The sequence below is a fragment of the Diadema antillarum genome, unplaced genomic scaffold (assembly GCF_040938485.1).
Source record: "Diadema antillarum isolate AM-2024a unplaced genomic scaffold, OU_Dant_1.0 scf00000063, whole genome shotgun sequence".
Classification (NCBI taxonomy): Eukaryota; Metazoa; Echinodermata; class Echinoidea; order Diadematoida; family Diadematidae; genus Diadema; species Diadema antillarum.
The window spans coordinates 232,901-304,989 of NW_027270952.1; positions in this window are offsets into that span (position 1 = coordinate 232,901).

The window sequence follows — 72,089 nt, forward strand, 5'->3', positions numbered from 1 at the left end:
GTTTCCGAGTCATGGACATTGAACAGCGACGGAACGGCTAACGTCGAAGTCACTATTGAGGCGGAAGTGAGCACCAATCCCTACATGTGCATCATCTCTGGTCTGCCTATCAAGGGAGAATCAAAGTCATTCAAGGTCGTAGTTCGGGTGGCTGAGATGAAATCGACGACGATTTCGCCAACGACCGCGGAAGGCGAAGACCCTGGAGGCAGAGGTATGTAGCAGCGTAGGTAGGTTCCTAAGGGTTAATTCGTAATAGTTGTGGAATGTAAGTCATATAATGATGTGTGAAATGAAATTCTAACCATTTTCTAGTGTTGGTAACAAATCTCCCAAGAGGTCAACATCCCTGTTGGAAAGAACATGAAGTCATGGATGATGAAACTTTTTGTCATCTCTTCACATCTACCAATCAGCAATACTAAAAAAGACAAAAAAAAAACAAAAAAAAAATCCAAACAAACTAAACAAACCAGCCAAACAAACAAAGAAACAAAATCCCACAAAACACAAAAACATATACATCATATTCCAAGAAGTTAGCAACCACAGCATTCCATAGTGTCTGTACCTCAAGCACCAGAAACACGTGTGACGAAAGTTTTTTTTTTCACAATCTTAATTTCCATTTTCTTAATCTAATATGCATGATTTGTATGATTTGTTTTTTCTGTTTTGTCTGTTTTTTACTTATTATTTTTGTTTTTTTTAACGTTTCCTATATTATTTATAAAATGTTGTATTGTGTAATTGTATGATTTTTACTTCACGGACTTACAGAAGAACAAACATTGGCTGAAGTGAGTGACCAGTGGTGAAATTAAATAAATTCAACTGAACTGAAACTCGAATGATGTAATAATTTGAATAGGTTACTTACTAGCTACAGCTAAATTCCAATGGAGTCCTTAACGTACATTAATTTATAATAAAAATAGTTCAACATTGTGTCAGTAGATATGACATATATACTACAATAATACATCATACTTCCATTATCTTCAACATTTTGATTAATCAGTAAATCTTTATTCAATCTCTCAAGTTACAGTATTTTTTCTCGACTGTAATCCAGCATAAATAATTCTTTCATGATATTGAGGCATTCTATCTTCGTCTTTAAACAGAGAATTTCTGTTTCATTCTTTCTTGCCCATTGATTTCTCTTTTTATTCTTATTCGTTTTATTGAGAACCTAGTGAGCTTTTTATTTTTCTGAATGCTTTCTTCCAAATAATTGAAGGGAGAGTTTTATGGGTCGGCGAAACCGGAGAAGTCGGCTGTAGAGTGGACGGTACTCCCATTACCGTTGGATTCTCTCAAGGTACCAACCAGCTGGTACAATGGAGTCCCGAGCAGGGCGTTACGAGACCAGGCGGCGATCGGTACGACATGATGGTAGAGGACACTCTTTACACCATGATAATCGATGACGTGGTCCTCTCGGATACCGATACCTACACCTGCTTCTGGTCCCACACTTCCGGGTCGTTTAATGTCAACAGCAACGACGTGAAAGTTTTCGGTAAACCTTTTGCTTAGTTTGTGACCACGATTATCCTCTTACATATATGTTAAAGACATCCTTTCTTTCAGTCTGGTTACTTGTAAAAAAATATAATAACCAAAGCAAAACGGTAGATAGTGTTCAGTTGAAAAAAGAAAATAACAACAGCAGTATCATTGACATGCCTCCAAGCTGCAGTTACTCACCAATGGAAAGAAAAAAAACCCACACAATCTTATGCCTGTAGGGACTAATGGCCACAATAGAAAAAGACCGTATACTTTGGTATACAAAAAAGTTCAATACCACCATTCTTGGGATCATTGTCCACATGGATCATCATTATGATCATATTTTTTTAATATTTGGAGTTGTTACAAGGCAATGCCGACTCACTTAAAATCAGAAGTCAGATTATGAGGCTGAGCTTTAAGATTTAGTTCAAAATACTTAATAAAGGCTTAAAACATAATCATAGCGCAGAAGTCCTCAGTAGCGTGAAATCTAGGGATCATAAGATGTTAATTTGGGATTAATATCAGTAAATAAAACAAAAGTCATGTACACCCAGTATCAAAAAAAAAAAATAGAAAGAAAGAAGGAAACAAACAAACATGCTAATACTGCCGTCCAAAAAAAAAACACCTCTAATTCAAAACTTTATTAATTTGATTCTATATCCTCCAAGCTTTTGAATATTACAGTGTCCTACCGTTACTACGAAGTTCTCGGGTCTTTTTTTAGTTATAGCGAAGTTTCCGTTATAACCGAACAGTATCGTGCATATATATAATAGAGGATGATTTTGGGACTTGAACTCCGATTTGGTTGGAACGAGAATTTCGTTATAACCTTTTTCTTTAAAACGTGAGTGCACTGTATCTAATTTTTCAAACTTAATTTAGTTCATTGGAAGAACACGAAAAAAAAGAGTCTTTGGGAAACCTAGCTTTGCAGTTTTGCAGACAACCAAAATTGCATGATCCGTTCGGAAATTCAAATCAGTGGTGTATAATAGGCCTTAATCACCGTTTGTGAAACTAAAGAATTACATTAAGAGATACGTGTGCACTTTAAGGTGTTTAGTTAGAATGCAACCTTTGTAACGAAGCTGTGACATAAAGCAAATTAACACAGACTTCATTTGACAGAACAATAGTCCCAACACTCACGACTGTGAATAACATTCGTTACGAGATGACTCATTTGCTTTCTAAATGGTTAGTGATTAATTCTAGTCATTGTAACCCATCACAGACGCCCCCAACGAGCCATTTCCGACAGTGTCGCAGTGCCCCCCTCAGCCACCTCCGAATCAGGGGTCGGGTGAAGAAGTCAATTACTGCATCATCGACCTCGCCGACAAAACCGCCACGTTAAACCTCACGTGTAGCGCCAGTGGCTTCTACCCGAACGCCACCCTTGTCTGGATGGTCGCGGGAAGCGAGCGGGCCCCCGTTTCCGAGTCATGGACATTGAACAGCGACGGAACGGCTAACGTCGAAGTCACTATTGAGGCGGAAGTGAGCACCAATCCCTACATGTGCATCATCTCTGGTCTGCCTATCAAGGGAGAATCAAAGTCATTCAAGGTCGTAGTTCGGGTGGCTGAGATGAAATCGACGACGATTTCGCCAACGACCGCGGAAGGCGAAGACCCTGGAGGCAGAGGTATGTAGCAGCGTAGGTAGGTTCCTAAGGGTTAATTCGTAATAGTTGTGGAATGTAAGTCATATAATGATGTGTGAAATGAAATTCTAACCATTTTCTAGTGTTGGTAACAAATCTCCCAAGAGGTCAACATCCCTGTTGGAAAGAACATGAAGTCATGGATGATGAAACTTTTTGTCATCTCTTCACATCTACCAATCAGCAATACTAAAAAAGACAAAAAAAAACAAAAAAAAAATCCAAACAAACTAAACAAACCAGCCAAACAAACAAAGAAACAAAATCCCACAAAACACAAAAACATATACATCATATTCCAAGAAGTTAGCAACCACAGCATTCCATAGTGTCTGTACCTCAAGCACCAGAAACACGTGTGACGAAAGTTTTTTTTTTCACAATCTTAATTTCCATTTTCTTAATCTAATATGCATGATTTTGTATGATTTGTTTTTGTCTGTTTTGTCTGTTTTTTACTTATTATTTTTTGTTTTTTTAACGTTTCCTATATTATTTATAAAATGTTGTATTGTGTAATTGTATGATTTTTACTTCACGGACTTACAGAAGAACAAACATTGGCTGAAGTGAGTGACCAGTGGTGAAATTAAATAAATTCAACTGAACTGAAACTCGAATGATGTAATAATTTGAATAGGTTACTTACTAGCTACAGCTAAATTCCAATGGAGTCCTTAACGTACATTAATTTATAATAAAAATAGTTCAACATTGTGTCAGTAGATATGACATATATACTACAATAATACATCATACTTCCATTATCTTCAACATTTTGATTAATCAGTAAATCTTTATTCAATCTCTCAAGTTACAGTATTTTTTCTCGACTGTAATCCAGCATAAATAATTCTTTCATGATATTGAGGCATTCTATCTTCGTCTTTAAACAGAGAATTTCTGTTTCATTCTTTCTTGCCCATTGATTTCTCTTTTTATTCTTATTCGTTTTATTGAGAACCTAGTGAGCTTTTTATTTTTCTGAATGCTTTCTTCCAAATAATTGAAGGGAGAGTTTTATGGGTCGGCGAAACCGGAGAAGTCGGCTGTAGAGTGGACGGTACTCCCATTACCGTTGGATTCTCTCAAGGTACCAACCAGCTGGTACAATGGAGTCCCGAGCAGGGCGTTACGAGACCAGGCGGCGATCGGTACGACATGATGGTAGAGGACACTCTTTACACCATGATAATCGATGACGTGGTCCTCTCGGATACCGATACCTACACCTGCTTCTGGTCCCACACTTCCGGGTCGTTTAATGTCAACAGCAACGACGTGAAAGTTTTCGGTAAACCTTTTGCTTAGTTTGTGACCACGATTATCCTCTTACATTTATGTTAAAGACATCCTTTCTTTCAGTCTGGTTACTTGTAAAAAAATATAATAACCAAAGCAAAACGGTAGATAGTGTTCAGTTGAAAAAAGAAAATAACAACAGCAGTATCATTGACATGCCTCCAAGCTGCAGTTACTCACCAATGGAAAGAAAAAAAAACCCACACAATCTTATGCCTGTAGGGACTAATGGCCACAATAGAAAAAGACCGTATACTTTGGTATACAAAAAAGTTCAATACCACCATTCTTGGGATCATTGTCCACATGGATCATCATTATGATCATATTTTTTTAATATTTGGAGTTGTTGTTACAAGGCAATGCCGACTCACTTAAAATCAGAAGTCAGATTATGAGGCTGAGCTTTAAGATTTAGTTCAAAATACTTAATAAAGGCTTAAAACATAATCATAGCGCAGAAGTCCTCAGTAGCGTGAAATCTAGGGATCATAAGATGTTAATTTGGGATTAATATCAGTAAATAAAACAAAAGTCATGTACACCCAGTATCAAAAAAAAAAAATAGAAAGAAAGAAGGAAACAAACAAACATGCTAATACTGCCGTCCAAAAAAAAACACCTCTAATTCAAAACTTTATTAATTTGATTCTATATCCTCCAAGCTTTTGAATATTACAGTGTCCTACCGTTACTACGAAGTTCTCGGGTCTTTTTTTAGTTATAGCGAAGTTTCCGTTATAACCGAACAGTATCGTGCATATATATAATAGAGGATGATTTTGGGACTTGAACTCCGATTTGGTTGGAACGAGAATTTCGTTATAACCTTTTTCTTTAAAACGTGAGTGCACTGTATCTAATTTTTCAAACTTAATTTAGTTCATTGGAAGAACACGAAAAAAAAGAGTCTTTGGGAAACCTAGCTTTGCAGTTTTGCAGACAACCAAAATTGCATGATCCGTTCGGAAATTCAAATCAGTGGTGTATAATAGGCCTTAATCACCGTTTGTGAAACTAAAGAATGACATTAAGAGATACGTGTGCACTTTAAGGTGTTTAGTTAGAATGCAACCTTTGTAACGAAGCTGTGACATAAAGCAAATTAACACAGACTTCATTTGACAGAACAATAGTCCCAACACTCACGACTGTGAATAACATTCGTTACGAGATGACTCATTTGCTTTCTAAATGGTTAGTGATTAATTCTAGTCATTGTAACCCATCACAGACGCCCCCAACGAGCCATTTCCGACAGTGTCGCAGTGCCCCCCTCAGCCACCTCCGAATCAGGGGTCGGGTGAAGAAGTCAATTACTGCATCATCGACCTCGCCGACAAAACCGCCACGTTAAACCTCACGTGTAGCGCCAGTGGCTTCTACCCGAACGCCACCCTTGTCTGGATGGTCGCGGGAAGCGAGCGGGCCCCCGTTTCCGAGTCATGGACATTGAACAGCGACGGAACGGCTAACGTCGAAGTCACTATTGAGGCGGAAGTGAGCACCAATCCCTACATGTGCATCATCTCTGGTCTGCCTATCAAGGGAGAATCAAAGTCATTCAAGGTCGTAGTTCGGGTGGCTGAGATGAAATCGACGACGATTTCGCCAACGACCGCGGAAGGCGAAGACCCTGGAGGCAGAGGTATGTAGCAGCGTAGGTAGGTTCCTAAGGGTTAATTCGTAATAGTTGTGGAATGTAAGTCATATAATGATGTGTGAAATGAAATTCTAACCATTTTCTAGTGTTGGTAACAAATCTCCCAAGAGGTCAACATCCCTGTTGGAAAGAACATGAAGTCATGGATGATGAAACTTTTTGTCATCTCTTCACATCTACCAATCAGCAATACTAAAAAAGACAAAAAAAAACAAAAAAAAATCCAAACAAACTAAACAAACCAGCCAAACAAACAAAGAAACAAAATCCCACAAAACACAAAAACATATACATCATATTCCAAGAAGTTAGCAACCACAGCATTCCATAGTGTCTGTACCTCAAGCACCAGAAACACGTGTGACGAAAGTTTTTTTTTTTTTCACAATCTTAATTTCCATTTTCTTAATCTAATATGCATGATTTTGTATGATTTGTTTTTGTCTGTTTTGTCTGTTTTTTACTTATTATTTTTTGTTTTTTTAACGTTTCCTATATTATTTATAAAATGTTGTATTGTGTAATTGTATGATTTTTACTTCACGGACTTACAGAAGAACAAACATTGGCTGAAGTGAGTGACCAGTGGTGAAATTAAATAAATTCAACTGAACTGAAACTCGAATGATGTAATAATTTGAATAGGTTACTTACTAGCTACAGCTAAATTCCAATGGAGTCCTTAACGTACATTAATTTATAATAAAAATAGTTCAACATTGTGTCAGTAGATATGACATATATACTACAATAATACATCATACTTCCATTATCTTCAACATTTTGATTAATCAGTAAATCTTTATTCAATCTCTCAAGTTACAGTATTTTTTCTCGACTGTAATCCAGCATAAATAATTCTTTCATGATATTGAGGCATTCTATCTTCGTCTTTAAACAGAGAATTTCTGTTTCATTCTTTCTTGCCCATTGATTTCTCTTTTTATTCTTATTCGTTTTATTGAGAACCTAGTGAGCTTTTTATTTTTCTGAATGCTTTCTTCCAAATAATTGAAGGGAGAGTTTTATGGGTCGGCGAAACCGGAGAAGTCGGCTGTAGAGTGGACGGTACTCCCATTACCGTTGGATTCTCTCAAGGTACCAACCAGCTGGTACAATGGAGTCCCGAGCAGGGCGTTACGAGACCAGGCGGCGATCGGTACGACATGATGGTAGAGGACACTCTTTACACCATGATAATCGATGACGTGGTCCTCTCGGATACCGATACCTACACCTGCTTCTGGTCCCACACTTCCGGGTCGTTTAATGTCAACAGCAACGACGTGAAAGTTTTCGGTAAACCTTTTGCTTAGTTTGTGACCACGATTATCCTCTTACATTTATGTTAAAGACATCCTTTCTTTCAGTCTGGTTACTTGTAAAAAAATATAATAACCAAAGCAAAACGGTAGATAGTGTTCAGTTGAAAAAAGAAAATAACAACAGCAGTATCATTGACATGCCTCCAAGCTGCAGTTACTCACCAATGGAAAGAAAAAAAAACCCACACAATCTTATGCCTGTAGGGACTAATGGCCACAATAGAAAAAGACCGTATACTTTGGTATACAAAAAAGTTCAATACCACCATTCTTGGGATCATTGTCCACATGGATCATCATTATGATCATATTTTTTTAATATTTGGAGTTGTTGTTACAAGGCAATGCCGACTCACTTAAAATCAGAAGTCAGATTATGAGGCTGAGCTTTAAGATTTAGTTCAAAATACTTAATAAAGGCTTAAAACATAATCATAGCGCAGAAGTCCTCAGTAGCGTGAAATCTAGGGATCATAAGATGTTAATTTGGGATTAATATCAGTAAATAAAACAAAAGTCATGTACACCCAGTATCAAAAAAAAAAAATAGAAAGAAAGAAGGAAACAAACAAACATGCTAATACTGCCGTCCAAAAAAAAACACCTCTAATTCAAAACTTTATTAATTTGATTCTATATCCTCCAAGCTTTTGAATATTACAGTGTCCTACCGTTACTACGAAGTTCTCGGGTCTTTTTTTAGTTATAGCGAAGTTTCCGTTATAACCGAACAGTATCGTGCATATATATAATAGAGGATGATTTTGGGACTTGAACTCCGATTTGGTTGGAACGAGAATTTCGTTATAACCTTTTTCTTTAAAACGTGAGTGCACTGTATCTAATTTTTCAAACTTAATTTAGTTCATTGGAAGAACACGAAAAAAAAGAGTCTTTGGGAAACCTAGCTTTGCAGTTTTGCAGACAACCAAAATTGCATGATCCGTTCGGAAATTCAAATCAGTGGTGTATAATAGGCCTTAATCACCGTTTGTGAAACTAAAGAATGACATTAAGAGATACGTGTGCACTTTAAGGTGTTTAGTTAGAATGCAACCTTTGTAACGAAGCTGTGACATAAAGCAAATTAACACAGACTTCATTTGACAGAACAATAGTCCCAACACTCACGACTGTGAATAACATTCGTTACGAGATGACTCATTTGCTTTCTAAATGGTTAGTGATTAATTCTAGTCATTGTAACCCATCACAGACGCCCCCAACGAGCCATTTCCGACAGTGTCGCAGTGCCCCCCTCAGCCACCTCCGAATCAGGGGTCGGGTGAAGAAGTCAATTACTGCATCATCGACCTCGCCGACAAAACCGCCACGTTAAACCTCACGTGTAGCGCCAGTGGCTTCTACCCGAACGCCACCCTTGTCTGGATGGTCGCGGGAAGCGAGCGGGCCCCCGTTTCCGAGTCATGGACATTGAACAGCGACGGAACGGCTAACGTCGAAGTCACTATTGAGGCGGAAGTGAGCACCAATCCCTACATGTGCATCATCTCTGGTCTGCCTATCAAGGGAGAATCAAAGTCATTCAAGGTCGTAGTTCGGGTGGCTGAGATGAAATCGACGACGATTTCGCCAACGACCGCGGAAGGCGAAGACCCTGGAGGCAGAGGTATGTAGCAGCGTAGGTAGGTTCCTAAGGGTTAATTCGTAATAGTTGTGGAATGTAAGTCATATAATGATGTGTGAAATGAAATTCTAACCATTTTCTAGTGTTGGTAACAAATCTCCCAAGAGGTCAACATCCCTGTTGGAAAGAACATGAAGTCATGGATGATGAAACTTTTTGTCATCTCTTCACATCTACCAATCAGCAATACTAAAAAAGACAAAAAAAAACAAAAAAAAAATCCAAACAAACTAAACAAACCAGCCAAACAAACAAAGAAACAAAATCCCACAAAACACAAAAACATATACATCATATTCCAAGAAGTTAGCAACCACAGCATTCCATAGTGTCTGTACCTCAAGCACCAGAAACACGTGTGACGAAAGTTTTTTTTTTTTCACAATCTTAATTTCCATTTTCTTAATCTAATATGCATGATTTTGTATGATTTGTTTTTGTCTGTTTTGTCTGTTTTTTACTTATTATTTTTTGTTTTTTTAACGTTTCCTATATTATTTATAAAATGTTGTATTGTGTAATTGTATGATTTTTACTTCACGGACTTACAGAAGAACAAACATTGGCTGAAGTGAGTGACCAGTGGTGAAATTAAATAAATTCAACTGAACTGAAACTCGAATGATGTAATAATTTGAATAGGTTACTTACTAGCTACAGCTAAATTCCAATGGAGTCCTTAACGTACATTAATTTATAATAAAAATAGTTCAACATTGTGTCAGTAGATATGACATATATACTACAATAATACATCATACTTCCATTATCTTCAACATTTTGATTAATCAGTAAATCTTTATTCAATCTCTCAAGTTACAGTATTTTTTCTCGACTCTAATCCAGCATAAATAATTCTTTCATGATATTGAGGCATTCTATCTTCGTCTTTAAACAGAGAATTTCTGTTTCATTCTTTCTTGCCCATTGATTTCTCTTTTTATTCTTATTCGTTTTATTGAGAACCTAGTGAGCTTTTTATTTTTCTGAATGCTTTCTTCCAAATAATTGAAGGGAGAGTTTTATGGGTCGGCGAAACCGGAGAAGTCGGCTGTAGAGTGGACGGTACTCCCATTACCGTTGGATTCTCTCAAGGTACCAACCAGCTGGTACAATGGAGTCCCGAGCAGGGCGTTACGAGACCAGGCGGCGATCGGTACGACATGACGGTAGAGGGCGCTCTTTACACCATGATAATCGATGACGTGGTCCTCTCGGATACCGATACCTACACCTGCTTCTGGTCCCACACTTCCGGGTCGTTTAATGTCAACAGCAACGACGTGAAAGTTTTCGGTAAACCTTTTGCTTAGTTTGTGACCACGATTATCCTCTTACATTTATGTTAAAGACATCCTTTCTTTCAGTCTGGTTACTTGTAAAAAAATATAATAACCAAAGCAAAACGGTAGATAGTGTTCAGTTGAAAAAAGAAAATAACAACAGCAGTATCATTGACATGCCTCCAAGCTGCAGTTACTCACCAATGGAAAGAAAAAAAAACCCACACAATCTTATGCCTGTAGGGACTAATGGCCACAATAGAAAAAGACCGTATACTTTGGTATACAAAAAATTTCAATACCACCATTCTTGGGATCATTGTCCACATGGATCATCATTATGATCATATTTTTTTAATATTTGGAGTTGTTGTTACAAGGCAATGCCGACTCACTTAAAATCAAAAGTCAGATTATGAGGCTGAGCTTTAAGATTTAGTTCAAAATACTTAATAAAGGCTTAAAACATAATCATAGCGCAGAAGTCCTCAGTAGCGTGAAATCTAGGGATCATAAGATGTTAATTTGGGATTAATATCAGTAAATAAAACAAAAGTCATGTACACCCAGTATCAAAAAAAATAGAAAGAAAGAAGGAAACAAACAAACATGCTAATACTGCCGTCCAAAAAAAAACACCTCTAATTCAAAACTTTATTAATTTGATTCTATATCCTCCAAGCTTTTGAATATTACAGTGTCCTACCGTTACTACGAAGTTCTCGGGTCTTTTTTTAGTTATAGCGAAGTTTCCGTTATAACCGAACAGTATCGTGCATATATATTATAGAGGATGATTTTGGGACTTGAACTCCGATTTGGTTGGAACGAGAATTTCGTTATAACCTTTTTCTTTAAAACGTGAGTGCACTGTATCTAATTTTTCAAACTTAATTTAGTTCATTGGAAGAACACGAAAAAAAAGAGTCTTTGGGAAACCTAGCTTTGCAGTTTTGCAGACAACCAAAATTGCATGATCCGTTCGGAAATTCAAATCAGTGGTGTATAATAGGCCTTAATCACCGTTTGTGAAACTAAAGAATGACATTAAGAGATACGTGTGCACTTTAAGGTGTTTAGTTAGAATGCAACCTTTGTAACGAAGCTGTGACATAAAGCAAATTAACACAGACTTCATTTGACAGAACAATAGTCCCAACACTCACGACTGTGAATAACATTCGTTACGAGATGACTCATTTGCTTTCTAAATGGTTAGTGATTAATTCTAGTCATTGTAACCCATCACAGACGCCCCCAACGAGCCATTTCCGACAGTGTCGCAGTGCCCCCCTCAGCCACCTCCGAATCAGGGGTCGGGTGAAGAAGTCAATTACTGCATCATCGACCTCGCCGACAAAACCGCCACGTTAAACCTCACGTGTAGCGCCAGTGGCTTCTACCCGAACGCCACCCTTGTCTGGATGGTCGCGGGAAGCGAGCGGGCCCCCGTTTCCGAGTCATGGACATTGAACAGCGACGGAACGGCTAACGTCGAAGTCACTATTGAGGCGGAAGTGAGCACCAATCCCTACATGTGCATCATCTCTGGTCTGCCTATCAAGGGAGAATCAAAGTCATTCAAGGTCGTAGTTCGGGTGGCTGAGATGAAATCGACGACGATTTCGCCAACGACCGCGGAAGGCGAAGACCCTGGAGGCAGAGGTATGTAGCAGCGTAGGTAGGTTCCTAAGGGTTAATTCGTAATAGTTGTGGAATGTAAGTCATATAATGATGTGTGAAATGAAATTCTAACCATTTTCTAGTGTTGGTAACAAATCTCCCAAGAGGTCAACATCCCTGTTGGAAAGAACATGAAGTCATGGATGATGAAACTTTTTGTCATCTCTTCACATCTACCAATCAGCAATACTAAAAAAGACAAAAAAAAAACAAAAAAAAAATCCAAACAAACTAAACAAACCAGCCAAACAAACAAAGAAACAAAATCCCACAAAACACAAAAACATATACATCATATTCCAAGAAGTTAGCAACCACAGCATTCCATAGTGTCTGTACCTCAAGCACCAGAAACACGTGTGACGAAAGTTTTTTTTTTTCACAATCTTAATTTCCATTTTCTTAATCTAATATGCATGATTTTGTATGATTTGTTTTTGTCTGTTTTGTCTGTTTTTTACTTATTATTTTTTGTTTTTTTAACGTTTCCTATATTATTTATAAAATGTTGTATTGTGTAATTGTATGATTTTTACTTCACGGACTTACAGAAGAACAAACATTGGCTGAAGTGAGTGACCAGTGGTGAAATTAAATAAATTCAACTGAACTGAAACTCGAATGATGTAATAATTTGAATAGGTTACTTACTAGCTACAGCTAAATTCCAATGGAGTCCTTAACGTACATTAATTTATAATAAAAATAGTTCAACATTGTGTCAGTAGATATGACATATATACTACAATAATACATCATACTTCCATTATCTTCAACATTTTGATTAATCAGTAAATCTTTATTCAATCTCTCAAGTTACAGTATTTTTTCTCGACTCTAATCCAGCATAAATAATTCTTTCATGATATTGAGGCATTCTATCTTCGTCTTTAAACAGAGAATTTCTGTTTCATTCTTTCTTGCCCATTGATTTCTCTTTTTATTCTTATTCGTTTTATTGAGAACCTAGTGAGCTTTTTATTTTTCTGAATGCTTTCTTCCAAATAATTGAAGGGAGAGTTTTATGGGTCGGCGAAACCGGAGAAGTCGGCTGTAGAGTGGACGGTACTCCCATTACCGTTGGATTCTCTCAAGGTACCAACCAGCTGGTACAATGGAGTCCCGAGCAGGGCGTTACGAGACCAGGCGGCGATCGGTACGACATGACGGTAGAGGGCGCTCTTTACACCATGATAATCGATGACGTGGTCCTCTCGGATACCGATACCTACACCTGCTTCTGGTCCCACACTTCCGGGTCGTTTAATGTCAACAGCAACGACGTGAAAGTTTTCGGTAAACCTTTTGCTTAGTTTGTGACCACGATTATCCTCTTACATTTATGTTAAAGACATCCTTTCTTTCAGTCTGGTTACTTGTAAAAAAATATAATAACCAAAGCAAAACGGTAGATAGTGTTCAGTTGAAAAAAGAAAATAACAACAGCAGTATCATTGACATGCCTCCAAGCTGCAGTTACTCACCAATGGAAAGAAAAAAAAACCCACACAATCTTATGCCTGTAGGGACTAATGGCCACAATAGAAAAAGACCGTATACTTTGGTATACAAAAAATTTCAATACCACCATTCTTGGGATCATTGTCCACATGGATCATCATTATGATCATATTTTTTTAATATTTGGAGTTGTTGTTACAAGGCAATGCCGACTCACTTAAAATCAAAAGTCAGATTATGAGGCTGAGCTTTAAGATTTAGTTCAAAATACTTAATAAAGGCTTAAAACATAATCATAGCGCAGAAGTCCTCAGTAGCGTGAAATCTAGGGATCATAAGATGTTAATTTGGGATTAATATCAGTAAATAAAACAAAAGTCATGTACACCCAGTATCAAAAAAAATAGAAAGAAAGAAGGAAACAAACAAACATGCTAATACTGCCGTCCAAAAAAAAACACCTCTAATTCAAAACTTTATTAATTTGATTCTATATCCTCCAAGCTTTTGAATATTACAGTGTCCTACCGTTACTACGAAGTTCTCGGGTCTTTTTTTAGTTATAGCGAAGTTTCCGTTATAACCGAACAGTATCGTGCATATATATTATAGAGGATGATTTTGGGACTTGAACTCCGATTTGGTTGGAACGAGAATTTCGTTATAACCTTTTTCTTTAAAACGTGAGTGCACTGTATCTAATTTTTCAAACTTAATTTAGTTCATTGGAAGAACACGAAAAAAAAGAGTCTTTGGGAAACCTAGCTTTGCAGTTTTGCAGACAACCAAAATTGCATGATCCGTTCGGAAATTCAAATCAGTGGTGTATAATAGGCCTTAATCACCGTTTGTGAAACTAAAGAATGACATTAAGAGATACGTGTGCACTTTAAGGTGTTTAGTTAGAATGCAACCTTTGTAACGAAGCTGTGACATAAAGCAAATTAACACAGACTTCATTTGACAGAACAATAGTCCCAACACTCACGACTGTGAATAACATTCGTTACGAGATGACTCATTTGCTTTCTAAATGGTTAGTGATTAATTCTAGTCATTGTAACCCATCACAGACGCCCCCAACGAGCCATTTCCGACAGTGTCGCAGTGCCCCCCTCAGCCACCTCCGAATCAGGGGTCGGGTGAAGAAGTCAATTACTGCATCATCGACCTCGCCGACAAAACCGCCACGTTAAACCTCACGTGTAGCGCCAGTGGCTTCTACCCGAACGCCACCCTTGTCTGGATGGTCGCGGGAAGCGAGCGGGCCCCCGTTTCCGAGTCATGGACATTGAACAGCGACGGAACGGCTAACGTCGAAGTCACTATTGAGGCGGAAGTGAGCACCAATCCCTACATGTGCATCATCTCTGGTCTGCCTATCAAGGGAGAATCAAAGTCATTCAAGGTCGTAGTTCGGGTGGCTGAGATGAAATCGACGACGATTTCGCCAACGACCGCGGAAGGCGAAGACCCTGGAGGCAGAGGTATGTAGCAGCGTAGGTAGGTTCCTAAGGGTTAATTCGTAATAGTTGTGGAATGTAAGTCATATAATGATGTGTGAAATGAAATTCTAACCATTTTCTAGTGTTGGTAACAAATCTCCCAAGAGGTCAACATCCCTGTTGGAAAGAACATGAAGTCATGGATGATGAAACTTTTTGTCATCTCTTCACATCTACCAATCAGCAATACTAAAAAAGACAAAAAAAAACAAAAAAAAAATCCAAACAAACTAAACAAACCAGCCAAACAAACAAAGAAACAAAATCCCACAAAACACAAAAACATATACATCATATTCCAAGAAGTTAGCAACCACAGCATTCCATAGTGTCTGTACCTCAAGCACCAGAAACACGTGTGACGAAAGTTTTTTTTTTTCACAATCTTAATTTCCATTTTCTTAATCTAATATGCATGATTTTGTATGATTTGTTTTTGTCTGTTTTGTCTGTTTTTTACTTATTATTTTTTGTTTTTTTAACGTTTCCTATATTATTTATAAAATGTTGTATTGTGTAATTGTATGATTTTTACTTCACGGACTTACAGAAGAACAAACATTGGCTGAAGTGAGTGACCAGTGGTGAAATTAAATAAATTCAACTGAACTGAAACTCGAATGATGTAATAATTTGAATAGGTTACTTACTAGCTACAGCTAAATTCCAATGGAGTCCTTAACGTACATTAATTTATAATAAAAATAGTTCAACATTGTGTCAGTAGATATGACATATATACTACAATAATACATCATACTTCCATTATCTTCAACATTTTGATTAATCAGTAAATCTTTATTCAATCTCTCAAGTTACAGTATTTTTTCTCGACTCTAATCCAGCATAAATAATTCTTTCATGATATTGAGGCATTCTATCTTCGTCTTTAAACAGAGAATTTCTGTTTCATTCTTTCTTGCCCATTGATTTCTCTTTTTATTCTTATTCGTTTTATTGAGAACCTAGTGAGCTTTTTATTTTTCTGAATGCTTTCTTCCAAATAATTGAAGGGAGAGTTTTATGGGTCGGCGAAACCGGAGAAGTCGGCTGTAGAGTGGACGGTACTCCCATTACCGTTGGATTCTCTCAAGGTACCAACCAGCTGGTACAATGGAGTCCCGAGCAGGGCGTTACGAGACCAGGCGGCGATCGGTACGACATGATGGTAGAGGACACTCTTTACACCATGATAATCGATGACGTGGTCCTCTCGGATACCGATACCTACACCTGCTTCTGGTCCCACACTTCCGGGTCGTTTAATGTCAACAGCAACGACGTGAAAGTTTTCGGTAAACCTTTTGCTTAGTTTGTGACCACGATTATCCTCTTACATTTATGTTAAAGACATCCTTTCTTTCAGTCTGGTTACTTGTAAAAAAATATAATAACCAAAGCAAAACGGTAGATAGTGTTCAGTTGAAAAAAGAAAATAACAACAGCAGTATCATTGACATGCCTCCAAGCTGCAGTTACTCACCAATGGAAAGAAAAAAAAACCCACACAATCTTATGCCTGTAGGGACTAATGGCCACAATAGAAAAAGACCGTATACTTTGGTATACAAAAAATTTCAATACCACCATTCTTGGGATCATTGTCCACATGGATCATCATTATGATCATATTTTTTTTAATATTTGGAGTTGTTGTTACAAGGCAATGTCGACTCACTTAAAATCAGAAGTCAGATTATCAGGCTGAGCTTTAAGATTTAGTTCCAAATACTTAATAAAGGCTTAAAACATAATCATAGGGCAGAAGTCCTCAGTAGCGTGAAAACTAGGGATCATAAGATGTTAATTTGGGATTAATATCAGTAAATAAAACAAAAGTCATGTACACCCAGTATCAAAAAAAAAAGAAAGAAACAAGGAAACAAACAAACATGCTAATACTGCCGTCCAAAAAAAAAAAAAACACCTCTAATTCAAAGCTTTATTAATTTGATTCTATATCCTCCAAGCTTTTGAATATTACAGTGTCCTACCGTTTCTACGAAGTTCTCGGGTCTTTTTTTTAGTTATAGCGAAGTTTCCGTTATAACCGAACAGTATCGTGCATTATACATTATAGACGATGATTTTGGGACTTGGATTTCGATTTGGTTGGAACAAGAATTTCGTTATAACCTTTTTCTTTAAAACTTGAGTGCACTGTATCTAATTCGTCCAGCTTAATTTAATTCATTGGAAGAACACGAAAAAAAAGTCTTTGGGAAACCTAGCTTTGCAGTTTTGCAGACAACCAAAATTGCATGATCCGTTCGGAAATTCAAATCAGTGGTGTATAATAGGCCTTAATCACCGTTTGTGAAACTAAAGAATTACATTAAGAGATACGTGTGCACTTTAAGGTGTTTAGTTAGAATGCAACCTTTGTAACGAAGCTGTGACATAAAGCAAATTAACACAGACTTCATTTGACAGAACAATAGTCCCAACACTCACGACTGTGAATTACATTCGTTACGAGATGACTCATTTGCTTTCTAAATGGTTAGTGATTAATTCTAGTCATTGTAACCCATCACAGACGCCCCCAACGAGCCATTTCCGACAGTGTCGCAGTGCCCCCCTCAGCCACCTCCGAATCAGGGGTCGGGTGAAGAAGTCAATTACTGCATCATCGACCTCGCCGACAAAACCGCCACGTTAAACCTCACGTGTAGCGCCAGTGGCTTCTACCCGAACGCCACCCTTGTCTGGATGGTCGCGGGAAGCGAGCGGGCTCCCGTTTCCGAGTCATGGACATTGAACAGCGACGGAACGGCTAACGTCGAAGTCACTATTGAGGCGGAAGTGAGCACCAATCCCTACATGTGCATCATCTCTGGTCTGCCTATCAAGGGAGAATCAAAGTCATTCAAGGTCGTAGTTCGGGTGGCTGAGATGAAATCGACGACGATTTCGCCAACGACCGCGGAAGGCGAAGACCCTGGAGGCGGAGGTATGTAGCAGCGTAGGTAGGTTCCTAAGGGTTAATTCGTAATCGTTGTGGAATGTAAGCCTAATAATGATGTGTGAAATGAAGTTGCAACCATTATTTGTAGTGTTGGTAACAAATCTCTCAAGAGGTCAACATCCCTGTTGGAAAGAACAGGAAGTCATGGATGATGAAACCTTTTGTCATCTCTTCACATCTACCAATCAGCAATACTAAAAAAGACAAAAAAAACAAAAAAAAATCCAAACAAACCAAACAAACCAGCCAAACAAACAAACAAACAAAATCCCACAAAACACAAAAACATAAACATCATATTCCAAGAAGTTAGCAACCACAGCATTCCATAGTGTCTGTACCTCAAGCACCAGAAACACGTGTGTCGAAAGTTTTTTTTTTTTTTTTCACAATCTTAATTTCCATTTTCTTAATGTAATATGCATGATTTTGTATGATTTGTTTTTGTCTGTTTTGTCTGTTTTTTACTTATTTTTTTGTTGTTTTTTTAACTTTTCCTATACTATATATAAAATGTTGTATTGTGTAATTGTATGATTTTTACTTCACGGACTTACAGAAGAACAAACATTGGCTGAAGTGAGTGACCAGTGGTGAAATGAAATAAATTCAACTGAACTGAAACTCGAATAATGTAATAATTTGAATAGGTTACTTTCTAGCTACAGCTGCATTTCCGATGGAGTCCTTAACGTACATTAATTTATATTAAAAATAGTTCAACATTGTGTCAGTAGATATGACATACTACAATGATACATCATACTTCCATTATCTTCAACATTTTAATTAATAAGTAAATCTTTATTCGATCTCTCAAGTTACAGTATTTTTTTCAAGTCTAATCCAGCATAGATAATTCTTTCATGACATTGAGGCATTCTATCTTCGTCTTTAAACAGAGAATTTCTGTTTCATTCTTTCTTGCCCATTGATTTCTCTTTTTATTCTTATTCGTTTTATTGAGAACCTAGTGAGCTTTTTATTTTTCTGAATGCTTTCTTACAAATAACTGAAGGGAGAGTTTTATGGGTCGGCGAAACCGGAGAAGTCGACTGTAGAGTGGACGGTACTCCCATTACCGTTGGATTCTCTCAGGGTACCAACCAGCTGGTACAATGGAATCCCGAGCAGGGTGTTACGAGACCAGGCGGCGAGCGGTACGACATGATGGTAGAGGACACTCTTTACACCATGATAATCGATGACGTGGTCCTCTCGGATACCGATACCTACACCTGCTTCTGGTCCCACACTTCCGGGTCGTTTAATGTCAACAGCAACGACGTGAAAGTTTTCGGTAAACCTTTTGCTTAGTTTGTGACCACGATTATCCTCTTACATTTATGTTAAAGACATCCTTTCTTTCAGTCTGGTTACTTGTAAAAAAATATAATAACCAAAGCAAAACGGTAGATAGTGTTCAGTTGAAAAAAGAAAATAACAACAGCAGTATCATTGACATGCCTCCAAGCTGCAGTTACTCACCAATGGAAAGAAAAAAAAACCCACACAATCTTATGCCTGTAGGGACTAATGGCCACAATAGAAAAAGACCGTATACTTTGGTATACAAAAAATTTCAATACCACCATTCTTGGGATCATTGTCCACATGGATCATCATTATGATCATATTTTTTTTAATATTTGGAGTTGTTGTTACAAGGCAATGCCGACTCACTTAAAATCAGAAGTCAGATTATCAGGCTGAGCTTTAAGATTTAGTTCCAAATACTTAATAAAGGCTTAAAACATAATCATAGGGCAGAAGTCCTCAGTAGCGTGAAAACTAGGGATCATAAGATGTTAATTTGGGATTAATATCAGTAAATAAAACAAAAGTCATGTACACCCAGTATCAAAAAAAAGAGAAAGAAACAAGGAAACAAACAAACATGCTAATACTGCCGTCCAAAAAAAAAAAAAAACACCTCTAATTCAAAGCTTTATTAATTTGATTCTATATCCTCCAAGCTTTTGAATATTACAGTGTCCTACCGTTTCTACGAAGTTCTCGGGTCTTTTTTTTAGTTATAGCGAAGTTTCCGTTATAACCGAACAGTATCGTGCATTATACATTATAGACGATGATTTTGGGACTTGGATTTCGATTTGGTTGGAACAAGAATTTCGTTATAACCTTTTTCTTTAAAACTTGAGTGCACTGTATCTAATTCGTCCAGCTTAATTTAATTCATTGGAAGAACACGAAAAAAAAAGTCTTTGGGAAACCTAGCTTTGCAGTTTTGCAGACAACCAAAATTGCATGATCCGTTCGGAAATTCAAATCAGTGGTGTATAATAGGCCTTAATCACCGTTTGTGAAACTAAAGAATTACATTAAGAGATACGTGTGCACTTTAAGGTGTTTAGTTAGAATGCAACCTTTGTAACGAAGCTGTGACATAAAGCAAATTAACACAGACTTCATTTGACAGAACAATAGTCCCAACACTCACGACTGTGAATTACATTCGTTACGAGATGACTCATTTGCTTTCTAAATGGTTAGTGATTAATTCTAGTCATTGTAACCCATCACAGACGCCCCCAACGAGCCATTTCCGACAGTGTCGCAGTGCCCCCCTCAGCCACCTCCGAATCAGGGGTCGGGTGAAGAAGTCAATTACTGCATCATCGACCTCGCCGACAAAACCGCCACGTTAAACCTCACGTGTAGCGCCAGTGGCTTCTACCCGAACGCCACCCTTGTCTGGATGGTCGCGGGAAGCGAGCGGGCCCCCGTTTCCGAGTCATGGACATTGAACAGCGACGGAACGGCTAACGTCGAAGTCACTATTGAGGCGGAAGTGAGCACCAATCCCTACATGTGCATCATCTCTGGTCTGCCTATCAAGGGAGAATCAAAGTCATTCAAGGTCGTAGTTCGGGTGGCTGAGATGAAATCGACGACGATTTCGCCAACGACCGCGGAAGGCGAAGACCCTGGAGGCGGAGGTATGTAGCAGCGTAGGTAGGTTCCTAAGGGTTAATTCGTAATCGTTGTGGAATGTAAGCCTAATAATGATGTGTGAAATGAAGTTGCAACCATTATTTGTAGTGTTGGTAACAAATCTCCCAAGAGGTCAACATCCCTGTTGGAAAGAACAGGAAGTCATGGATGATGAAACTTTTTGTCATCTCTTCACATCTACCAATCAGCAATACTAAAAAAGACAAAAAAAAACAAAAAAAAAATCCAAACAAACCAAACAAACCAGCCAAACAAACAAACAAACAAAATCCCACAAAACACAAAAACATAAACATCATATTCCAAGAAGTTAGCAACCACAGCATTCCATATAGTGTCTGTACCTCAAGCACCAGAAACACGTGTGTCGAAAGTTTTTTTTTTCACAATCTTAATTTCCATTTTCTAAATGTAATATGCATGATTTTGTATGATTTGTTTTTGTCTGTTTTGTCTGTTTTTTACTTATTATTTTTTGTTTTTTTAACGTTTCCTATATTATTTATAAAATGTTGTATTGTGTAATTGTATGATTTTTACTTCACGGACTTACAGAAGAACAAACATTGGCTGAAGTGAGTGACCAGTGGTGAAATTAAATAAATTCAACTGAACTGAAACTCGAATGATGTAATAATTTGAATAGGTTACTTACTAGCTACAGCTAAATTCCAATGGAGTCCTTAACGTACATTAATTTATAATAAAAATAGTTCAACATTGTGTCAGTAGATATGACATATATACTACAATAATACATCATACTTCCATTATCTTCAACATTTTGATTAATCAGTAAATCTTTATTCAATCTCTCAAGTTACAGTATTTTTTCTCGACTGTAATCCAGCATAAATAATTCTTTCATGATATTGAGGCATTCTATCTTCGTCTTTAAACAGAGAATTTCTGTTTCATTCTTTCTTGCCCATTGATTTCTCTTTTTATTCTTATTCGTTTTATTGAGAACCTAGTGAGCTTTTTATTTTTCTGAATGCTTTCTTCCAAATAATTGAAGGGAGAGTTTTATGGGTCGGCGAAACCGGAGAAGTCGGCTGTAGAGTGGACGGTACTCCCATTACCGTTGGATTCTCTCAAGGTACCAACCAGCTGGTACAATGGAGTCCCGAGCAGGGCGTTACGAGACCAGGCGGCGATCGGTACGACATGATGGTAGAGGACACTCTTTACACCATGATAATCGATGACGTGGTCCTCTCGGATACCGATACCTACACCTGCTTCTGGTCCCACACTTCCGGGTCGTTTAATGTCAACAGCAACGACGTGAAAGTTTTCGGTAAACCTTTTGCTTAGTTTGTGACCACGATTATCCTCTTACATTTATGTTAAAGACATCCTTTCTTTCAGTCTGGTTACTTGTAAAAAAATATAATAACCAAAGCAAAACGGTAGATAGTGTTCAGTTGAAAAAAGAAAATAACAACAGCAGTATCATTGACATGCCTCCAAGCTGCAGTTACTCACCAATGGAAAGAAAAAAAAACCCACACAATCTTATGCCTGTAGGGACTAATGGCCACAATAGAAAAAGACCGTATACTTTGGTATACAAAAAAGTTCAATACCACCATTCTTGGGATCATTGTCCACATGGATCATCATTATGATCATATTTTTTTAATATTTGGAGTTGTTACAAGGCAATGCCGACTCACTTAAAATCAGAAGTCAGATTATGAGGCTGAGCTTTAAGATTTAGTTCAAAATACTTAATAAAGGCTTAAAACATAATCATAGCGCAGAAGTCCTCAGTAGCGTGAAATCTAGGGATCATAAGATGTTAATTTGGGATTAATATCAGTAAATAAAACAAAAGTCATGTACACCCAGTATCAAAAAAAAAAATAGAAAGAAAGAAGGAAACAAACAAACATGCTAATACTGCCGTCCAAAAAAAAACACCTCTAATTCAAAACTTTATTAATTTGATTCTATATCCTCCAAGCTTTTGAATATTACAGTGTCCTACCGTTACTACGAAGTTCTCGGGTCTTTTTTTAGTTATAGCGAAGTTTCCGTTATAACCGAACAGTATCGTGCATATATATAATAGAGGATGATTTTGGGACTTGAACTCCGATTTGGTTGGAACGAGAATATCGTTATAACCTTTTTCTTTAAAACGTGAGTGCACTGTATCTAATTTTTCAAACTTAATTTAGTTCATTGGAAGAACACGAAAAAAAAAGAGTCTTTGGGAAACCTAGCTTTGCAGTTTTGCAGACAACCAAAATTGCATGATCCGTTCGGAAATTCAAATCAGTGGTGTATAATAGGCCTTAATCACCGTTTGTGAAACTAAAGAATGACATTAAGAGATACGTGTGCACTTTAAGGTGTTTAGTTAGAATGCAACCTTTGTAACGAAGCTGTGACATAAAGCAAATTAACACAGACTTCATTTGACAGAACAATAGTCCCAACACTCACGACTGTGAATAACATTCGTTACGAGATGACTCATTTGCTTTCTAAATGGTTAGTGATTAATTCTAGTCATTGTAACCCATCACAGACGCCCCCAACGAGCCATTTCCGACAGTGTCGCAGTGCCCCCCTCAGCCACCTCCGAATCAGGGGTCGGGTGAAGAAGTCAATTACTGCATCATCGACCTCGCCGACAAAACCGCCACGTTAAACCTCACGTGTAGCGCCAGTGGCTTCTACCCGAACGCCACCCTTGTCTGGATGGTCGCGGGAAGCGAGCGGGCCCCCGTTTCCGAGTCATGGACATTGAACAGCGACGGAACGGCTAACGTCGAAGTCACTATTGAGGCGGAAGTGAGCACCAATCCCTACATGTGCATCATCTCTGGTCTGCCTATCAAGGGAGAATCAAAGTCATTCAAGGTCGTAGTTCGGGTGGCTGAGATGAAATCGACGACGATTTCGCCAACGACCGCGGAAGGCGAAGACCCTGGAGGCAGAGGTATGTAGCAGCGTAGGTAGGTTCCTAAGGGTTAATTCGTAATAGTTGTGGAATGTAAGTCATATAATGATGTGTGAAATGAAATTCTAACCATTTTCTAGTGTTGGTAACAAATCTCCCAAGAGGTCAACATCCCTGTTGGAAAGAACATGAAGTCATGGATGATGAAACTTTTTGTCATCTCTTCACATCTACCAATCAGCAATACTAAAAAAGACAAAAAAAAAACAAAAAAAAAATCCAAACAAACTAAACAAACCAGCCAAACAAACAAAGAAACAAAATCCCACAAAACACAAAAACATATACATCATATTCCAAGAAGTTAGCAACCACAGCATTCCATAGTGTCTGTACCTCAAGCACCAGAAACACGTGTGACGAAAGTTTTTTTTTTCACAATCTTAATTTCCATTTTCTTAATCTAATATGCATGATTTTGTATGATTTGTTTTTTCTGTTTTGTCTGTTTTTTACTTATTATTTTTTGTTTTTTTAACGTTTCCTATATTATTTATAAAATGTTGTATTGTGTAATTGTATGATTTTTACTTCACGGACTTACAGAAGAACAAACATTGGCTGAAGTGAGTGACCAGTGGTGAAATTAAATAAATTCAACTGAACTGAAACTCGAATGATGTAATAATTTGAATAGGTTACTTACTAGCTACAGCTAAATTCCAATGGAGTCCTTAACGTACATTAATTTATAATAAAAATAGTTCAACATTGTGTCAGTAGATATGACATATATACTACAATAATACATCATACTTCCATTATCTTCAACATTTTGATTAATCAGTAAATCTTTATTCAATCTCTCAAGTTACAGTATTTTTTCTCGACTGTAATCCAGCATAAATAATTCTTTCATGATATTGAGGCATTCTATCTTCGTCTTTAAACAGAGAATTTCTGTTTCATTCTTTCTTGCCCATTGATTTCTCTTTTTATTCTTATTCGTTTTATTGAGAACCTAGTGAGCTTTTTATTTTTCTGAATGCTTTCTTCCAAATAATTGAAGGGAGAGTTTTATGGGTCGGCGAAACCGGAGAAGTCGGCTGTAGAGTGGACGGTACTCCCATTACCGTTGGATTCTCTCAAGGTACCAACCAGCTGGTACAATGGAGTCCCGAGCAGGGCGTTACGAGACCAGGCGGCGATCGGTACGACATGATGGTAGAGGACACTCTTTACACCATGATAATCGATGACGTGGTCCTCTCGGATACCGATACCTACACCTGCTTCTGGTCCCACACTTCCGGGTCGTTTAATGTCAACAGCAACGACGTGAAAGTTTTCGGTAAACCTTTTGCTTAGTTTGTGACCACGATTATCCTCTTACATATATGTTAAAGACATCCTTTCTTTCAGTCTGGTTACTTGTAAAAAAATATAATAACCAAAGCAAAACGGTAGATAGTGTTCAGTTGAAAAAAGAAAATAACAACAGCAGTATCATTGACATGCCTCCAAGCTGCAGTTACTCACCAATGGAAAGAAAAAAAACCCACACAATCTTATGCCTGTAGGGACTAATGGCCACAATAGAAAAAGACCGTATACTTTGGTATACAAAAAAGTTCAATACCACCATTCTTGGGATCATTGTCCACATGGATCATCATTATGATCATATTTTTTTAATATTTGGAGTTGTTACAAGGCAATGCCGACTCACTTAAAATCAGAAGTCAGATTATGAGGCTGAGCTTTAAGATTTAGTTCAAAATACTTAATAAAGGCTTAAAACATAATCATAGCGCAGAAGTCCTCAGTAGCGTGAAATCTAGGGATCATAAGATGTTAATTTGGGATTAATATCAGTAAATAAAACAAAAGTCATGTACACCCAGTATCAAAAAAAAAAAAAATAGAAAGAAAGAAGGAAACAAACAAACATGCTAATACTGCCGTCCAAAAAAAAAAACACCTCTAATTCAAAACTTTATTAATTTGATTCTATATCCTCCAAGCTTTTGAATATTACAGTGTCCTACCGTTACTACGAAGTTCTCGGGTCTTTTTTTAGTTATAGCGAAGTTTCCGTTATAACCGAACAGTATCGTGCATATATATAATAGAGGATGATTTTGGGACTTGAACTCCGATTTGGTTGGAACGAGAATTTCGTTATAACCTTTTTCTTTAAAACGTGAGTGCACTGTATCTAATTTTTCAAACTTAATTTAGTTCATTGGAAGAACACGAAAAAAAAGAGTCTTTGGGAAACCTAGCTTTGCAGTTTTGCAGACAACCAAAATTGCATGATCCGTTCGGAAATTCAAATCAGTGGTGTATAATAGGCCTTAATCACCGTTTGTGAAACTAAAGAATTACATTAAGAGATACGTGTGCACTTTAAGGTGTTTAGTTAGAATGCAACCTTTGTAACGAAGCTGTGACATAAAGCAAATTAACACAGACTTCATTTGACAGAACAATAGTCCCAACACTCACGACTGTGAATAACATTCGTTACGAGATGACTCATTTGCTTTCTAAATGGTTAGTGATTAATTCTAGTCATTGTAACCCATCACAGACGCCCCCAACGAGCCATTTCCGACAGTGTCGCAGTGCCCCCCTCAGCCACCTCCGAATCAGGGGTCGGGTGAAGAAGTCAATTACTGCATCATCGACCTCGCCGACAAAACCGCCACGTTAAACCTCACGTGTAGCGCCAGTGGCTTCTACCCGAACGCCACCCTTGTCTGGATGGTCGCGGGAAGCGAGCGGGCCCCCGTTTCCGAGTCATGGACATTGAACAGCGACGGAACGGCTAACGTCGAAGTCACTATTGAGGCGGAAGTGAGCACCAATCCCTACATGTGCATCATCTCTGGTCTGCCTATCAAGGGAGAATCAAAGTCATTCAAGGTCGTAGTTCGGGTGGCTGAGATGAAATCGACGACGATTTCGCCAACGACCGCGGAAGGCGAAGACCCTGGAGGCAGAGGTATGTAGCAGCGTAGGTAGGTTCCTAAGGGTTAATTCGTAATAGTTGTGGAATGTAAGTCATATAATGATGTGTGAAATGAAATTCTAACCATTTTCTAGTGTTGGTAACAAATCTCCCAAGAGGTCAACATCCCTGTTGGAAAGAACATGAAGTCATGGATGATGAAACTTTTTGTCATCTCTTCACATCTACCAATCAGCAATACTAAAAAAGACAAAAAAAAACAAAAAAAAAATCCAAACAAACTAAACAAACCAGCCAAACAAACAAAGAAACAAAATCCCACAAAACACAAAAACATATACATCATATTCCAAGAAGTTAGCAACCACAGCATTCCATAGTGTCTGTACCTCAAGCACCAGAAACACGTGTGACGAAAGTTTTTTTTTTCACAATCTTAATTTCCATTTTCTTAATCTAATATGCATGATTTTGTATGATTTGTTTTTTCTGTTTTGTCTGTTTTTTACTTATTATTTTTTGTTTTTTTAACGTTTCCTATATTATTTATAAAATGTTGTATTGTGTAATTGTATGATTTTTACTTCACGGACTTACAGAAGAACAAACATTGGCTGAAGTGAGTGACCAGTGGTGAAATTAAATAAATTCAACTGAACTGAAACTCGAATGATGTAATAATTTGAATAGGTTACTTACTAGCTACAGCTAAATTCCAATGGAGTCCTTAACGTACATTAATTTATAATAAAAATAGTTCAACATTGTGTCAGTAGATATGACATATATACTACAATAATACATCATACTTCCATTATCTTCAACATTTTGATTAATCAGTAAATCTTTATTCAATCTCTCAAGTTACAGTATTTTTTCTCGACTGTAATCCAGCATAAATAATTCTTTCATGATATTGAGGCATTCTATCTTCGTCTTTAAACAGAGAATTTCTGTTTCATTCTTTCTTGCCCATTGATTTCTCTTTTTATTCTTATTCGTTTTATTGAGAACCTAGTGAGCTTTTTATTTTTCTGAATGCTTTCTTCCAAATAATTGAAGGGAGAGTTTTATGGGTCGGCGAAACCGGAGAAGTCGGCTGTAGAGTGGACGGTACTCCCATTACCGTTGGATTCTCTCAAGGTACCAACCAGCTGGTACAATGGAGTCCCGAGCAGGGCGTTACGAGACCAGGCGGCGATCGGTACGACATGATGGTAGAGGACACTCTTTACACCATGATAATCGATGACGTGGTCCTCTCGGATACCGATACCTACACCTGCTTCTGGTCCCACACTTCCGGGTCGTTTAATGTCAACAGCAACGACGTGAAAGTTTTCGGTAAACCTTTTGCTTAGTTTGTGACCACGATTATCCTCTTACATTTATGTTAAAGACATCCTTTCTTTCAGTCTGGTTACTTGTAAAAAAATATAATAACCAAAGCAAAACGGTAGATAGTGTTCAGTTGAAAAAAGAAAATAACAACAGCAGTATCATTGACATGCCTCCAAGCTGCAGTTACTCACCAATGGAAAGAAAAAAAAACCCACACAATCTTATGCCTGTAGGGACTAATGGCCACAATAGAAAAAGACCGTATACTTTGGTATACAAAAAAGTTCAATACCACCATTCTTGGGATCATTGTCCACATGGATCATCATTATGATCATATTTTTTTAATATTTGGAGTTGTTGTTACAAGGCAATGCCGACTCACTTAAAATCAGAAGTCAGATTATGAGGCTGAGCTTTAAGATTTAGTTCAAAATACTTAATAAAGGCTTAAAACATAATCATAGCGCAGAAGTCCTCAGTAGCGTGAAATCTAGGGATCATAAGATGTTAATTTGGGATTAATATCAGTAAATAAAACAAAAGTCATGTACACCCAGTATCAAAAAAAAAAAATAGAAAGAAAGAAGGAAACAAACAAACATGCTAATACTGCCGTCCAAAAAAAAACACCTCTAATTCAAAACTTTATTAATTTGATTCTATATCCTCCAAGCTTTTGAATATTACAGTGTCCTACCGTTACTACGAAGTTCTCGGGTCTTTTTTTAGTTATAGCGAAGTTTCCGTTATAACCGAACAGTATCGTGCATATATATAATAGAGGATGATTTTGGGACTTGAACTCCGATTTGGTTGGAACGAGAATTTCGTTATAACCTTTTTCTTTAAAACGTGAGTGCACTGTATCTAATTTTTCAAACTTAATTTAGTTCATTGGAAGAACACGAAAAAAAAGAGTCTTTGGGAAACCTAGCTTTGCAGTTTTGCAGACAACCAAAATTGCATGATCCGTTCGGAAATTCAAATCAGTGGTGTATAATAGGCCTTAATCACCGTTTGTGAAACTAAAGAATGACATTAAGAGATACGTGTGCACTTTAAGGTGTTTAGTTAGAATGCAACCTTTGTAACGAAGCTGTGACATAAAGCAAATTAACACAGACTTCATTTGACAGAACAATAGTCCCAACACTCACGACTGTGAATAACATTCGTTACGAGATGACTCATTTGCTTTCTAAATGGTTAGTGATTAATTCTAGTCATTGTAACCCATCACAGACGCCCCCAACGAGCCATTTCCGACAGTGTCGCAGTGCCCCCCTCAGCCACCTCCGAATCAGGGGTCGGGTGAAGAAGTCAATTACTGCATCATCGACCTCGCCGACAAAACCGCCACGTTAAACCTCACGTGTAGCGCCAGTGGCTTCTACCCGAACGCCACCCTTGTCTGGATGGTCGCGGGAAGCGAGCGGGCCCCCGTTTCCGAGTCATGGACATTGAACAGCGACGGAACGGCTAACGTCGAAGTCACTATTGAGGCGGAAGTGAGCACCAATCCCTACATGTGCATCATCTCTGGTCTGCCTATCAAGGGAGAATCAAAGTCATTCAAGGTCGTAGTTCGGGTGGCTGAGATGAAATCGACGACGATTTCGCCAACGACCGCGGAAGGCGAAGACCCTGGAGGCAGAGGTATGTAGCAGCGTAGGTAGGTTCCTAAGGGTTAATTCGTAATAGTTGTGGAATGTAAGTCATATAATGATGTGTGAAATGAAATTCTAACCATTTTCTAGTGTTGGTAACAAATCTCCCAAGAGGTCAACATCCCTGTTGGAAAGAACATGAAGTCATGGATGATGAAACTTTTTGTCATCTCTTCACATCTACCAATCAGCAATACTAAAAAAGACAAAAAAAAACAAAAAAAAATCCAAACAAACTAAACAAACCAGCCAAACAAACAAAGAAACAAAATCCCACAAAACACAAAAACATATACATCATATTCCAAGAAGTTAGCAACCACAGCATTCCATAGTGTCTGTACCTCAAGCACCAGAAACACGTGTGACGAAAGTTTTTTTTTTTTTCACAATCTTAATTTCCATTTTCTTAATCTAATATGCATGATTTTGTATGATTTGTTTTTGTCTGTTTTGTCTGTTTTTTACTTATTATTTTTTGTTTTTTTAACGTTTCCTATATTATTTATAAAATGTTGTATTGTGTAATTGTATGATTTTTACTTCACGGACTTACAGAAGAACAAACATTGGCTGAAGTGAGTGACCAGTGGTGAAATTAAATAAATTCAACTGAACTGAAACTCGAATGATGTAATAATTTGAATAGGTTACTTACTAGCTACAGCTAAATTCCAATGGAGTCCTTAACGTACATTAATTTATAATAAAAATAGTTCAACATTGTGTCAGTAGATATGACATATATACTACAATAATACATCATACTTCCATTATCTTCAACATTTTGATTAATCAGTAAATCTTTATTCAATCTCTCAAGTTACAGTATTTTTTCTCGACTGTAATCCAGCATAAATAATTCTTTCATGATATTGAGGCATTCTATCTTCGTCTTTAAACAGAGAATTTCTGTTTCATTCTTTCTTGCCCATTGATTTCTCTTTTTATTCTTATTCGTTTTATTGAGAACCTAGTGAGCTTTTTATTTTTCTGAATGCTTTCTTCCAAATAATTGAAGGGAGAGTTTTATGGGTCGGCGAAACCGGAGAAGTCGGCTGTAGAGTGGACGGTACTCCCATTACCGTTGGATTCTCTCAAGGTACCAACCAGCTGGTACAATGGAGTCCCGAGCAGGGCGTTACGAGACCAGGCGGCGATCGGTACGACATGATGGTAGAGGACACTCTTTACACCATGATAATCGATGACGTGGTCCTCTCGGATACCGATACCTACACCTGCTTCTGGTCCCACACTTCCGGGTCGTTTAATGTCAACAGCAACGACGTGAAAGTTTTCGGTAAACCTTTTGCTTAGTTTGTGACCACGATTATCCTCTTACATTTATGTTAAAGACATCCTTTCTTTCAGTCTGGTTACTTGTAAAAAAATATAATAACCAAAGCAAAACGGTAGATAGTGTTCAGTTGAAAAAAGAAAATAACAACAGCAGTATCATTGACATGCCTCCAAGCTGCAGTTACTCACCAATGGAAAGAAAAAAAAACCCACACAATCTTATGCCTGTAGGGACTAATGGCCACAATAGAAAAAGACCGTATACTTTGGTATACAAAAAAGTTCAATACCACCATTCTTGGGATCATTGTCCACATGGATCATCATTATGATCATATTTTTTTAATATTTGGAGTTGTTGTTACAAGGCAATGCCGACTCACTTAAAATCAGAAGTCAGATTATGAGGCTGAGCTTTAAGATTTAGTTCAAAATACTTAATAAAGGCTTAAAACATAATCATAGCGCAGAAGTCCTCAGTAGCGTGAAATCTAGGGATCATAAGATGTTAATTTGGGATTAATATCAGTAAATAAAACAAAAGTCATGTACACCCAGTATCAAAAAAAAAAAATAGAAAGAAAGAAGGAAACAAACAAACATGCTAATACTGCCGTCCAAAAAAAAACACCTCTAATTCAAAACTTTATTAATTTGATTCTATATCCTCCAAGCTTTTGAATATTACAGTGTCCTACCGTTACTACGAAGTTCTCGGGTCTTTTTTTAGTTATAGCGAAGTTTCCGTTATAACCGAACAGTATCGTGCATATATATAATAGAGGATGATTTTGGGACTTGAACTCCGATTTGGTTGGAACGAGAATTTCGTTATAACCTTTTTCTTTAAAACGTGAGTGCACTGTATCTAATTTTTCAAACTTAATTTAGTTCATTGGAAGAACACGAAAAAAAAGAGTCTTTGGGAAACCTAGCTTTGCAGTTTTGCAGACAACCAAAATTGCATGATCCGTTCGGAAATTCAAATCAGTGGTGTATAATAGGCCTTAATCACCGTTTGTGAAACTAAAGAATGACATTAAGAGATACGTGTGCACTTTAAGGTGTTTAGTTAGAATGCAACCTTTGTAACGAAGCTGTGACATAAAGCAAATTAACACAGACTTCATTTGACAGAACAATAGTCCCAACACTCACGACTGTGAATAACATTCGTTACGAGATGACTCATTTGCTTTCTAAATGGTTAGTGATTAATTCTAGTCATTGTAACCCATCACAGACGCCCCCAACGAGCCATTTCCGACAGTGTCGCAGTGCCCCCCTCAGCCACCTCCGAATCAGGGGTCGGGTGAAGAAGTCAATTACTGCATCATCGACCTCGCCGACAAAACCGCCACGTTAAACCTCACGTGTAGCGCCAGTGGCTTCTACCCGAACGCCACCCTTGTCTGGATGGTCGCGGGAAGCGAGCGGGCCCCCGTTTCCGAGTCATGGACATTGAACAGCGACGGAACGGCTAACGTCGAAGTCACTATTGAGGCGGAAGTGAGCACCAATCCCTACATGTGCATCATCTCTGGTCTGCCTATCAAGGGAGAATCAAAGTCATTCAAGGTCGTAGTTCGGGTGGCTGAGATGAAATCGACGACGATTTCGCCAACGACCGCGGAAGGCGAAGACCCTGGAGGCAGAGGTATGTAGCAGCGTAGGTAGGTTCCTAAGGGTTAATTCGTAATAGTTGTGGAATGTAAGTCATATAATGATGTGTGAAATGAAATTCTAACCATTTTCTAGTGTTGGTAACAAATCTCCCAAGAGGTCAACATCCCTGTTGGAAAGAACATGAAGTCATGGATGATGAAACTTTTTGTCATCTCTTCACATCTACCAATCAGCAATACTAAAAAAGACAAAAAAAAACAAAAAAAAATCCAAACAAACTAAACAAACCAGCCAAACAAACAAAGAAACAAAATCCCACAAAACACAAAAACATATACATCATATTCCAAGAAGTTAGCAACCACAGCATTCCATAGTGTCTGTACCTCAAGCACCAGAAACACGTGTGACGAAAGTTTTTTTTTTTTTCACAATCTTAATTTCCATTTTCTTAATCTAATATGCATGATTTTGTATGATTTGTTTTTGTCTGTTTTGTCTGTTTTTTACTTATTATTTTTTGTTTTTTTAACGTTTCCTATATTATTTATAAAATGTTGTATTGTGTAATTGTATGATTTTTACTTCACGGACTTACAGAAGAACAAACATTGGCTGAAGTGAGTGACCAGTGGTGAAATTAAATAAATTCAACTGAACTGAAACTCGAATGATGTAATAATTTGAATAGGTTACTTACTAGCTACAGCTAAATTCCAATGGAGTCCTTAACGTACATTAATTTATAATAAAAATAGTTCAACATTGTGTCAGTAGATATGACATATATACTACAATAATACATCATACTTCCATTATCTTCAACATTTTGATTAATCAGTAAATCTTTATTCAATCTCTCAAGTTACAGTATTTTTTCTCGACTGTAATCCAGCATAAATAATTCTTTCATGATATTGAGGCATTCTATCTTCGTCTTTAAACAGAGAATTTCTGTTTCATTCTTTCTTGCCCATTGATTTCTCTTTTTATTCTTATTCGTTTTATTGAGAACCTAGTGAGCTTTTTATTTTTCTGAATGCTTTCTTCCAAATAATTGAAGGGAGAGTTTTATGGGTCGGCGAAACCGGAGAAGTCGGCTGTAGAGTGGACGGTACTCCCATTACCGTTGGATTCTCTCAAGGTACCAACCAGCTGGTACAATGGAGTCCCGAGCAGGGCGTTACGAGACCAGGCGGCGATCGGTACGACATGATGGTAGAGGACACTCTTTACACCATGATAATCGATGACGTGGTCCTCTCGGATACCGATACCTACACCTGCTTCTGGTCCCACACTTCCGGGTCGTTTAATGTCAACAGCAACGACGTGAAAGTTTTCGGTAAACCTTTTGCTTAGTTTGTGACCACGATTATCCTCTTACATTTATGTTAAAGACATCCTTTCTTTCAGTCTGGTTACTTGTAAAAAAATATAATAACCAAAGCAAAACGGTAGATAGTGTTCAGTTGAAAAAAGAAAATAACAACAGCAGTATCATTGACATGCCTCCAAGCTGCAGTTACTCACCAATGGAAAGAAAAAAAAACCCACACAATCTTATGCCTGTAGGGACTAATGGCCACAATAGAAAAAGACCGTATACTTTGGTATACAAAAAAGTTCAATACCACCATTCTTGGGATCATTGTCCACATGGATCATCATTATGATCATATTTTTTTAATATTTGGAGTTGTTGTTACAAGGCAATGCCGACTCACTTAAAATCAAAAGTCAGATTATGAGGCTGAGCTTTAAGATTTAGTTCAAAATACTTAATAAAGGCTTAAAACATAATCATAGCGCAGAAGTCCTCAGTAGCGTGAAATCTAGGGATCATAAGATGTTAATTTGGGATTAATATCAGTAAATAAAACAAAAGTCATGTACACCCAGTATCAAAAAAAATAGAAAGAAAGAAGGAAACAAACAAACATGCTAATACTGCCGTCCAAAAAAAAACACCTCTAATTCAAAACTTTATTAATTTGATTCTATATCCTCCAAGCTTTTGAATATTACAGTGTCCTACCGTTACTACGAAGTTCTCGGGTCTTTTTTTAGTTATAGCGAAGTTTCCGTTATAACCGAACAGTATCGTGCATATATATTATAGAGGATGATTTTGGGACTTGAACTCCGATTTGGTTGGAACGAGAATTTCGTTATAACCTTTTTCTTTAAAACGTGAGTGCACTGTATCTAATTTTTCAAACTTAATTTAGTTCATTGGAAGAACACGAAAAAAAAGAGTCTTTGGGAAACCTAGCTTTGCAGTTTTGCAGACAACCAAAATTGCATGATCCGTTCGGAAATTCAAATCAGTGGTGTATAATAGGCCTTAATCACCGTTTGTGAAACTAAAGAATGACATTAAGAGATACGTGTGCACTTTAAGGTGTTTAGTTAGAATGCAACCTTTGTAACGAAGCTGTGACATAAAGCAAATTAACACAGACTTCATTTGACAGAACAATAGTCCCAACACTCACGACTGTGAATAACATTCGTTACGAGATGACTCATTTGCTTTCTAAATGGTTAGTGATTAATTCTAGTCATTGTAACCCATCACAGACGCCCCCAACGAGCCATTTCCGACAGTGTCGCAGTGCCCCCCTCAGCCACCTCCGAATCAGGGGTCGGGTGAAGAAGTCAATTACTGCATCATCGACCTCGCCGACAAAACCGCCACGTTAAACCTCACGTGTAGCGCCAGTGGCTTCTACCCGAACGCCACCCTTGTCTGGATGGTCGCGGGAAGCGAGCGGGCCCCCGTTTCCGAGTCATGGACATTGAACAGCGACGGAACGGCTAACGTCGAAGTCACTATTGAGGCGGAAGTGAGCACCAATCCCTACATGTGCATCATCTCTGGTCTGCCTATCAAGGGAGAATCAAAGTCATTCAAGGTCGTAGTTCGGGTGGCTGAGATGAAATCGACGACGATTTCGCCAACGACCGCGGAAGGCGAAGACCCTGGAGGCAGAGGTATGTAGCAGCGTAGGTAGGTTCCTAAGGGTTAATTCGTAATAGTTGTGGAATGTAAGTCATATAATGATGTGTGAAATGAAATTCTAACCATTTTCTAGTGTTGGTAACAAATCTCCCAAGAGGTCAACATCCCTGTTGGAAAGAACATGAAGTCATGGATGATGAAACTTTTTGTCATCTCTTCACATCTACCAATCAGCAATACTAAAAAAGACAAAAAAAAACAAAAAAAAAATCCAAACAAACTAAACAAACCAGCCAAACAAACAAAGAAACAAAATCCCACAAAACACAAAAACATATACATCATATTCCAAGAAGTTAGCAACCACAGCATTCCATAGTGTCTGTACCTCAAGCACCAGAAACACGTGTGACGAAAGTTTTTTTTTTTCACAATCTTAATTTCCATTTTCTTAATCTAATATGCATGATTTTGTATGATTTGTTTTTGTCTGTTTTGTCTGTTTTTTACTTATTATTTTTTGTTTTTTTAACGTTTCCTATATTATTTATAAAATGTTGTATTGTGTAATTGTATGATTTTTACTTCACGGACTTACAGAAGAACAAACATTGGCTGAAGTGAGTGACCAGTGGTGAAATTAAATAAATTCAACTGAACTGAAACTCGAATGATGTAATAATTTGAATAGGTTACTTACTAGCTACAGCTAAATTCCAATGGAGTCCTTAACGTACATTAATTTATAATAAAAATAGTTCAACATTGTGTCAGTAGATATGACATATATACTACAATAATACATCATACTTCCATTATCTTCAACATTTTGATTAATCAGTAAATCTTTATTCAATCTCTCAAGTTACAGTATTTTTTCTCGACTCTAATCCAGCATAAATAATTCTTTCATGATATTGAGGCATTCTATCTTCGTCTTTAAACAGAGAATTTCTGTTTCATTCTTTCTTGCCCATTGATTTCTCTTTTTATTCTTATTCGTTTTATTGAGAACCTAGTGAGCTTTTTATTTTTCTGAATGCTTTCTTCCAAATAATTGAAGGGAGAGTTTTATGGGTCGGCGAAACCGGAGAAGTCGGCTGTAGAGTGGACGGTACTCCCATTACCGTTGGATTCTCTCAAGGTACCAACCAGCTGGTACAATGGAGTCCCGAGCAGGGCGTTACGAGACCAGGCGGCGATCGGTACGACATGACGGTAGAGGGCGCTCTTTACACCATGATAATCGATGACGTGGTCCTCTCGGATACCGATACCTACACCTGCTTCTGGTCCCACACTTCCGGGTCGTTTAATGTCAACAGCAACGACGTGAAAGTTTTCGGTAAACCTTTTGCTTAGTTTGTGACCACGATTATCCTCTTACATTTATGTTAAAGACATCCTTTCTTTCAGTCTGGTTACTTGTAAAAAAATATAATAACCAAAGCAAAACGGTAGATAGTGTTCAGTTGAAAAAAGAAAATAACAACAGCAGTATCATTGACATGCCTCCAAGCTGCAGTTACTCACCAATGGAAAGAAAAAAAAACCCCACACAATCTTATGCCTGTAGGGACTAATGGCCACAATAGAAAAAGACCGTATACTTTGGTATACAAAAAAAATTTCAATACCACCATTCTTGGGATCATTGTCCACATGGATCATCATTATGATCATATTTTTTTAATATTTGGAGTTGTTGTTACAAGGCAATGCCGACTCACTTAAAATCAAAAGTCAGATTATGAGGCTGAGCTTTAAGATTTAGTTCAAAATACTTAATAAAGGCTTAAAACATAATCATAGCGCAGAAGTCCTCAGTAGCGTGAAATCTAGGGATCATAAGATGTTAATTTGGGATTAATATCAGTAAATAAAACAAAAGTCATGTACACCCAGTATCAAAAAAAAAATAGAAAGAAAGAAGGAAACAAACAAACATGCTAATACTGCCGTCCAAAAAAAAAAAACACCTCTAATTCAAAACTTTATTAATTTGATTCTATATCCTCCAAGCTTTTGAATATTACAGTGTCCTACCGTTACTACGAAGTTCTCGGGTCTTTTTTTAGTTATAGCGAAGTTTCCGTTATAACCGAACAGTATCGTGCATATATATTATAGAGGATGATTTTGGGACTTGAACTCCGATTTGGTTGGAACGAGAATTTCGTTATAACCTTTTTCTTTAAAACGTGAGTGCACTGTATCTAATTTTTCAAACTTAATTTAGTTCATTGGAAGAACACGAAAAAAAAGAGTCTTTGGGAAACCTAGCTTTGCAGTTTTGCAGACAACCAAAATTGCATGATCCGTTCGGAAATTCAAATCAGTGGTGTATAATAGGCCTTAATCACCGTTTGTGAAACTAAAGAATGACATTAAGAGATACGTGTGCACTTTAAGGTGTTTAGTTAGAATGCAACCTTTGTAACGAAGCTGTGACATAAAGCAAATTAACACAGACTTCATTTGACAGAACAATAGTCCCAACACTCACGACTGTGAATAACATTCGTTACGAGATGACTCATTTGCTTTCTAAATGGTTAGTGATTAATTCTAGTCATTGTAACCCATCACAGACGCCCCCAACGAGCCATTTCCGACAGTGTCGCAGTGCCCCCCTCAGCCACCTCCGAATCAGGGGTCGGGTGAAGAAGTCAATTACTGCATCATCGACCTCGCCGACAAAACCGCCACGTTAAACCTCACGTGTAGCGCCAGTGGCTTCTACCCGAACGCCACCCTTGTCTGGATGGTCGCGGGAAGCGAGCGGGCCCCCGTTTCCGAGTCATGGACATTGAACAGCGACGGAACGGCTAACGTCGAAGTCACTATTGAGGCGGAAGTGAGCACCAATCCCTACATGTGCATCATCTCTGGTCTGCCTATCAAGGGAGAATCAAAGTCATTCAAGGTCGTAGTTCGGGTGGCTGAGATGAAATCGACGACGATTTCGCCAACGACCGCGGAAGGCGAAGACCCTGGAGGCAGAGGTATGTAGCAGCGTAGGTAGGTTCCTAAGGGTTAATTCGTAATAGTTGTGGAATGTAAGTCATATAATGATGTGTGAAATGAAATTCTAACCATTTTCTAGTGTTGGTAACAAATCTCCCAAGAGGTCAACATCCCTGTTGGAAAGAACATGAAGTCATGGATGATGAAACTTTTTGTCATCTCTTCACATCTACCAATCAGCAATACTAAAAAAGACAAAAAAAAAAACAAAAAAAAAATCCAAACAAACTAAACAAACCAGCCAAACAAACAAAGAAACAAAATCCCACAAAACACAAAAACATATACATCATATTCCAAGAAGTTAGCAACCACAGCATTCCATAGTGTCTGTACCTCAAGCACCAGAAACACGTGTGACGAAAGTTTTTTTTTTTCACAATCTTAATTTCCATTTTCTTAATCTAATATGCATGATTTTGTATGATTTGTTTTTGTCTGTTTTGTCTGTTTTTTACTTATTATTTTTTGTTTTTTTAACGTTTCCTATATTATTTATAAAATGTTGTATTGTGTAATTGTATGATTTTTACTTCACGGACTTACAGAAGAACAAACATTGGCTGAAGTGAGTGACCAGTGGTGAAATTAAATAAATTCAACTGAACTGAAACTCGAATGATGTAATAATTTGAATAGGTTACTTACTAGCTACAGCTAAATTCCAATGGAGTCCTTAACGTACATTAATTTATAATAAAAATAGTTCAACATTGTGTCAGTAGATATGACATATATACTACAATAATACATCATACTTCCATTATCTTCAACATTTTGATTAATCAGTAAATCTTTATTCAATCTCTCAAGTTACAGTATTTTTTCTCGACTCTAATCCAGCATAAATAATTCTTTCATGATATTGAGGCATTCTATCTTCGTCTTTAAACAGAGAATTTCTGTTTCATTCTTTCTTGCCCATTGATTTCTCTTTTTATTCTTATTCGTTTTATTGAGAACCTAGTGAGCTTTTTATTTTTCTGAATGCTTTCTTCCAAATAATTGAAGGGAGAGTTTTATGGGTCGGCGAAACCGGAGAAGTCGGCTGTAGAGTGGACGGTACTCCCATTACCGTTGGATTCTCTCAAGGTACCAACCAGCTGGTACAATGGAGTCCCGAGCAGGGCGTTACGAGACCAGGCGGCGATCGGTACGACATGATGGTAGAGGACACTCTTTACACCATGATAATCGATGACGTGGTCCTCTCGGATACCGATACCTACACCTGCTTCTGGTCCCACACTTCCGGGTCGTTTAATGTCAACAGCAACGACGTGAAAGTTTTCGGTAAACCTTTTGCTTAGTTTGTGACCACGATTATCCTCTTACATTTATGTTAAAGACATCCTTTCTTTCAGTCTGGTTACTTGTAAAAAAATATAATAACCAAAGCAAAACGGTAGATAGTGTTCAGTTGAAAAAAGAAAATAACAACAGCAGTATCATTGACATGCCTCCAAGCTGCAGTTACTCACCAATGGAAAGAAAAAAAAAATCCACACAATCTTATGCCTGTAGGGACTAATGGCCACAATAGAAAAAGACCGTATACTTTGGTATACAAAAAAGTTCAATACCACCATTCTTGGGATCATTGTCCACATGGATCATCATTATGATCATATTTTTTTAATATTTGGAGTTGTTGTTACAAGGCAATGCCGACTCACTTAAAATCAGAAGTCAGATTATGAGGCTGAGCTTTAAGATTTAGTTCAAAATACTTAATAAAGGCTTAAAACATAATCATAGCGCAGAAGTCCTCAGTAGCGTGAAATCTAGGGATCATAAGATGTTAATTTGGGATTAATATCAGTAAATAAAACAAAAGTCATGTACACCCAGTATCAAAAAAAAATAGAAAGAAAGAAGGAAACAAACAAACATGCTAATACTGCCGTCCAAAAAAAAAAACACCTCTAATTCAAAACTTTATTAATTTGATTCTATATCCTCCAAGCTTTTGAATATTACAGTGTCCTACCGTTACTACGAAGTTCTCGGGTCTTTTTTTAGTTATAGCGAAGTTTCCGTTATAACCGAACAGTATCGTGCATATATATTATAGAGGATGATTTTGGGACTTGAACTCCGATTTGGTTGGAACGAGAATTTCGTTATAACCTTTTTCTTTAAAACGTGAGTGCACTGTATCTAATTTTTCAAACTTAATTTAGTTCATTGGAAGAACACGAAAAAAAAGAGTCTTTGGGAAACCTAGCTTTGCAGTTTTGCAGACAACCAAAATTGCATGATCCGTTCGGAAATTCAAATCAGTGGTGTATAATAGGCCTTAATCACCGTTTGTGAAACTAAAGAATGACATTAAGAGATACGTGTGCACTTTAAGGTGTTTAGTTAGAATGCAACCTTTGTAACGAAGCTGTGACATAAAGCAAATTAACACAGACTTCATTTGACAGAACAATAGTCCCAACACTCACGACTGTGAATAACATTCGTTACGAGATGACTCATTTGCTTTCTAAATGGTTAGTGATTAATTCTAGTCATTGTAACCCATCACAGACGCCCCCAACGAGCCATTTCCGACAGTGTCGCAGTGCCCCCCTCAGCCACCTCCGAATCAGGGGTCGGGTGAAGAAGTCAATTACTGCATCATCGACCTCGCCGACAAAACCGCCACGTTAAACCTCACGTGTAGCGCCAGTGGCTTCTACCCGAACGCCACCCTTGTCTGGATGGTCGCGGGAAGCGAGCGGGCCCCCGTTTCCGAGTCATGGACATTGAACAGCGACGGAACGGCTAACGTCGAAGTCACTATTGAGGCGGAAGTGAGCACCAATCCCTACATGTGCATCATCTCTGGTCTGCCTATCAAGGGAGAATCAAAGTCATTCAAGGTCGTAGTTCGGGTGGCTGAGATGAAATCGACGACGATTTCGCCAACGACCGCGGAAGGCGAAGACCCTGGAGGCAGAGGTATGTAGCAGCGTAGGTAGGTTCCTAAGGGTTAATTCGTAATAGTTGTGGAATGTAAGTCATATAATGATGTGTGAAATGAAATTCTAACCATTTTCTAGTGTTGGTAACAAATCTCCCAAGAGGTCAACATCCCTGTTGGAAAGAACATGAAGTCATGGATGATGAAACTTTTTGTCATCTCTTCACATCTACCAATCAGCAATACTAAAAAAGACAAAAAAAAAACAAAAAAAAAAATCCAAACAAACTAAACAAACCAGCCAAACAAACAAAGAAACAAAATCCCACAAAACACAAAAACATATACATCATATTCCAAGAAGTTAGCAACCACAGCATTCCATAGTGTCTGTACCTCAAGCACCAGAAACACGTGTGACGAAAGTTTTTTTTTTCACAATCTTAATTTCCATTTTCTTAATCTAATATGCATGATTTTGTATGATCTGTTTTTGTCTGTTTTGTCTGTTTTTTACTTATTATTTTTTGTTTTTTTAACGTTTCCTATATTATTTATAAAATGTTGTATTGTGTAATTGTATGATTTTTACTTCACGGACTTACAGAAGAACAAACATTGGCTGAAGTGAGTGACCAGTGGTGAAATTAAATAAATTCAACTGAACTGAAACTCGAATGATGTAATAATTTGAATAGGTTACTTACTAGCTACAGCTAAATTCCAATGGAGTCCTTAACGTACATTAATTTATAATAAAAATAGTTCAACATTGTGTCAGTAGATATGACATATATACTACAATAATACATCATACTTCCATTATCTTCAACATTTTGATTAATCAGTAAATCTTTATTCAATCTCTCAAGTTACAGTATTTTTTCTCGACTCTAATCCAGCATAAATAATTCTTTCATGATATTGAGGCATTCTATCTTCGTCTTTAAACAGAGAATTTCTGTTTCATTCTTTCTTGCCCATTGATTTCTCTTTTTATTCTTATTCGTTTTATTGAGAACCTAGTGAGCTTTTTATTTTTCTGAATGCTTTCTTCCAAATAATTGAAGGGAGAGTTTTATGGGTCGGCGAAACCGGAGAAGTCGGCTGTAGAGTGGACGGTACTCCCATTACCGTTGGATTCTCTCAAGGTACCAACCAGCTGGTACAATGGAGTCCCGAGCAGGGTGTTACGAGACCAGGCGGCGACGAGCGGTACGACATGATGGTAGAGGACACTGTTTACACCATGATAATCGATGACGTGGTCCTCTCGGATACCGATACCTACACCTGCTTCTGGTCCCACACTTCCGGGTCGTTTAATGTCAACAGCAACGACGTGAAAGTTTTCGGTAAACCTTTTGCTTAGTTTGTGACCACGATTATCCTCTTACATATATGTTAAAGACATCCTTTCTATCAGTCTGGTTACTTGTAAAAAAATATAAAAACCAAAGCAAAACGGTAGATAGTGTTCAGTTGAAAAAAAATAACAACAGCAGTATCATTGGCATACCTCCAAGCTGCGGTTACACACCAATGGAAAGAAAAAAACACACACAATGTTATGCGTGTAGGGACTAATGGCCACAATAGAAAAAGACCGTATACTTTGGTATACAAAAAAGTTCAATACCACCATTCTTAGGATCATTGTCCATACAGATCATCATTATGATCATATTTTGTTATGTTTGGAGTTGTTAAAATCAGACGTCAGGGTATCAGGCTGAGTTTTAAGATTTAGTTCCAAATACTTAAGAAAGGCCTAAAACATAATCATAGCGCAGAATTCCGCAATAGCGTGAAATCTAGGGATCATAAGATGTTAATTTGGGATTAATATCAGTAAAAAAAAACAAAAGTCATGTACACCCAGTATAAAAAAAAAATAGAAAGAAAGAAGGAAATAAACAAACATGTTATTACTGCCGTAAAAAAAAACTCGAATTCAAAGCTGTATTAATTTGATTCTCTATACTCCAAGCTTTTGAATATTACAGTGTCCTACCGTTATTATGAGGTTCTCGGGACTTTTCTTAGTTATAGCGAAGTTTCCGTTATAACCGAACAGTATCGTGAATAAACATTATAGAGGATGATTTTGGGACTTGGATTTCGATTTGGTTGGATCGAGAATTTCGTTATAACCTTTTTCTTTAAAACGTGAGTGCACTGTATCTCATTTGTCCAGCTTAATTCAATTCATTGGAAGAACACCAAATAAAAAGTACTCTTTGGGAAACTTAGCTTTGCAGTTTTTCAGACAACCAAAATGTCATGATCCGCTCGGAAATTCAAATCATTGCTTTAATCACCGTTTGTGAAACTGAAGAATTACATTAAGAGATACGTGTGCACTTTAAGGTGTTTAGATAGAATGCAACCTTTGTAACGAAGCTGTGACATAAAGCAAACTAACACAGACTTCATTTGACAGAACAATAGTCCCAACACTAACGACTGTGAATTACATTCGTTACGAGATGACTCATTTGCTTTCTAAATGGTTAGTGATTAATTCTAGTCATTGTAACCCAATCACAGACGCCCCCAACGAGCCATTTCCGACAGTGTCGCAGTGCCCCCCTCAGCCACCTCCGAATCAGGGGTCGGGTGAAGAAGTCAATTCCTGCATCATCGACCTCGCCGACAAATCCGCCACGTTAAACCTCACGTGTAGCGCCAGTGGCTTCTACCCGAACGCCACCCTTGTCTGGATGGTCACGGGAAGCGAGCGGGCCCCCGTTGCCGAGTCATGGACATCGAACAGCGACAGCACGGCTAACGTCGAAGTCACTATTGAGGCGGAAGTGAGCACCAATCCCTACATGTGCATCATCTCTGGTCTGCCTATCAAGGGAGAATCAAAGTCATTCAAGGTCATGGTTCGGCTGGCTGAGGTATAACCGATGACGATTTCGCCTACGACCGCGGAAGACAAAGAGCGTGGAGGGGGCAGTAGGCTCATCGTAGGTAGGTTCCCAGGGGTTAATCCGTAATCGTTGTGGAATGTAAGTCTAATAATGATGTGCGAAATGAAATTGCAACCATTATTTGTAGTGTTGGTAACAAATCTCTCAAGAGGTCAACACCCCTGCTGGAAAGAACACAGTATACCACAGTGTGACAAACACAGTGTGAACACACCCTGGGATACTGTGTTCTTTCCAGCAGGGACGTCAAAAAGAACAGGAAGTCATGGATGATGAAACTTTTCGTCATCTCTTCACATCTCCCAGTCAGCAATACTAAACACACACACACACACACACACACACACACACACACACACACACACACACAAAACAACAAACAAAAACAACAAACCAAACAAACAAACAAAAGAAACAAAATCCCACAAAACACAAAAACATAAACACCATATTCTAAGAAGTTAGTAACCACAGCATTCCATAGTGTCTGTACCTCAAGCACCAGAAACACGTCGATGTTTGATCCCTGAGGCTACATAATGTAATAATTTGAATAGGTTACTTCACTGTCTTCAAACTTTCAACTTGCCTTCAAGTTATTTTCACTATCTGTCTCTGTCCATCGAATTCTTTCGCTCTCTCTTTCCAGGACTCTTGGTCGGCATCGCTCTCACCCTCGTCGCCGCTATCTTCTACATTGCTCAGTCAAGACTCTGGTTCAGATAGTGAGGCAGACGCGCTACCGACTGAGCCAACTCATCACACTGATTAACTCTCGATTATGCACAATGCACCTGTTTTTTTACCGATAGGCAAATTGCAAATTTTGACTTGAATACACGGTCGCTCAAGGATTAACTCAGTTCTTTCAGGAGACACTCCGGTCTTGATCACGGTAACATTTTGCAAGATACAGTGCACCCCAGCAATAACGAAATGCTCGGGACCGGCGGTTTTCTTTCGTTATAACGATATTTCGTTATAACCGTACAAACACAATATATAACGATAAAAAAAGGAAACTACGCATATATCATGTACTTTTTGTTGAATACTCATCACACACTAGAAAGCGATGCGAAATGGGATGGTACCTTTTTTAATTTCACTGAATATTTCATTTAAAAGAGAGCATAATTATAAAGTTGTTTGTATTGTCGCACATGCATATAAAATGACGATTAAGGATTCGTTTCGTATCTTACAAAAGTTCGTTACTCCAAAGGCTCCTTATTCCAAAGTTTCGCCATTCCCGGGATTCCCAAGGTTTGTTCATTTAAAGCTTCGCTCTTCCGAAGATTCGTTATTCCGAAAGTTCATTATCTAGATATCAATATATTGTTAGTTTTCTGAAGGTTCCATGCATGGTATTCCAGATATAGATTAATGCAGTAATACAAAATACGTTACTATTACTTACTTTAAAACAAATGAAAATGGCGTTAGTCATTTTCGACATCTTAATTGTTTATATACACTTAGCAAACAAGAAAGTAAACACTTTGTAAAGTTTGTATTTCTCATAGAATATTTGAATAAAAGTAAATGCATTTTATATCTTAATTTATGAAAGGTAATTTAATTGGCTTTCAACATGCTGGAAAGTCAATAAAAAGAGAAAGGTTATGCGTGAATGAATACCATTGTTTTCCTCTTCCAAGGCACAAGGTAAAAATTGCACATATGAACAAGTTGTCCTTAATTCGTAAATGGTCTTTCGTGCAACTAGACGAATAGAAGACGAATTTAACACCATAAGAACATGAATCAAGTTGTAAAAGTAAAAAAAATATACGGTGTGATATCTTTGAAGCCGTAAAGATCAATAAAGGCTAAAGATAACGGAGGAAAATGCAGGAACTTCTGTCGAATCCAAATTAAAATGAAATGAGAGAAAAATGTTTACAGAAATGGTAAAGATTTTAACTGATTTTTCAAATTATGGAAATTTTAAATGATATTAAGCTCTTGAATTCGTCTCATGAATTGTTAAAATACAAAATTAAATGAATGAGATAAAGATATTCTGTTCGCTCAACAATCTTTGTGCCTTTAATCAATGTGTCATTTTAAATTTGAGTTGACAGAAAATTCTTATTTCCCCTTTTAGTTTCCCACTTTAATTTTGTTTGAGGTCGTAAAGAGGCATTGCTATTTCATTTATGTCTCGCACTGTGTTAAACTGGTCTTTTGTTATTGTTATCTTGAGTAAGTGTTGAGGGGCAAGTGCAAATGAAAGGCAACCTCTCGATTTTGGCAATTTGGACTTTTCCGCCTTGGAGGACAAAAATGAATGTGTTCACTCATGCATGCAGTTTTCATGTATTTTTATTATTGATAACCAATAAAATTACCTTTCATATGGTTTATGACATATTGATTTTCAGCAAAATCTTCTATGACAAATATAAACTTTTTTGTTTGCTGAGTGTGACAATAGCTGTGGAAGGAGGAGCCAGCGGAAGTAGCGTTTAATTCACTTTCAATGCAACGTCATATGACATGTATACGCGCGCGAGCGTGTGTTTTTTTTTTTTTTTGTGTGTGTATGTGTTATGTGTGAGTCTGTGTTTTCGTGTTCAAAATCCACCAGACAAAAACCTTCAGGAATAATGTTCCCCTCTCCCTTGATTTATCTATTCATTTATTTTTCTATTTTTATCAAAAATCAAAATTTATTAAAGAGGATGTTCCTTTTACAAAAGAAAGCTCTCCGTGTTATACATGTATGTCATTCTCCTGTACGTTCTCACACAAATATGTTGTTTGCCTCTAACAAGCTCTTAAAAATTACAGATTTGTTTTGGTTTAATTTAGGACAATTTATATTTCTAATTCTTCTTTCTGTTTATCAATTTCATCTAATATTTCACTGTTATCATTTATCATTTTTTTTTCTAAATCTTCTATGTTTTCCTCTATTTCCTTTTCTCTATTAGTACTTTCCTTCTTGATACCAGAAACATAAGAAATAGTTTCCCCACGTATTATCGTCATTAAAGTTTATAAAACTAACTGATCATCAACAGTAAATTGACATTCACCAACTATATTGCCATCGTGATCAAACTGAACAGTTCTTTTTCCATGAAATAAATGTATCTTTAATAATTTGTTTATTTTTTGACATATATTTCATCTTTCAATAAAGTATTATTAAATTTCCAAAACCCTGGTCCCGGTTTAAACTCATTAAGATTTAAACTTAAAGAAACTTTAGCATGATCAGTATGATAACCTGAAAAAATATCAGTATTATGGACTAACGAAAGCAATTCAGAGGATATTAACAAGAAAAAAAATCTAATCTACTTTGCTTAAAGGGATTTTTGGTTTCAGCACGTATAACATCTTTTATCCTGATTACATATTCTCCATGGATCACATAAGCTTAAATCATTCTTCATTGTATCTAATTGTTTTTTGGCCCTAGGGTTATTGACATGTACATAGTAATATGTATCCTAAGTTGTATCCTGAACTAAGTTCCAATCGCCACAAAGGATAGTTTGTGGGTTTTCAAAATCTAATATAATTTTTTTGAAGATCAACGAAAAAATCAGGTTTATCTGTATTCAGACCATAAAAAGATATCAATGTCAGATTATATTCATATAATTTCAGATCTAATACAACAAAATTTCCTTTTTATCTGACTGAATTCTATTAACTTTTTACTGGGATTGTATCTTTAAATAATATAGCGGCACCTCTTGAATTTCAGGTATTACATGAAAGAAAGCATTTGCTTTTCCATTCCTTACGGATTTCTGCCTCAATGCTCTGTATAAAATGAGTGTCTTGAATACAGCACACATCATATTTTTTTTTACTTCAGATATGACAGAACGTCTTGCCTTTTTTGGCTACTCGTTAGGCCACAACAATTCATTGAAATAAATGTTACATTATCCTGCATTAGGTAAATATACTTTCAGGAAACGTACGAAAGAATAACATGTGGAAGTAGTTTTCAAATGAATGATACACAATACACTACAAAAGACATATAGCAAAATACACACGGAAGAGGTGCTAACCAAAACTCGGTTGCTTACCCGAAGAGTCTCAAGCGACCCTTCCATAACGAGAAAAAATAAATGACCAAAACGAAGCTCCGTGGGAATGCCTACCCCAGAGTACTTAGAAAACTGTTTGCAAACAAAATTAGTAACTTTAAAGGTTTTTTATACATTAAATAGTTGAAAAAAAAAACAGCGAGAGAAATTTGCGGTATTCTTGCAAATCTGTCGCTATTATATCCCGATACAGCAAAATATTATCATTCATGAAATATATCAATTTTTCAATCAGCTTCACTAATATCTTAACAATTCATTGTTCTACTTAACTTTGTTAATCATTGTCATATGATAAGCCTATTACAAAAAGTAAAACGGAGAGAAAGAAAAGGAAAAACGATTCCTGAGCGGAATGAGACGAAAGATCTTTACAGTGTGCAATTATATCAGCAATTGGTAAGAGACCTATCCGCGACCATAAATACATCACAGCCACGTGTATCATACGAAAGTTACAATGCCATACACCGTTTCAACAGTTGAAATAACACGTTTTTTTTTTTTGTTGTTTTTTATTGTTCCATATTCCACATTTCAAAAAATACATAAAACATGAACATCACAATACAAAGGCCTGGATGAATTGTCACGTACAGCTTATAAGACAATAAAACATGTAAAATATGAGGATTCTACATAGAAGCATTGCTTGTAGGGTGTAGATTCCCAGATGCGGATGTGAGATTATTTCTTACTTGGGTATGTAATTAAAGGAATGACAATTTCTGAATTGGAGAAATATAAACGCCAAAAAGTAAAAAGAAAAAGAAAAATGAAAACAATGAAAACAATGTCCGCGGCACAGACTTCTTGAGTGTTGCGTGATCACCCGAGCGAGGTACAAGTCAGATGCAGTGTACAATAGCAGAGATACCAAATGTGTACAAAGGAAGTTCAGGAGATAATACAGAAATCACGAGCGAGGCACATGTTACATAATCGATAATGTCAGTAATGTGAAGTATGAACAGAGAATATCGAGGAGGATTGAAGAATAGCTATAGATATGAATTCAGAAAAACTAGTTTAAGTTTATGTTTAAATGAATAAAGAGACTGAGATTGGATTATTTCTCTATCCAACTCATTCCAAAAGTTAGGTCCTGTAGTGGTTATTGTTTTTAAAGCAGATACGGTTCGTACAGGAGAAAGATGAAAAGAATCTTTTTGTCTAGTAGGGTAAGAATGAACTTCAGTATTTTTGACAAACATCGAAGAAAACAAATCAGGGAGACCACCTGAGTTTAATTGATACATAAATGACCCGATATTAAAATGATATAAATCCTGGATCTTAAGTGTTCTACTGGAAAAGAATAAGACATTAGTGTGTTCGAAAAATGTGGCGAAGTTAATTATCCGTATAGCTCTTTTCTGTATCAATAATAAAGAATTAAGTCTAGTTGTACAGCAGTTTCCCCATGCCAGGATTCCATAACCTATATAAGGCAAAAATAGAGTAGAATACAATGAATGCAGAACATGTTTAGGAAAAAACTGTTTTAATTTATACATAACACCTACATTTTTTGATAATAATTTACGCAAAGAATCAACATGAACTTTCCATGTCAACTTACAATCAATATAGAGACCAAGGAATTTTATATATTCCACCTGGTTCAATTCTACGTCGTTTACAACCAACTTACCCGGTGAAATATTGATTATATTGCTAAAAACCATAATTTTTTGTCTTGGTCAAATTCAATGACAATTTATTAGCCTGAATCCACTTAGATACTGATTTTAATTCAGTATTTACGGTATTCAGTAAAACATGAGGGTTTCGATTTGAATAAAAAATACTGGTGTCATCGGCAAAAAGTAGAAAATAGAGCAGAGAGGACGAACTGCGAAAGTCATTCATATAAAGAATAAACAATAAAGGACCTAAAAGGGATCCTTGCGGTACCCCACAAGTTATAGGCTGTGAACTGGACACATGGCCATTCAAACTAACAAATTGAGTTCTTCCAGTGAGGTAACTTCTAAACCACTCCAAGGCCCTCCCACGAATCCCATAGTGTTGTAATTTGTATAATAATATTTCATGGTTGATTGTGTCAAAGGCCTTGGAGTAGTCAAGAAAGATACCTACTGTATGACACTTGGCATCGATCGCTTTGATAGTTTTCTCTATCATGAGTAAAATAGCATGAATTGTGGAATGCTTTTTACGAAATCCAAATTGATTTTCATCTATTACATTACAGTCATTTAAGAATCGGAATACACGTGTGTACACCAGCTTTTTCAAGTAATTTAGAAAAAGAGGTTAATAACGATATTGGTCGATAATTTCCCAGTTCGTCCTCTCGGCCCTTTTTATATATCGGGATAACTTTAGTGATTTTCATCCTAGTAGGCACTATACCGTTCAGCAATGACAAATTAAATGTATGGGCGAGAGGTACAACAATCTCATGTATAACATATTTCAGAAGATAATTAGAAATTCCATCATAACCAGTACTTTTTTTGGCTTTAAGATTATTTACAATGTCAACAATTTCGGATTCTAATACAGGCATAAAAAACAAAGATTGATTATTGCGATGACTTAAATACGTAGAAAAAGGTATATCCGTTTCCGGAATAACATCAGCTAAATTAGATCCAACCTTCACAAAATATGAATTAAACGCTTCAGAGATTTCATTATCATCTCTTAACTCGATGTCATTTACACAAATCTTATGGATATCCGATTTATTTCGTTTCTTCTGAAGAACATTATTGATAACTTTCCACGTGGAATTAATGTCCTTCTCATGGAGAAGAAACAGTGAAGAAAAATATTTCTTTTTTGCCTCACGCAACACAGAAGTAAGAACATTACGATAACTAGTATATTTGCTTTTTGCAGCATCAGTTTTTTGAGACTTGAATATTATAAAAGAGCTTATTTTTCTTATTGATAGACCTCAACAAAGATTTCGATATCCAGGGGGATCGTGGTATCTTTTTATAATTTGATCTAAATTGTGATCTTATCGGAAAATGAAAAGAGAAAAGAGGAGCGATCAGATCAACAAACTTATCATATGCATCATTAGGCTCATTCGCATTGAGAACCACTGACCAATCAATATTTAACAGGCTTTCCTTAAATCTTATAATATTTTGTTCAGACATAACACGAGCTGTAGAATTCATTTCCCAAGTTGCAGGCTTAAAGCGATTTAGTATAAATGGACTGGAAGCAAACACTGGGAAATGATCAGACATATCCGAAACTATTATACCTTGATCAGTTGGATAATGAATATTAGTGAATATATTATCAATAATTGTATACGCTGAATCAAATATTCCGGTCGGTTTAGTTATACACGGCGTAAAAGCATATGAAAACATAGTGTCCACAAAATCCTGGCAAGAGGGCTTTTCGTGATACTGCAGTAAATCAAGATTGAAATCCCCCATGAAAAAACAATGTTTATTATGCAAAGACTCAGAATACAATACGGAATTCAGTACATCAAAAAAAGCAGTATGATTACAGTTTGGTGGTCTATAATTCTCAGCTATCAAAATATTCTTTCCAGCTGGTACGTCGATTTCAATAAATATGCTTTCAAAATCTTCACTCATATGACATAAATTCTGAATCAAATCAAAATTGAATCCTTCCTGAACATAAAGAGCGACACCCCCTCCATGTTTATTTACTCTATTATTAAACACAAGAGAATATCCATCCAAATGAACTAGGGGAGATGACACGTCAGACAGCCACGTTTCGCACAAACCTATAACAGAAAAATGTGCTCATGACAACGAGAGGGCCACGAGAGGGCCACGAGAGGGTCACGGGAAGAGGGCTGTACAGGAACAACGCGTGCATGATACACCAACCATGCACCAACCTCCTTGGATACATGAAGGAGGTACAACATAATTATACAACCTGCAGTCACGAGAAAAAAAAAAAGAGACTATTCTGTCAGTGAAATATCATGTTCTTTTACAGCATGATTTTTTTTTTCAAATTTATCTTGAAGTCACACAATAATAATCAAGTAATTGACACCCTTACAATGTACCTTCATCAGTTTCCATCACAGCTTTGTGCCGATGATCCATCCTCTTCATGTTTAATAGGTAATTAATATCCCAGGATAGCTCGAATAGGCGCACAGTCTACGCAGGCTCCTCTCAATTGCTTAGGTCGCCCTCTGTAGGTATTATAGTGAGAACAAAATCGTTTTGATTGCTTGTGACCTATATCATGCTTCCATCATACACAGCACAAGCACACACAAACTTTTGACACAGATACTTACACACACAGGCACCTATACACAACGTCATACTGTACTCTACGGCAAGACATGAACAACACTAAAATCACACTCTAAAAGCCCACACTCCGGCCAATGCCATTGCTTGACAGTAAGCAAACAATCATCCATTTCACCTGGAAAAAAAAATAATCAAAAATGAAAACAAAACACTGAATTTGGATCATGAGCTGCATCACCATCAAGCAATGGCATGTCAAATATATTATATATATGTATATATATATATATATATATATATATACATAATATATATATATATATATATATATATATATATATATATATATATATATATCTATATGCGAGAAGAGGGCCCTTAGGGTTTAAAATACAGAAAATAAGTTTTTACCGCCATATTGTAGAATGAACTCTGATGCATTCGGATATGCAAACCGATTTTCTTAATTCCACTTCTCAATTCCTCAATATTTCCATTTTAAAAAGCATATTCTGCCCAAATACGTTCACTTTTTGATTCGCCTGATGCATTTGCGCGCAGCCTGGAAGTTGATCGCTTTGCGCGTATTGCTTTGTCAAACTTCCGCGCCGTTTTCTGGCGTTTGTGCGCGACGGCGCTAAGGGCCCTTTTCTCGCGTCATGGCCCATATATATATATATATATATATATATAGATGAATATATACATATATATAATTATAAGAAGAAGGAGTCTCAAATACGCCATGGATCCAACAAGAATTTTTTTTTATTACAACATTTTCGACCTGCCTCAGACCTTCCTCAGTGTAGTGTGTACTAAGACAATGATAAGTTTTTGCAAACATGAATCATAACAACATAACATAATAACAATCCTCTGAGCGTCATGCGCGTAGTGCGTTGCCCTGGACCTGCGTTGTCAAGGAGAGCGTTAATACGTCTTATACAGCTTAAGCAACACTTGTGGACAATAGGGGTATGGTAGAAAATGATGTACAATAATTAACATCTCAATGAAGACTCAACTCAAACTCAACAAAAGGTCCGAGTGTGATGTATAATATGCTATATATACTATACTGTCTTTGAAATATTTTCTTTCTTTCTTATTATACAATGCATGATTATTATAGGTCCTCAATTGTTGTAGTCTTTTCATTTCATTATGTTCTACTTATCTTATTCTTTGTTATTGAATGAAGTGAAACATTTGTTTTGTTTCTTATTATACAATGTATGATTATTATAGGTCCTCAATTGTTGTAGTCTGTTCATTTCACTATGTTCTACTTATCTTATTCTTTGTTATTGAATGAAGTGAAACATACGTTTTGTCGAAAAATGAAATAAACTTTGAATTGAATTGAATTGAATTGAATTACTGCCGATGATACAGAATTGCAGATCCCGAATTGAGTGGTTGCCTGAGTTGAAATGTTCGGCAACTGGTAGTGATGAGTTGTGCTGAATTGAATTTCTGTGATTGTTGAAACGAAGTCTGAACTTTGTACCTGTTTCCCCCATGTACTTCGCGTTACATATATATATATATATATATATATATATATATATATATATATATACATGTATACCATTCAATCCGTTCGTTATTAAAGTCATTGTTCCTTTTTTTATAGTAATGTTGTTATCAAAAGCACATAACCGGTGCTAATACAACCCCCTCCCCCCCCCCCCCCCTCCCAAAAAAAAAACACACAACAACAACAACAACAACAACAACAACAACAAACATAAAATAAGGCTCGTATAATGCCGAACTCCGCCAAGCAGCTCTGGTTCTAAATCTAAAGGTTGTCATTTTACCATTCCACGTCTAGACTAACGCTAGATCGGACGTTCGACAAAAACAGCGGCATCTGTTGTGAAAGCCAGAGACCAGGATTCGAATTTTTCCACTCGGTTTCTTAGAACTGGACATATTAGCTGTGAATCCTATAAGAAAAGCATACGTATTTGAATATTTTTCTTGACAAGATCTGTCTCCTGGATATTTTCTTTCGTTTGAAAGATTAAGGTAGCGTTTCCTCGGTCTTCAGATGGAGAAAAACAGACTAACTATCTTTCTCGTTACATTCGTTGTCATCGGTGTGGGTAAGAGTTAATTATTTATCGTTGCTATATATATCACTTGATCTTGTATTATTCTATCAACTACCGTATGTGTTTATCACCTTCCAAGTCAACATAATATAAAGCAATTTTCGAATTTTGAGCATTTCATTTATGAGAGTAGAGGTAATAATCATGTTCTTTTCAAAAAAAAACAACCTAACACTTATAGTTTATATCCATTTCGTTCTTGTGTTCTTATGTTTTGTCATTAATCCTGTTTTTCAATGTGTACCATATTTTTCTATCTTTTGATATTTCAATTATACAATAAGAAGTTGTGTTTTCCTGTGGTGCAATGACCCAGTAAAGACCTTCGAGGGAAATCGATTGTTTAATAGTTGGTATTATCCACCAAAAACTAATTTGATAGCAATTGCACAATTAGAATTTACGGACATCACACCATCTAAATATCATGACGTAAATGTTACGTCGCCATCGAGTGGAAGCGTGTGAAACTCGACATTATTCTTTTTGAAGTCCTGGTAAGAAAGGGCAATTATCCCTTTTGATGCATGCATATGAGTATATGAATATAAAAACGACCCAAGTCCAATTTTTGGCCAAATTTAGTTTGACATGGGAAATTGTAGCTTATGCATGGACTCATCTTGTGTATAAATGATAAATCCTAATTACCACCGGAAGTGCCTGAAGTAAATGAGTTAAATCTTATATGAATGTAAACATGAAGGACTTGGGTCGTTCTTACATTCATATTATAGCGCCCTCTCTCGTCCTTCTCTCATCTCTATAGCAGAATATCATGTGTATGAATCAAAGAACGACCCAAGTCCATATGAATCAAAGAACGACCCAAGTCCATCACACAAAATGGCCTCTCCACAATTAATGCAAATGTTAATTGTCATAATAATATATGTTCTAAATTGTATATACAATGTTGCTTTCCCATCACAGTTAAATAGAATATTTTTGGACAAATAAAAAAAATATGAAGTTTTTTTAAGTTTACTTGAAATGGTCATCCATGGACTTGGGTCGTTCTTATATTCATATACTCATATGAGAAAACGAGCACCAGGCATTAAGGGAATTAATGATTGTCTACTAGGAAAATAGTGTAAATAGTGTACGGGGTTCTCACGGTAAACAAAACCATCTTATTATCACTAAATTCTTTTACCATTATCATTTCTATCATCATTTTTTCATTATTTTCAATACCATTACTGTTATTTTGCTGTAAGTAGGCCTGCTTGTCGTAGATGTTATCATCATTATCATTATCATCAGTAGTTGCAGTAAAGTAGCCGTAATCATAACTCTAAAAGGGGGCAAGACCGGGTTCTTGGGAATCGTTCCACTAATTTGCAACGATTGGAGAAAACATTGTCAAGAAATTCCCGGACATTCCTCTGATTTTTAAAATCAATATAATATGAATCCAATATTTTTTACTCCTAGAACGAGGTATGAGGTTACTGATATTGTATCTGGTTTAAAAAATAAAATAAAAAATTCAGGTTATGACATAAGCAATAAGATTTTGAAAGGTGTTATATCTTCTGTTGCGGATCCTTTGCCACATATTTTTAATTTGTCAATGTTAACGAGTGTGTTTCCGGAACAAATGAAAATAGCTAAAGTTATTCTCATACATAGGAATGGAGATACGTTACATGTTAGTAATTATAGGCCGATTTCTTTATCTTGTTTGTCCAAGATTTTAGAGAAAATTATATATAAAAGAACGATGAATTTACTGAAAATGTAAGGCGTTTTTACAAATTCGCAGTTTGGGTTCCCAGAAAAGCATATAGAACCTGTCACGCTTTGTTGAATTTTGTTGATAAAGCACATGCTTTAGACAATCACTCTCATTTGAATGGTATATTCCTGGACTTCTCCAAGGCCTTCGACACTAAAAACCATGATATCTTACTTTACAAGTTGTCTCATTATGGTATACGTGGAAAGGCCTTGGAGTGGTTCAGGTGTTATCTAACTGATCGCAAACAATACGTTTTTCTGAACAATCATAACTCTGATATGAGAGAGTGGCGTGCCACAAGGTAGTTTCTTAGGCCCGCTGTTGTTTATTGTTATACATTAGTGATTTTTGTGCTTCGTCTGATGTGTTATCGTTCATTCTTTTTGCCGACGATTCAAATGTATTTTACTCACATGAAGACCCAAATACTCTTTTGCAGACAGTTAATTCTGAATTACAAAATGTATGTGAGTGGATACGAGCAAATAAGTTGTCTTTGAATATAAAAAAAAGAAATATATATATATATATTTATATATATATATATGCTTTTTGGTAACACTTTAGATAATTTGAATATGGACATTTGTTTTGGTGACGCTGTCTTGGAAAGGGTTTCCCATATAAAGTTTCTCGGCATTACATTTGATAATGAACTCTCTTGGAAATTTCATATTGATAATGTTTGTGAAAATTTTTCACGTAATATAGGTGTTATTAATAGACTGAAATTTTCCATTCCTCAACATTCGTTGTTTACATTGTATTCATCTTTGATTTTACCGTCTTTGAATTACGGAATTTTGGTATTGGGAAATACGCATCAATTATTATTGGATAGGGTTCTACTGTTACCAAAGGAGGCTCTTCTCACTATTTGTAATACCGTTCCATATTCTCATACAGATGATTTGTTCTTTGATAGTAAGATTCTGAAAATTAAAGATTTGTTTTTATTACAAATATGGCAATTTATGTATACTTATGATAATAATTGCCTCCCATTTATTTTTAATTCCATGTTTATGCGTAACCGGACATACCATAGATATCCAACTAGACAGTCAAATGAATTTCATTTACCTCTGTCAAGAACCTTGCTAGCTCAGCAGACATTTATTCATGTAGGTTCTGGAACTCCCTTTCTATGGATACAAAAAATGCACCTTCATTGAATTCTTTAAAAAAAAAAGATTTAAAATGTTTGTTTTGAATTTTTATAATGTAACCGAATGAGTTTAATTTGTAATGTATTTCGTAAGCACGACATTGTCTTCTCTTCTTTCACTATAGGCTGCGTTCTCTTGAGGCGTGCTAGTATTCCATACGTGCTCTCGTCCCCACAGTTACATTCTCTTCCGCTGGAAAGCAGCTCGACAATGTATCACTTTCAAAGACACTTGGCTAATTATCTCTGTGGGTTTTCACCCTCGGTGATTGCATCAAAATTATTTAGGCTTTTCTTTCTCTCCCTCCCTCTCTCTCTCCCTCTTTTCCCTGTTTTTTGTTCCCTCTTTTCGCACTTTTGCTTTCTTTTTTCTCTATTCCCGACTTTCCCAGTTTCCCCCCACTCTTTGTAGTTATAAGCTTTTCACCTCCTTATTTCCTCATTTGCCTCAGAGGTACCCACATGCTACAAGCATAGTCTTTTGAGTGGGTACCTCCACTTTTTTTTTTTTTTTTTTTTGCAGATTGTATATAGAGTGTATGTATCTTTTTGTACTGATCATGTAGACATGAACATGTTCTTAATCCTGTCTGGTTATGTATATTTTATAACCCGCATGTCAAACTCATAATATTGTTTCTTGTACATTCTGTTGGGGAAAAAAAGGAAAATAAAATTTGAATTTGAATTTGAATTTGATTTTAATTGATCCATATAAAACAAATGAAATTAAATAAGTAATGCATAGATAGAATAAAAACTTAAATAAAGAATATATGAATGCACAGCTAAAATGATTGAAAAGCGAAACAGAAACCCCGGGCTCTGATATGTGCTGAATAATCACAACACAAATTCTAGTCATGAAGATTTCAATCAATCCGTTCATCATTACTTTACAAATAAATAAACAAACTCCTGCAAAAAAAAAAAAAATCCTAGGTTAAAGATAAATATATTTAAATAAATGAATGATAGATAAATTGATAAAATAAACTTGTCTTCTTTACCAAGTAGAAAAGCATTTTAGGCAAAGAGCGCAGACCTCGGCTAGGCAGCTTATTTTCACTGTTATGATTATGCTTTAGTAATCATGCCATTATTTCCGAAACATACAGAATCATTCAAAATATCCCTTCACCAAGATGATGATCTGGATCAAAAGCAAAATTTTATTATGATTGTCCTGTATCGAGCGAACAAACAAACGCTGGCAAAAGATAACTTCCCTGGCGAAGGTAATAAAAAGAAATCCACCTACATGAAAAAAAAAAAAAAACCACCTCTAGAAGCAGGGGCGGATCCAGGAATTCCGATAAGAGAAGGCCCCTTTACAAAATTAAAGAGGGGGGTCGCTCGATGCTCCCCTTCTGGATCCGCCACCGAGCAGCACAATTGTGGAAAGCCGAACAGCGCGGTTCTTGTCCGTCTAAATAGACGGTTCTTTAATGCTCTCATGGTAACTCTTATCTCACCAGTCCACGCCCTGACTGACGCGAAATCGGATGTTTGACGGAGAGCCTCGACAGTTGTTCTTGAAAGACAAAGACCAGGATTAGAAGAATTCCGGTCTGTTTTCTTAGAATTGCCCATATTTGCTTTGATTCCTACAAGCTAACCATACGTGTTTCATATACTTCTTCAGGAAATCTGTCTCATGTATTTGTTTTCTTTTTCAAAGATTAGTGTTGCCTTTTCTCGATCTTCAAAATGGAGAAAACCCGAATACTCGTTGCCATCAGTTTGGGTAAGTTGTCTCATCAATCGTCGACATTGATGTCTTGTATTCTATAAAGTATTTCTCATCTCTAGTGTCAGCATTAAAAAAAAATAATAATAATAATTGTGAGCATTATGATTCATAAGAGTATAGAAAATGAATGTGCACTTCTTATATCCCTGTACAGGTAAGAAAAATAGCATCAAACTAATAGCTTACAGTATAGTATGATGCCTCTGTTTTGTTCTTGTGTACGTAGTGTTCCTAATGTTGCAATTATGTGTATAAATGAAGAGTTTGTTTGCAAAAACCGACAAGTCCATATTTTCCAAATGGAGATATTTGCGATTAAAGGTCAACAAAAATAAAGAGAATAATAAGAAAAAATTTGCTTCTTTTGACCATAACTTCAAAAATATGCCTTTATATGTAGTGACCAATATATCATTTAAAAGGTATTATTTTGTATTTTATGACAGTGATCTTATTTCAAAATCTTCACAAATGGACTTATCGATTTTTGCAAACAAACCCTTCAAATATACCGGACTCTTACTCTTACACAGTCATTTTTGACGTAGTTGTGTGTGTGTGTGTTTGTTTGTTTGTTTGTTTGTTTGTTTGTTTGTTTTGTGGGGCAATAACTAAGCATGGACCTTCGTAAGAAAACCAGTGTAGCTGGGTATCTATCCAGCTGAAACTAATTTAATAACAATCACGCTGTTAGGCAAAATGTTAGGAATTACCGACATCACGCCATCCAAAGATTATGTCGTAAATGTTACGTTTTCATCAAGTGCAAGCTTGCAAAACTTCATTTCTTTTTAAAGCCCGAGTTCAATGAAATCACCAGCATACATTTCGACATTAACTCTCTTAGACACAAACGTGTTGGCAATTTAGCCCTGTGAAATCCAAAGGTCCTGAGTATCGACTCTTTCCATTTTGTAGATGGAGAAGACATACTCCCTAATCAAAAATATCCCTTTTGACACAAATGAGAAAATGCGCTTGTCCTAACCGACCACGATAGCCCTGTCGAAGAATTTCGATATTATAATTTTGGTCCCTAATGCACGGGCTAGAATATTGATTGTCCTTATGTTATTTTTTCAACGATTTTTCTATATTTCTTTGTTCTTTTCCACGCGTCACATCGTTTCTTCGAGATGCGTATGTCAAGGATCGGTGTTTGTGTTGTGAGGTTTTTGTCTGTTGTGTTTCCTTACTGTTATGTTATTCATGCCTCATTTTGTCTTGTCGCATTCTTCCCTTTAGTAGTTTCATTGTTGTCCCAATCTCGTTTCATGTTCATTTGCGTGTCAGGTGTATGTGTGCGTATATGTGTCTGCCTTTTTGTCTGTCTTTTCAGTGGGCTTTCAGACCTTTTTTTTTTCTTTTATCTCATTGAGCTTCAGCTAATATTTCTAGTGATGTTCTTTGTCTTTGTAATGATATATCCCTCCATTTTTCGCTTTATGCGTATTGTTTATGTCTTTTACATCACTTCATTTTTCTTGACATGTTTAATTACCAAAGCTTCCCGATAATTATAAACTCTTCATTATTTTCCTATACAGCCTTATTCATTGCTACCGAAGAAAATCGATGTACATGTATGTTTTTCATCGAAGAATTATATTAAATCTGAAATAAATTGAAATGAGCAACCATTTGGGAATATTTCATCTACAATATTGTTATTGTCTGCTTTGCGAATACAAACCAGGAGGGCAAAATTGAACATTTCCGTATGATATGAAAACTTTTTTACAAGTCTCCTTAGCCTGTGGGAAAACTTGCCCAGTAGCTAAATTCAGCTGTGGAACTCACACGCTACCCAGCGGGGAGACAGTTGCCATGGTTTCCAAACTGATGCGGGATGAACAGAAGGCTATGGCGATGAATCATCCATTGCTAAAAGGGAAGGAAAGTTACGTCCGATTCTGCGTCGTTCCAGGTAAATTCCACTATCCTCGGTCACTCTCTTTAAAACAAAGTTACTCTGAAATAATCACGTTATCTAAACATATCAAGATAATGCAGTAATGCAGTGCGTGTTTTGACAGAATTCTTGCTTACTGTGTCTCATGGATTTTTCGCCTGACAAAGGAATGTAATAACGATGCATACAGGATTCCCAGTTTGGTAACCATTTCCAGAAGAAGGCAAGTTTAATTTCAATAACTAATTTCAATAGTTAATTCAATTTCACTTTCATTTTCTTTTTCATATTTCTCGAATGAAAAAATACATCAAGTACTGTATAACAAAATGAAATAATACATGATATCCAGCTAGGAGGTATTGCTCCATACATGTTTGGCGTGAACAGGAGAAATACCCTTATTTGATTTAACACTTTGGTATTAACTGGTCTATTGTCTTGAAGCTATCTGCCATGAAACATGTGACATTATATATTTTTTCAGGAATAACCATCTTCTAAACGTGAGATTTGCCACTAAGTTTTGCATCCTCCTTTCGAGACGGAACTGATCATAGCCCATTACTCTCTACTTAATCGGAATTAGAGACGCAAGGATATTGCCAATTTAATGGGAGAAGTTTTCCTCCTTCAATGTGTTGCCATTTTTGTGATTACAATATATGTTTTTGTGATCATTACCTATCTGTAGCTTAAGCGATGATTTTTTTTTCTAATAATTAAGCTGAAAACAACAATGCCGCTATCCCATTTTGATCCCAAACCAGGTAACCATAATGCCCTATAGTAACGATAAGATTTAATTGTGCAAGATAAAGCATTAACGCTTTTTTGCGCTTTTCTCCATGCTCCTTATGTGTTTTTTTTTTTTAAATGTCCTCCCCGTCATCTGCATTTGCTTTTTCCAAAGTGTTTTGCTTTATTCTATTGATTGTATTTTTGCACAGTCACTTTCATGCGAAATGATTATACGTTTCATAAGGAGGAACCATTTTAAAGCATAAAATATATGATATTACGACAGCGAATACACTGAGTAAAAGTAAGGCTAAATTCAAAATAAATTTCATTCCTTAAATCAATTTTAATACGTCTTTGACAAAAGAGAAAGTAAATTTTTGATAATTATCTTTTTATGTTGTTGTCCTTTCATGAAAATTTAATAAAAAATGTATTAGTAGCCGGTTTCAAGAATATTGCCATTTCATATCGTTTTATTGGTGTCTTGCATCATTGACACTGTGTCTTTTTGGTCGGTCAACTCAGCCTGTCTATCGACTCCATGTCATAACGGCGGATCATGTACCGAGACTGATACGGGCTACAATTGTTCGTGCACCGATGACTACTATGGACCGCAGTGCGGTACGTTTCCCATTATCACCCTCAATTCTATTAACAGCAAATAACACTCAAAGAGTGCCATCCTCTCATAAATACATTATTATACATTAATAGATACATAGATATATTATGGTATTGACGTAGGCCCTATAAGTGCTCAGGCTATGGAGGGAGCATTCAAGGCACTGGAAAAAAAAAATAGGCTGCACTCTGAAGGCAACTATCTTTCCCACAAATCATTTAATGATTTAAAGACAGCGTCACACTTCATGGTTTATTGTAGAATTTTGTTATTCATCCTATAAATGAGTAAGAAGTCAAATTTTGAATCGGAGGTTACACTCCTAAGAGTATTTCTTTAATTATTACACAACACACACACACACACACACACACACACACACACACACACACACACACACACACTCACACATACAATACACATACGCCTACAAAAAATCAAAACAAAAACAAAAACAAATCAAAAATCAGTTGGGTTCGATGGACATTCACTGAATAGCTCCCGAGGGGAGACCATACATACCTACCAACAAAATAATGTTTATTACCTGCATGACTTAGTTTGGCTCTGTGAAAAATGAAGACACCGCGATATCAGAGATATGAATCCACAGATCTAACAAACGTAAACCCGTTCGGCACACTCTAAAAATAATCATGGTATACCAACAATTTAATGTTGTCACCCCTCAGAACTTTTTGGTAATGTTAAATTTATTAAACAAAGTGTGAACTATCACTGGAGAAATGGTAAATGGTGTTTAATCTAACTATTACAAACAGGTTAGAGGATTGACATTTGAAATGCCTTCCATTTCATTTTTAGACGGTCTTAAAGGAATGGTATAGTATTGGTGGAGGTGAAGATTGGGTGTTTAACTTTTTGTGAGACTACATACCAAGAAATCACTTATGAAATACTACAGGGCACGTCATTCTAAGAGGAATTCAAAATTTATTTTTTGAAAATAGGTTTTTGAATGGCTGAGACATCCAAAAACAAGGTAAAACAAAGCGATCGGAAAAAGGTGGGTTATACCTTTTATTAGAATTGCTTTGTTTTTGGATATCTCACCCATTTCAAAGCCAATTTTCATCAAATAAACGTCGAATTCCTCTTGGAATTACACGATCTTTCACATTTCATAAGAGGTTTCTCATTATATTAAAAAAGAATGTTAGAAACCTGAAGATAGGCCTCAACCAAAGATATTCAATACCTTTAAAATGTCGTTATCAAGGCATAATTATAACACTTCTGCCTCTGGTAAAAGCAGGATTAGCCGAGCACCATGAAGGGATTAGTTTATCACTGGTTGACATTGTCTACAAATGCCATCATCCACTTAATACCGTCAGAATTAGCAGCCACAGCAATTAGCCGACTGAAGCAATATATTATGCATACATATAACAATATTTAGCGTAAAGTCGCCTTGGTCACGTGGGTGATGGATGCTGCATTATTTTGTATAAAGGTGGCGGGAAGGAGGGGCCAGGGAAAGTAGCGTTAGTTCACCTTGAATGCCTTTTATCATATCAATACCAGGCTTTCCAGATTCTGATGGATCGTCTAACAAAAAAAAAAAGCAACCAATTTGCAACAAGACTTGAACAATCATAATAAAGCAAAAGCAGGAACAGGCTGGATATAACATATGATATATGCACTACAAACACCCAAAAACGGCACACACATAAACACACCCACACATAATCCTAGTGCACACAACAGTGTACGTATGCACATACACACATTATGTATGCATATTATATAAAGAAAAGAAAATCGAGCATAATATGCTGATACAAAAACCGTCATCTACTTATTACGCACAATCATGTCTAATAAGTTAGTTTATTGCGTGTAAAGAAATACGCCTTTTATGTAGATAGTACGCATCATTATCATTTCATTGAGAATGAGTGTGTATGAGTACCCAATATCACAAGTTTACATTTATTTTAGGAAATGGAGGAGTGCATTGTTGTGAAGTCTAGAGATGAGGGCGGGGGAGGACCTTAAGTTTGGGGTTGGAGGGTAAGAGGGTTAAAAGTCGACTTGAATTAAACGTGGGCGTAAGCTGTAAAATTTGGATAATATCAACTTCTCTTTTGGGCGTGATGCATGGTTTTTTGTTATAAGTTCTCTGGCTGTGATTTATATTTGCAGTCTCGGCCGATATTGTCTGTAATGAAGTGGTTTTTTTTTTTGTTGTTGCTGAGCTTCTGAATATAATTATGTGTGTCTTCGATAAATTGATGCAGGATGTGTTTGCACCCACGACCGTGTGCGTGTGTGTGTGTGTGTGTGTGTGTGTGTGTGTTTTCATCTCTAGAAACCAGGCGTTTAAAAAAATGATGTCTTTATAGAGGTGTTCATGTGGATCTGTGGTGAGTTTAGAAGAGATAACTTTGAAGAGGTGTGTAATTTGGTTTGTTATAGATTTAATGCTTTTCTTTATGCTGATTTCCAGATCGAAAGCTTAGCTTTGACATGAAAGGCATTCAAACTGATCCAACGATAAGTCCGCTGCACCCCCCTCTCCTTTCCATGTCTCTGTATATACTCATTATGTATTATTCTTCAGTCTCTACAGACACCCACAAAATTTAAGCCATTTTGGGGTTCCCCCGCTAGAAATAGATAACCCAGAGGACATGATTAGGTGTATGAGTGCTCTCTCTCTCTCTCTCTCTCTCTCTCTCTCTGATACTGTTCAATTTTAATATTTTCAATTTGGTACTTTAATGATGCTTGCCTGCACACACTTAATACATTAAATAACTCGTCTTATGGTAAATGTTTCAAGTCGGGGCCTGTATTGAATAGTGAGTTCGCTTTTCACACTGTCTTCCTAAATGTAGCTTGCCCGGTGATTCATACGCTGGATGGAGGATCTACTGTTAGAGATTACTTGTTCCCCGGAATCCAACTTGACCTGACCAGAAGCACATCGTTCTTGGAGTTTTCGGTCAGCGCTGATCACGATGCTCACCTTGCCCTATCTGGTGTCAACGCGGCTGAGATATACATGTACAGATTAGGTAACAGTTCTGTCCCTTCGATCTTTTGTTTTCCTTTTTTTTCTGTGATCACTTTGGCAATGAAGCATGCTGTATCGGAATTTTCATAATCATCATCATGAGTGAACCTATAAAAGCTAGATGAACGGGAAAATCATTTCCCGATGGTCTGAAGTTAATGAGTAACAGGGGCGGATCACGGAGTTCCGTAAAGGGGGGGGGGGGGAGGAGCAAACAATATTTCTAGTGCTAATTCCGGGTTTCATCTCTTTTTTCCCCCTTTTTGTATCTTTTGTTTTAACAAACAAGGAAGGGGCGTGCGCCCGGTGCACCCCCTCTGGACCCGCCACTGATTACATGTACATCTTTATTTATATTCTTTTCCTGCCAGCAGTAGATCGATTCTTGCTTTCTGAATCGTAATTGGTTTCTTTCCGCTGAGTGGGAATGCATCAGTAGTACGTCAGTTATCGAGCAAACCAATTTGTTTTTCTCTCTTTTCTTTTGTTTTATTTTTTGTTCTCAATTTGGCTTTAAAGGTAATGTAGAAAAATGGAAGTTACCGGGCCAGGAGACGAAGAAGAAAAGCGGCGTTCATCATGTTAGGGCATTTGTATAATATTATAGTTTCGGGCGTGTTTGTGACCAAAATGTTCCACATAAGTTTCACATTTTACAAGATGCCGTCAAAATAAATTTGATAAAACAGAAGACATAAGCACGTCATATCCAATTATCCGACATTCTGGCAATGATCCGACTTGTTCTTCAGTGATCTAGTACGCTTGTATTTGATTCATGTGAGTTTGATATTCTATCAAGGGCAACAATTGTGATGTTTCAATGTAGTTACCATCTATAACATGACTTTTGATCTATACGTCGATATTTGATTTGAATATCTGTTCTGCCTGTTAGTGATGATTCCCACAATGTTTTATGCATAAAGAACGTCTCTATTTCACAGTCGAACCTCGAACAGGCTGAAAAAATACTATAGATTGACTTTTCCTATCTCAATTCAGAATCTCATATGATATGATGCAAAGTTTGATAAACGGCATTTTCAGATTCCTTTATATAAGATCATCGTTCAGTTACAAAAAAAAAATAAAATTACATTTACTAATACTTCACGCGACACATATCAAAATATATTTTTGAGATACAAATTTTTTTCACAAAGATTTCAATTATTTTCTTTGTTTCTCAATAGCTCGTATCTCTCGACGTATTTAAGGATGGATATATTTGTTTCGCATTTGAGCTATTCATGATGAATATCCAAGCTGTTTTTGTAGTCATCCGAGGTGAACACTAATGCTAAAGCTCAAAGAGAAAAAAGGGAGAACATTAATTACAGTCGCCTTTCATTTCATTCAATCATTAAGTATAATGCACTATATCTCACGTGATCTCAATTGTTTGTTTGTATGTTTGTTTGTTTGTTTCTTTCTTTCTTTCTTTGTATGTTTCTTTCTTTCTTTCTTTCTTTCTTTCTGTCTTTCTTTTTTTTTTTTTTTTTTTTTGGGGGGGGGGGCAACTTTGCATGCAGCGTTCGGAGCTGGAGGTAACACGTTTTTTCAGTTACAGCGAAGATGTGACTGGGCTGCCGATGCTACCGGCTGCTCTCCTGTTGTTCATTCACTAGCGACCGAGTCCAGACTAGCAACGATTCCTGCGTACGATCACTACTGGGTGGCCTACAGCGCTGGGCGTCTCCAGGTTGGTCGCCATGGAAACATTGTTCCTTTCTTCGACTGGACAGACTCAAATCCTCTACCAGTAAAGTACGCTGGGGTGTGGTCTGGGTGGGTCTCGGAGGCTTACTGGAAATTTAAGTCGCTTTGTTGATATTGTTAGATGTATTATTCAGAACATGCAGTCAATGGAAAACTAAGTTTTAAAGTGCAGTAACATTGCTGCTCTATTGGGTGTTTTGACACTTTCGATGTTTTAGTGTAATCTTTTGTTTTACAAGTTTTATTTTACCGCACATGTTATGTGCCTTTCAACGTCAAAGAATTAGTAAAATGACGACAAAAACTGAGTGATCAGTGACACATAGAAAAGATTATAATTTATCAAAATATTGTTTTCTATTTCATCTATATTTATAAAGTACGTATACTTTATTACTGTAAATATTATGCTCAATGAGATTATGTGTGATGTACCTATAATTATTCAAAAGTAATAAGGGGCATGGGTGTACTTTGTATATGTGTGTGCGTGTGTTTGATGTGTGTATATTTCCTGTGTTTATTGAATCAAATTTGGATAAAGTCGAAGGGGTTTGCCCTTTTCCGTACTGTGGAAGTATCTCCCTTTAATCGGGACCTTGAAACAGGTAGGCGTATCGCTTTAACTGGACAACATAAAAAAAAAAAAAAACATTTAAAATATATGATGTCACTTAAACAGGAAAGGTCATCTATTGACAAGTTGAAATCCAGCCAGATAGTTGCACAAAATTGAAAATTAAATACCCTTGCTAAAAAGCAATCCTATATTATAAAGCGAGAAGATGACAATATGAAGTGGCGAGCTACATAAGATTTCTTTTCTATTTTCGACAGATGACTCCAATCTTTTATTCTCTCACTATTGACCTCAATATGTTGAAAAGAACAGAAAATGATATTTTTTAATAAGTAGGTTGCATAATAAGTTTGCGCAAATATGTTGTCAGTCAATATTGAGAAGGCAAAGTTTATGGATTTTGGCAACTCTTTTGATAGGCTTCCAGAAAATAATTGCATCTGATACTCCTCCTCCAGAAGAAGTTTTTTTTTTTTTTTTCCCATGAAGCTGATAAGCGTTTGTGCTGCCGTTTTACAATTTAGAAAAGTTTCGTATTAATGATATTGATAAAATCATTTAGCATAATGTAAATGTAATGAATAAGTTGATATTTCTTTTGTCTGCATTAATGACATCACTTTAATCAAGTTTAATACCACGCTCATTTCCTGTCCTTAGGTTTGTGTGTGGAGTTTGTGCACATTAGACCCATTGGCACAGTAAGGGTTGATCAAATTTAGTATTACCGTAGTTGAATCATGAAGTCGTTGCTGAGGGTAATACATTAGATATAGGCAAAACATGTCATGTTATATTCGAGATGAAGAATTAGGTTATAGTGAAAACCGACAAGTCCATTTTTTAACATTTTGAAGTACGGTCTCTGTCATAAAGTACAAAATAATACCTTTTAAATGATATATCGGTCACTACATATAAAGGTACAATTTTGAAGTTATGGTCAAAAGAAGCAACACATTTTTTTATTATTCTCTTTATTTTTCTTGACCTTTAATCGCAAATATCTCCATTTGGCAAATATGGACTTATCGGTTTTTGCGAACAAACTCTTCATATAATTATGGTTAATGTCATAATTAGACAGGTAAATAGCACAAAATTTCCTGGTGTGACTATTGATAATGGCTCGGTATGTAAAGCTCATATTGATGATATTTGTATCAAAACGAGTAGAATTGTTGGTGTTATGAATTGTTTAAAACACATGAGTGCATGGTTTTGAGGGGCAAGTATAATAACAAGCTCTGCTTTTTAACTCGCTTTCCATTTTCAACACTACGCATCATTTATACATACACTGTAAAAACATCGGTATTAGATTTAACACCACGGGTGTTAAATCTAACACCGATCAAACTTCAATAAAGGACCACACCCACAGGTGTTAAAAATGCACTGTGATGGTGTTGAAAAGTGTTCACCTGACACTTCGTGGTGTTAATTTGACACTGTACCTGGTGTTATTTTGACACTGTACTGGTGTTAATTAAAAAATGACACCACATGGTGTTGATTTGATATTTGCTGGTGTTAATATCAATGGTTTAACACCCGTCCAGCTTCAATAAGGGACCACACCAGCTGGTGTTACTTTGGTGTAAATTTATTTTCACATTTTTTCAAAAATCTAGTATTTTAATGTAAAATTCTTGATCGTTTTGTTTAAATTAAAAATCAACACAAGAAGTGCAGTTACTAAGAAACTCTTCAAAAAACAGTTTAAAATTTGGAAATGACACCTGTAGGTGTTAATTTAACACCATAAATGAGCACCGAAAATTTAACACCAGCTCGGTGTTCACTATTTAACACCGGAATTTTTGCAGTGTACGTTTATTTTTTTCTTCCTAAATATATTCATGGTATATGAAATTTCGATGTATGAACTTTTATCAACTTTTATTAAAGAGAGTCCAACAATGACATATCTCAAACGTAAATCTGAAATATTTTGATCAAAATTAAGTAAGCTTAAGTAATTTGTAACTTTTATATATTCCATTGTTTTTGTGGTGTTAATTTCTATTTTGCTGCTTAGTGTATAAATCTGAAGTTGTGCTTGTACTCTGTAATTGCATTTCTCTGACCAATGATAAAGTGCATCCTAAGAATTCGCCTCGGTAGGCTTCATTTGGCCTTTTCTCATCCCTGACGTCTTATGTACTATGTATGTTTATATTTTTTCTCTTCTGTTTGTCTTGTAAACGTGTCTTCTTTCTAGTATGTAAAACAAAATTGATTTGAATTTGAATAAAAAATAACATAATAGACATTGTTAGAAAAACTTTTTTTTTCTTTTGCGAAATATTCCGCTCAGAATCTTCAACCTCCACACGTGAGCTCAAAAATGCTGATGCCTTTTTTCGAATACAAGATTTTGAAAAGAAGATATTTATATTACATATTCATTTCAGCTCGGCCAGTTTATGTTAAATTATAGCTGTAATAATCTACCTAAGATATTTCATGGTATATTTTATAGAAATAGTCACATACAAGGCTATCTCACAAATGGACCCAATGAATTCCTTCTCACCCAATGATAGTCACACGTGAGAACTGTACATAGCAGAATAATGGATCCAGATTTGGAATAGCTCAGATAAAAGCTTAAAAGATTCCTTTACGTTAATAACATTCAAATGTTAATTGAAAATAATCATTTGTCTACGTATGTGAGATGATTAAATTGTTTGAGTAATAATTTTTATACTTTAAAGGTCCTGTTTACCTTTTGGAACAGTGATTTTAAAAAAATCAAGATATATCAGTAGGTCTGAAAGCATCCTATTATATAAATAAGATCACTATCAAGTCTAAGATATAATGAGATATCTGTATTTTTCTCAATAAACCGTAACTGTAGACGGTTTAGTCTAGAAACATTTTTATTATAACCATTGTTCACATATTTTTTTTATATTTAACAATACTTATCATCGATTTTACAGATTCAAATTTGTACAGTGGTTGTATATCTCTCTCACAACTAACTCACATTTAAGAATTATCTTAAATCACTACCGCTGGGGTTTTGTTTCATCTGTAAATGGTAAATTATGCATCTGAGTTGTCCTGGCCATGTAGTGGTGCGTTCATAGACCTTTATTCCCTGCTCCTTCTCTCTCCTTCTCCTTCTTTCTACTCGTTTCTGGTTGTGTTGTAATGTTATTCTTTTCTCCTTCGTGTGACAATATTGCGTCTTTTCTTAATGCTTGATCTTTTATATTTTCTTATTTGTTTCTGCATTGTAACCTGTGTGTTCTTGCATGAAGTGTTGCTTTGTTATCATATTATTTTCGTGGAACACACGACTTAATGAACAATGTCCGTACCATAACATAATTATGTTCTTAGATTGTATTTTTCTTGTACACTAAAACAAGTACTGTTTATGATGATAATTATGCTTCATATAATTAGCATTAGGCCTGCATCAATTTCAAATGTCTGGATGGAATGTATATCTCGATTAATTTTCTATAAAAGTATGTTATTTGTTTATTGCTGTTCTTTTGGAGTGATCTACGTTTTCCAAGCTTTTCTTCTTAGCAGATCTCTCTTCCATTGCTTCATTCATTCTTGGTATCTATTGCAAAGCATGCATTGTTTTCCCGATAAATATTCATCTCAATATATTTTGTATTAGATTTCATGG